At 39.9% G+C, this 71,839-nt stretch overlaps 4 protein-coding genes across 4 annotated transcripts; 1 reads left to right on the top strand and 3 right to left on the bottom strand.

The window, feature by feature from the left end:
- Window positions 1-4,422: 4,422 nt before the first annotated feature.
- On the top strand, window positions 4,423-8,609 carry LOC149375344 (IQ motif and ubiquitin-like domain-containing protein). Its single transcript, XM_089588874.1, has 4 exons — window positions 4,423-4,490; window positions 7,251-7,656; window positions 8,000-8,193; window positions 8,267-8,609. The coding sequence occupies exons 1-4, from the start codon at window positions 4,423-4,425 to the stop codon at window positions 8,607-8,609; spliced, it is 1,011 nt and encodes a 336-aa protein (XP_089445000.1).
- Window positions 8,610-17,849: 9,240 nt separating this feature from the next.
- On the bottom strand, window positions 17,850-24,497 carry LOC149375343 (uncharacterized). Its single transcript, XM_089588873.1, has 3 exons — window positions 24,256-24,497; window positions 24,038-24,180; window positions 17,850-18,094 (listed from the first exon to the last, which is right to left on the bottom strand). The coding sequence occupies exons 1-3, from the start codon at window positions 24,495-24,497 to the stop codon at window positions 17,850-17,852; spliced, it is 630 nt and encodes a 209-aa protein (XP_089444999.1).
- LOC106642828 (sodium channel protein Nach) lies at window positions 19,607-23,871 on the bottom strand. Its single transcript, XM_089588813.1, has 7 exons — window positions 23,844-23,871; window positions 23,504-23,567; window positions 21,298-21,475; window positions 20,941-21,086; window positions 20,739-20,871; window positions 20,389-20,671; window positions 19,607-19,668 (listed from the first exon to the last, which is right to left on the bottom strand). The coding sequence occupies exons 1-7, from the start codon at window positions 23,869-23,871 to the stop codon at window positions 19,607-19,609; spliced, it is 894 nt and encodes a 297-aa protein (XP_089444939.1).
- A 9,816-nt stretch (window positions 24,498-34,313) lies between the features above and the next one.
- Window positions 34,314-61,919, bottom strand: LOC106642842 (uncharacterized). The gene is made up of 10 exons (XM_014357735.2): window positions 61,804-61,919; window positions 59,034-59,282; window positions 57,870-58,333; window positions 57,532-57,696; window positions 54,943-55,037; window positions 54,656-54,774; window positions 48,376-48,544; window positions 47,896-48,050; window positions 42,265-42,375; window positions 34,314-34,551 (listed from the first exon to the last, which is right to left on the bottom strand). Exons 1-9 carry the CDS (start codon window positions 61,877-61,879, stop codon window positions 42,275-42,277), a joined length of 1,593 nt encoding a protein of 530 aa, XP_014213221.2. The 5' UTR covers window positions 61,880-61,919; the 3' UTR covers window positions 34,314-34,551; window positions 42,265-42,274.
- Window positions 61,920-71,839: the final 9,920 nt, after the last annotated feature.

Genomic DNA, 71,839 nt, shown 5'->3' with positions numbered 1-71,839 from the left:
TTACATACTCATCTCTTTAATTAACACTTAACTTTTGCTCACCTTCGTTGCTTCGATACACGATGCCTATGCTAGTCGTTTTATAAAAATTTTGTACCCCCAAAATTAATGGGATGTCACCTTCCATGTTATCGCTTGCATGACATGGCACCAATGGCATAGTGGTTAACATAATAATAATACCCGTAAGCATCATCATTTTTATCTAAAAATAGATTAAGAAAATATAAACGTTAATTCAGAGGACTAGATAAATTATTAGAACAACGTACTCTATACGACTTAGATGAAGCGATACTATTTACCGAGAGCGTAACTTCTAATGCATAGTAAAGCAAATATTGAATTGAATGAAAATATAAAATTTGTACTACTATACTATTTTCATTACATGGTCCAAAATTAATTAGGCATGAAAATTGTAAAATACGTATTTCTATATTCTTGCTTTAAATGTATGTTAGGCTAGTAACTATTTATTTCAGACAAACTTTTTTTATTTAATCGTAGATAAACTATAAAATTTACTCAACACTTTTTAAAATAGTGGCTCATGTGGTTGAAATTTTGTAGAATCTTTTGATTAAACAAAAGTTTGGTAATGCGTATAAAGTTACGTTAAAAACGTTTTTACAAAAATTAAGTACTACTGTTATTGATAGGAAAAAAATTGCTATTTAACCATTTACTTCTTTATATAACTTTAAAGATAGCTTTAAGATATAAATTGTGCAGTATTATACTTCTTTTGAAATTTATTTATAATAAAATTTATTTATACTAAATAAAAAACAACATGATTTCGCTAATGACGAGATCAATATATTTCTGCAACAGAGAGAACTTGAGCATGTACTTACGTTACAATTTAACTTTAGTAATGCTAAAAATGACTTTCAAGAATTCTTTAGATTAAGCTAGGCACGGTTGAAACGGACTCTCTTGATGCTGGGAGTTTTGGTGTCTCGAGCTTCACAGGACACTTCTTGCCAGTGACTACGGAGTTAAAAGTTAGGCTCCTCCGTCAAACTGAAATGGAAATGTCGTACAAGGTGATGTACACACATACGTACACACACACACGACAATATAATTTTACACTTAATTTAAAATTAAATTTAAAAACTTTTTTTAGCCTTTTTACTATATTTTTGCCTTAGTAAAATGTAAGAGTTATTTACAGAGACTATGAAATTTTTTTAAATGCTTAACTTATTTTATTTAGAATATCATAAAGTGCCGTGTATTGACAGTAACATGCATCTAAAATTAGAGCAAAGCAAAATTATTACGTATATCATTAAAATTTTAATCTGATACAGGCATTTAGAGATAAACAATTTACAATATACTAGAAAAGATGGATTTTGCATTTTTTTCAAAAGTCAATTTTCGTAAGTTTGATTAATCACTTTCAATGTAAGTTGTATCATCCTTTACATTTTTATTTTATCGTAAATCTATGATGAAAAATTAAAGAAACAAAAATCTGGATTGAAATTAAATTCTGAGGATGCAAAAAATAAGATAACGGGTTCACCGGAATCTGCTTAGCTTTTGGTAACATTTTTTGATCGAATGTAATCTCTTGCTGAAGAAAAGCTTGATTAAGTGTGTAAACTTACGTCAAGAAAAATTTAGCAAAGTTAGCGCCGATTTGCAAATATTAAGCACCAGTGTGATTAAAAGAAAAAATTTTTTTTAAGGATTACTTAATATGCATTAAGTACTTCAATGTGTAAAAAACTGCATTCATCGTATATAACAAAATTCAAGCTATTCTATGCTAATACTGCATTTTGATAGTTGGAATTGGCGCCAAATAAGCTTTTTTTGACATATGCTTATGGTGAAGAGAGAGAAAATTTTTTTATGTTTCCGCTAAGGCACACTTCAAATTATAATAAAAGTAATAATAATAATAATAATAATAACAATAATAATAATAATAATCATTATAATAATAACATTAATTATAATAATAATATCAATTATAATAATAATATTAATTATGATAATAATATCTATTATAATAATAATAATAATATTAATTTTAGTATTAATAAAGAATCGTAATAGAAATAATGTGAGTAGTGATTATAATGGTATTACAAATAATGGAAATAATAAGCAAAGAAACAAAAACATAAAAATTAAACATTTACTCTTTTATATAAATTTAAAGATATGATAGCTTTTAATGAATTGAGAAGTATTTTGCTGGTTTTGTTTTAAAACGGTATATCACTCAAAAAGAAACAACAAAATAGTTTGATGTTGCTAATTTATAAAAACTTTAATTGGTTTTAAGCGTGTCAAATTTATTGAATGATCAAAATTTCTACTACCAATTTTCGTACGAATCTTGATTTCTCCATTGTTTATGGGTTTTAGAAATTTTTTTTTCAATTAATCCTGCAGGTGCGAATATGCTTTTTAGTTTTCTTTTATGAAATATGAATTATTGGGTAGTTGAGAGAATAAGCGTATTTTACTTGGTTTCCGGTAAAAATTGCAAAAAGTGAGAGATACTTTTCTGCGGATTGTGAGGAAGCAGTTCGGTGCACAGTCGCTAATCTTCATATGGCAAGGAGAAAATGGAGCAGTACAATAAAACCAGAAAATAAGAATTTATACTAAATATATTTTAAGCAATAATCACTTTGTATTTTTATTTTTATGAATTAATTTTATAAATTAATAATTTAAAAGACTAAACTACCTCTGAGTTTCATTTAAAGTCGAAAATTGTAATATGGTTAGTTTGTATGGTTGTAATCGTAAGAAATTTAGTATTATGTACTTATGAAACCCAATGAATGAAAAAAACTAACGATGAAAACATTAATACCAATTGTTATTGAATGAAGATTAAAAATAATAACTTGGTCTTCAGTGGATTGCTTTAAGTGAGACATATTTTTTTTCTTTTTAATGTTTATTTTCTAGAGTTAAATCATTGAAGAATCGTATTATTTGTGTTAGTGTTCATCTGCGTACTGTAAATGTATATGTTGCTACTATATACAAGCAAGATTATTTGAAGTCAGGGATTAATTCAAATGTTGCATTAAGATTTGAGGCATCATTTTCTATTTCAGCTGTTACTCCATGATACGCTATACTGATCTACACTGCATACGACTTTGCGTGTCTTTTAACTAAAGATTTCAATTGGTTCTAAAGTCTTATACATCGGTCATTTCGAATATGTATATACTCGTCTGCTTTGATTTAAAATATTGCAAAATTTTTTGAAGCTCCAACTTATAAAATTAACAAAAAGTACTAACATCCACTCATTCGTAGATATAGTAAAAAAAGTGAAAATAAGGCTTTATTCCGAACACATACGTATACAAATCTCCCTCAACGCTCCACATACTCCAGCGGTTAAGGACATATAATTATAGGCTTTTATAAAAGTTTTTCCTAACTATTCCTTGCCAAGGCCAAAATCTCCGATGGCTCATCTTTACTTTCTGGCATAAAATGAACTAGTGACTGTGTAGAATTGAGCCGAGGAAGAATATTTAATTCCCTAGTATAGCGCGTGTCCGTACTGATGCGTTCAATGTGCATGACAATAGAATTTTACCACCTTCTACGACGCAGCTATGCTTATAATATATTTATAATTATTCGTATATGTCCTGCGCGTGTTTTTTCTTCTGGTTTATCTTTCCTCTAATCTGTTTCTCTTCCAGCACTGACCCACTGGTAAATACTTCATGTCATTGATCCAGTGCCCGTTTTTGGATGTTGGTAGAAAAAAACAAGCTAGTTGTTGGTGCGTGTATTTATATTTAACGTCAATGCGGTGACGTTTCGATGAGCACGTTGCTGTTTTTTTGGAGAGGAACAAGTATCAACAATCAAAAATTTATTTTAACCGGAAAATAAAAAAATAAAAAAATAAGCAATAAAACACACCTAATTATTTTGTTCAGCATATATTGAATAAAGTTGAAAGAAATATTTCCTTTCTAGGTCGACGCTTAAAAAATATTTATGCATTTATCTCTATCGTAGTTTTGTTTTTAAGTAAACTACATCTCAAAAAATGAGTAACAATTTTCGTTAATGAGTGTTACTTTTTTGGATGGTACCAGATTTTTTATTTTCTTCTGAAATATGAAAAAAATAATGTGATCCAGATGTGAATTTTTCGGGATCAATTTAGGAATTTTTACCACAGCATCCTATTAATTTTAGAGTACACAAATTTTTGACTTTCTACATATTGTTGAAATAGAAACAAAGAAAATCGTATTTTCTTTATTTTTTATACCTTTACCCCTTTCTTTGGTCTCTGCTTACAACGGGAAATATTCCATGGAGTGAACCGACGTGTGCGTCAGTGGTTTTCAATATCAATGCCATAGTTTTTAGTAAATAATATATTGAGCTACCCCTAACATCATGACTACCACCGCCAAACTAGGCCGACGGAACATGAAGTCCATTGCTCCAACCAATTACAATCCAAAGTAACGCCACGTACCTACTCGCAGCAAATAAGAGCTACTGTTGCTCCTACCTTTTATGTACGACAGCCAATCTACTCAAACTCGATAGCTTTTTCTCCTACACTACCTGCACCAACAAAGGTAGGGTTGACCAAGCGCCTCTTTTCCCCTGCCACCACAAGATTTGGTTATTTTTGGCCTCTTCTGCTACTTATTCATGAGTGTACAAACATTGTATTGATCTTTGGCGTATAGTACGTAAAATAGTTTATACTAAAGAGATTTTGTTGCAGTTGGTTGATGGAAACGAAAATTTAGTTGATGTGCAGACATTTCTACCTGTAATGGAATCCCCTATCTTGTGTGCAGTATTAGGTATGACTTTAAATAGGAAAGGGAAATTCTTATTTGAGATGATTAATAATTTTATTCTGTAAACTTTTACAAACCTTAACCTCTCGATGATACGAATACTTTTTCGTTAGTCAGAAGTTCCAAATTTTTATTAAAACTGAAGTCGTTAGGGATTTTAAGATGTCACGACCAGATTCGAGCTACCAAATAAGAAATACTACTAAATACTGGTATAACTAAGTAATTTATTATCTTTTTAAGGGAACCCATCTGTGCAATGCATTTTATGCATCATTGAAAGTTTTTCCCAAAAAAAAAAGAAACGAAGGACAAAAGTATTATAATTTTGGACTTAATGTTAAGTTAATTTTAAATAATCAATATCGAGTTGGGTGAAGTGAGTTTATATTACAAAATAATCGCATCGACAGTATATTACTTTCGCTTAAATTTCCAGACCTTCATTTCTTCGACGCTGGACATGTGCCCGATATCTGTGAAATGTAATATAGTGTATATTCTATTTTTGCTTTTTTGAAAATAGGAATGCCCTTCAAAAGTTTTGAATATCATACGATTTTATGTACCATTAGAATCTTTAATTTTAAGATTTTATTTTATTTTATCATTTTTTAAGGGGTGAGAGATACACAAATTGTTTTTGTTAACGACTTCAATATAATACTTTTTTTTTTTATTCAATCTCTTTTATACTGATATGAAAACATTTTAGTGAACCAAATCAAATTTCCACTATGTCGAGTTCTCGGTTGAATTTAAAAACAGACGTGATGATTGAAAAAAAAAAAAAAAAATTGACCGACCGTTATGGCTGAAAGAATAAGTTTCTCAATGGACATCGAAATTATCCAAACTATGGCAGCGAGAATTTATTTGTGAAAGGTCATCTAGCAAACTAACTCTTTCTTTACAAAAATGGTTAAATTATTTTGGTTAAAGTAACAAATGAGCCCCTTTTCATTCGATCGATATTACACCAGTATGTAGGTACTAAGACATCGAATCTCCCGTTGTAGTCTATAATGGATTCTATTTGGTTCGTTTTGTCGATATCGAAATTAAAGGGAGATGCGCTACTATTTCATTGCTCCATAAACGTAAGCGTTTAATCCAACTTTTCTCGTGATACACCTATCCATTGATGGATGTCTGCATCCTCACGACTCGTTGCACAGCATCCATCTGTTTCCTGCCCTGCAGAAATCACTTACACGATGGGTCCCTAGACATAGAATAAGTGCACTCGTGGAAGAGAGAAGAAGTAGAAAAAAAGGGATAAACAATAATAATAAAAATATTTATTGAGTTTATCGTGGTCGTCGGCAGCGTATCGAGGACAAGGATGACGACAGCTCGAATTGTTTACCTGGAAAACTCGACGCAGATGATGGGAACGGGGATCTTACGGCCAACGATCGATCGTCCCTTTCTACCCTCGAGTCGCTGGAGGATTATTATCGGTGGTCTCGATATTTTTTTAATGCGTACCTCTCAAGGATGCATTTCGATTTTTGTTGTCTCAGACGAGTCTTTCACGATGAGTTTTTCAATTTTTAAAGAATATATTACGTATTTTTACGGTAGCTTTTAAAGAATTTTAAGATTTTTTTGTCTTTTAAAATAAATTTAAAGTGTTGATTGTAAATATTTTTTAATCGTAAAACTAATAATTTCAAGATTGCTCAGTTATGATTTTGATATCTTTAATTTTTTTTCCAATGATTATTTTTTATTGCGATGTATTTTTCATTTTGTCAAAACAATGAGCACATATTATTTAAACATCTTACGACAACATACATGTCTTATTTTAAAAATATTTTTAAGGTTACTTGGTTTATGCTTGCTTGCATTGGACCTTAGACAACAAAGTATAGTACACCTCTTATCATGTTTGGAATTGATTTGCTCCGTGAACTGACAGGATAGAGTCTCTTTAAACACAGGTAACAGTGGAAAAAGAGTACTACTTCTGAGACAATAGAATCAAAATCGAGATACAATCTTTTGATGAATAAATGAGATATCAAACCAAATTCTCACCCAACTTTGACATTTACAAACATGTATTTTCATATTACGTATTTACGTGGGATATCTCTAGACGAAATATTTTCCCACCATATCTTTTATTCCCCTCCTTTTTTCATCCTGGCTGTGAACTCTTGCACGGTAGCCCTGAAGTGTGAAATTGAATAACTTCTACGTTGGACGCATACAATACACACATACGCTGACGCACGTTCACAAAGAAAAAAAAAAATGTACAAATGCAACATTATAGGTGTTGATCTGCTCTCAACTCAATATTTATCAACACTATTGAGTTTCAATAAATGAAGTTTGTTAATTCTCAGAATGACTTTTGCATTTATTTATAGCATAGCGACCAATTTAACAAAAAAGTTCCTTCTTGCGAGCACTAAAGTACAATCCCGTAGGTTACAACGCAGGAAAGCAGCCAGTAAGCATCGACACATTGAGCGTCCAGCGAGCCCGCGAATTCAAGGACGTGTACGATGCCCTGCGGACTCTGGACGACTACGACAACAACAACGAGCAACAGTGCGACCCGAGCAACCGCGTTGAGCTCCTGTACTTGGTCAAAAGAATCGCGTCCCAGCATACATGTGCAGCATCGACGAGCCTCGAGAACTTGATAGACCAGGAACTGTATCTGCTGGAGCAGGCTGCCTCGCCGTCCTCGAGACTCGAGCCGCGGCGTCTATTGAGACACCTGAGGAGCCGCGTGAGGCTCGCCTTTCTCAACCTAGTTAGAAACGCTTTAGCTCACTACGACAATCAAGCCAAGGTAAGGAAACTCCCGAAAATTTACCTAGTGTGCAGTAAACACGGTAATTTGTCTGAAATCAGAAAACCGTGAGCAATCCGATTTTTAGTAGTATGAGTCCAAGTTTGGTCAGACAGGAAAATATTTTTAAATCAGTTGTCCTGTTTATCCGATTTTAAGTAGTGCGAGTCTAAGTAAGATCAGAGAGGTGAATATTTTCAAATGAGTTTTCACATCGAACCGATTTTAAGTAGTGCGAGTCCAAGTTTTGCCAGACATGGACAGATTTAAAAAAAATATAGATACGCGTTTCTTAGAAATGTATCAATAATACAGGGGAAAAAAAATTTTAATGGATTCGCAGGAATCAACGCGGACGCGACTGTGCCCGTCATGCGGGCGTCTCAGGGGATTCGAGGCTTTTGAGACCGATCACCGCGAGCGGGTCTCGAGAACGTGTGTCGACTGCAGGGCTCTCAGGCCAGGGCGCCGACCTGGCTACTACCCAGAAATCTACGAGAGGATGCTCAGGGAGCTGCGAAGGCACGAAGCTGTTAGGTAGCCCCACCCTTTAGATCATCCCAAATTATTTCTTTTTTCCCCACTTCAATTCCCTTTTTGTTTACCGCAGACGAGACGGTGCCAGCAGCCTTGCGTTTGTCGTGGGTCCAAAGGCAGTTGGTTACCTGGTGAATGACATATGGCACGGGCGCTCGGTCTTTTCAGGGTGCGACGAGCTCGAGCGACTGCGGCTCGCGAGGCTTGACCCTCGCAAGCCCTCGACACCCTGGAATAATCTGTTGGCGACGAGACGCGAGACTCGGATGCACGAGGTGCTCGCGAGCGATTCCTCGGGCCCACCGGATGCCTACGACGGGGAGCTGGTTCGCAAACTCAGGAGGATGAATTCACTGGCGAGACTTTACTTCGAGTCAATGGTCAGGTACCACTCGGACCCGGGGATGTCTCTGTGAGGTGGGATTTTTGTACATAAGTGTTACGACCGTAACTGCTATTTTTTCGATAATGCAAATGAAGCATTGTTTCTTTGTTACGACATATTTTCGTATGATCACGCATTTGATGCTGAACCATGATGATACATTAAAAAAATAAACAGTCAAGACCGTGATTATGTAGTCAGGTAAATAAAAAATATAAATATCAAAATGAAAAATTCAAGACTATTAAACTTAATTTGATTATTAGTCGACGTATGGTATGCAATGTTTCACTAAATTAGTTTTACTTTAGCAGAGCAGTTGCATCGCGGATAATGAGATCACAGTTGGTATTTATTCTAAATCCAACTCTGTTATAATTAGAAAAAAATTTTTTTAAACGGAATAAAACATAATGCATTTTGGCTCATGTTTTTCCTTGAATTTGCTCGTGTCAACAGAAGAAAAATAAAAACATTTAAATTCTCGCACACAAAAAATCATACTGTCAAACGCTTTGTCCGATTTTTCTTCTTGTTTAAAATTTTTTGTTGTCCAGCTTTTTTTCTGCAACTAGTCAAATTTTTGATGCCCTGTTTTTTTACAGATTTGCACGTGCGCGTACTCGTAACTTTTACAGTTCGACTACTCGTTGGCGCTGCTAAATGCAGAAAAAAAACCTTTGGTGCGCGCACGTGACGATGAAATAAATGCTAATGACCACGAAAATAGATAGAAATAATTTTACAGTTCTCCCTTTTCTGTGGTTAATTTAATAAAATTCTTGTCGCTATAATAATTTTCGTAGTCATTTTTACGAATAGCAATACAACTCAGCTTTTCCATTTTCACCTTCTCCGTATCCCTCAACAGGACACAATTTTTTGCTATCGTCGTAGCACTCCTTTCTGCTGCTCGCGGAAAAAAAAGCCACGAGCCAACCGCATTCCCGCTAAAAATCCAATTAGACCATAATTCTCTTCGGTAAAATAAGAGGAAGCGCAGCTCTGACGCGTTTCTTTTCACTTCCCGCTTTGCCCGACACTCGACGACTCTCGTCTAATTGCATTTTCCATGTTCCCCCGACCTGTTCTTTGGGCAGCCAAAAACTCGGCGGACGAGCAAACGCACGAGAAACACTCACACATCCAATACACGCTCCAGCGCGAAAACTCTATAATTAAAAGTGAAAAAAAGGAGGAGGGGGTGTGTTACCGTGGCCGAGCTAAGCTCTCGTTTATGCACGCGAGGATGAAAAAAAGGGCCGAAGTAGCGGAAGAAAAGGGAAGGAAAAAAAAAAAAAATAGTAAAGGGGATACGGAAATTCCCTCGGTCCTGCACTGCTCGTAAAGGCGTATAATTGTCCCCGGTGCTCCTGCATGCATGCCCGCGCGTTCACCGATACTTTTTCCCTCTTCCTTTTTCCACTTCCTCTCTCCACCCCTACTCACTGCGCCAATTCTCGCCCTGATTGGGCTTCTAGTTACCTCTCCTTTCTCTTTTGTTCGAGCGCGGTACGTACTATACATACGAATGGGGCGAATAAAAAATCTCACTACCCCCTGCCCCCGACACCTTATTACTTACGGGTTCTTGTTAATTATGGGCCCCTTCGATAAATAAACGGTTCGATTAGTTTTTAAAAAAAGCATGAATTTAATGTCTATATTGTTGAGCTGACCAAACAGCAAAATAGCTAAGAATGAAAATTCCGCTCTTCCTTCCTTTTTCGCACCCAACAATCGCGTTCGCATAAAAAATACTTTATCCTCTGCGAATCATCCAGACGACGATCGGAATTCCCAATCAGCGGCAGCTTCGCCGATCAAAGTCCGTAAAGGGGTCCCCCGATCCTGCATACTTTCGCTCGCGCGGGTCCGGCGTTGCATCGGAAGTTTCGATTAGAGCGCTTCTTCTCCCCGTCGGACGCAAAGCCATTCCAAAGAGCCATAAATAAGTCCGATTCCCCGGACCGATATAGACAGGAATATATCAATGTCGTCTCGGGAGACAACTGCGTGGCTTCCGCTTTAAATGCAAATGCCCGAGGTTTCACCTGCGCCCGCGCGCGTGTCTCTCTTTTATATTACCCGGCTCTCGAAGAAGATTTTTTTTTTTCGATTAACCCAGCGCCCGATAAACCAACGAACTTTCCCATTTGAATATTATCTTCCCTCCTTTATCCTCCCCTCACTGTATTGTCAGACTCGACACTTATCCCCCACTGCCGCGGTGCAATTGTTCGTTCCAAAGTACGTCGGTGCTTTTTGCCCCTTTCCGGTGCTGCTGTTGCTGGCTGCGATGTATATACGAGTGTATAAAGACACGTAAGGCTTTTCTTCCCCAGCGAGGAGTCTGTTTTCCACTCGCACGTATAAATTCTGGAGTTGGGCGGACGTTTCGGGGGATGAAAGGAAGAAAAAAAAATCCAGCATAAATTTATATCATCGGAGCAGTTGGCCGTCGTTTATTTCTTCTATTGCTCTTTCCTAATTAGGTGGGGCGCCTTTTTTCCGGCTGCTCGTGAAATTCATTTGTTCTCGAGAGATTTTTTTAACTGTTCAATGTCAAGAAATGTTTTTTTTTTTTTTTTTTTTTCAATGGGGTACGAAGGAGCGTTAAATTGTACCTGTTGACAAATCAAACGTCCAACTTCCTTTCCTTTCGTCACCCCACATAAATTCACAATCGTTTTCTCCCGTCGCGGTTTTCTTGAGAATTAATTTAAAAATAGAGCAGACGTAGGAGGGGGGGAGGGGCAAAGTTAATTAAAAAAAACTCGGCCGTAACGAGTTCATCCGCAGCTGACGAAACTTTCCGGGGATCGAGAGGGACCGAAGTAGAGCCGAGCAAGTCGAAGGGGTAGGGGGTGAAAACAGAGGTCGTGAAAAGTCGCATTGCCCTGTGTACGTATAGCCCGTCGGGTCGGTGCGCCCGGTGCTCTGTGATTGCTACCCTCCGTGTGCCAGGAGCTATGGCTAGTTTACCTGACTTTCGAAAATTACGTCTATGAATCAAGGGCCACCCTCGACACCAAGAGCCTCTCACCCTCCCCACCCTTAGCTTCTTCTTTTTGCTGAGACTTTGAAGGATTTTTTTTTTCTCACAGGCTTTGGGGCTTTTTTTTTCTCGGATGATTTTGTTCTTCGAAAATTCGTTTGATGATCCATCGGGAATGTTCGTCGGTCTTGTTAGCCGAGTGCTCTAACAAGATTTTTAATTAAAGTGAACGATTTCAATTTAATCGGCATTTTTAAATGAAATATTTTCGGTTTACTCGGGGGGAAAAAAAACACTTAAATCTATCTTTTGCGATTACATACCACACGCGTTTGTCTGCGCAGTGATTGATGGGCGAAAGATTTATTTGAGGAGTTTTCATTAATTGAAAAAATACTCAGTCAAAGAATCACAATTATTAACTGAAAATCTTTTTATCCATCGCGTGCGTGGTACCCCGAATTGCCCAAACTTTGATTTACCGAAAAGAAAAATTCATAGAATCAAGTTCTAGGTAAATAATGTTTTGAAATACCATGGTGTATAATCCTGACTTATAAACAAGAAAACATTGCCGATGTGATAAAATATTTTATCTTGTTGCGAGAAACCTATCATCTCAGTTCTAAGAAAATGTTTTTTTTTTTTTTTCGGGGCAGACCAACCCTGCCACACAGTCGAATGAAACAAACCAAAAGGTACCTCGAGTCAACCGCACCCCATGCACTTTTGTCATCCTCTCCCTCGTCTTGTATCCCCCTGCCGCGCATTACACTTTACCAGTTTGCAGCTTCCGGCAGTTCATCCCTTTCGCTCGCTCGTCTCCCCCAGCAACGAGGAGCGGCGAAACAAGCGAGAGAGAGAAACGCAGCACAACCGGCAAAGGGAACGAAGCAAAGATTGATGCGCGGCGTCTCTTTAACTTCAGATTATGCCCTGCTCGCGCGCGCGCGCGACTCACATAGCCCAGAGCGAGAGATTGCAGCGCATAACAGGACGGCGAGTAAGTTTCTGAGAGAGAGAGAGAGAGATGGTCGGACCGCGAAACTTTCCATCGTCGAACTTTCGAATTATCTGAATTCGGAGTGCGCCCCTCCGAGGAGACCCACCCCCCTAACCGGTCGAGGTACGGAAGGGTGGCGCAGGAAACATTTCCGCGGAGAGGGAACGGCTGGTATTACTTTTCCCGGTAATCCCCGCGCGGGAGAGGTACTTGTATGTATATATATATGTATAGCTCGAGTCGCGCTTGTCGTCGGCTCTCGCTTCCTCTGGCCGAGTGGAAATATCGCAAGGTAGCCCCGAGGCGTGGTTCCCATGACTTTCCCTCGTGATGAATTCCGCTCGAGCGCTACGGAGAGAAGTACTTGATTTCGGCTGGTCACTTTTGCCGATAAGCTGTCGGATTTTTCTCGCCCCTCGATGTTTGTCGAATATTCCGGACCAACCTTGCCCCGATCATCGGCAAAGTCAAGGAAAAAAAGTTTCTTTGCGAATTTTCTTCCATCGCCAGGGTTGGCCTCGCAAAACTTAAAATGCAAATTCCGTTTCATTAGTTGTTGACATTGGCTCGTGGGGATGAGATGGACGAGTAAAACACCGCTAGGCCTTGTTGTATTCTTCTTCCACTCCACAGAGCGCTATTATTGCGTTTTAATAGAGTCACCCGAGAGAACAGCGGTGCAGGCATGCGGTCGCGTGTGTGCCGTTGGCAGCAATAATTATTCCGTCGCTGTGCATTGCCATCAGTGCCGCCGCGGCATCTGTCTCGCTGTTGTTGGATGGTGACGTGGTGTAAGCACACACGCTGGACTTTTTAATTGAAAAAGATGTGCTTTGGCTCTTTTACACAATGCACGCTCGATGGTGCGGACAACGTGAAAAAAAAAAAAAGAAAAAGAAAATAAATTATTGCCGAGCGAAGCAATAAAGAGTGCGTTTGGGGTCGAATGATCAATATGATTGTCAGAAAGAACACGCGTGTGTGTACTAAGGGCGTTTGGAAAAGTAGGGTGAATTAAGTAAAAATAGTACGCGAAGGGGCTGTCGCAGGTGCTTGATCGTTTGGTTTATTTCCGTCGTCTATTGATTTTTTTTATTTATATGAACGAGAACTGGACGGCTTGCAAGGGGTGGGTGGTGTGTTTTGGACGTGACAAAAGAAAGACGCTCCCTTTGGACGAATTTTATTTTACTACCATATCACGTGCTATAATAATCTACCGATGCATGGAGTTGGAATAGAAGATTTGTCTTCTCAGTCACTTTGAAACTTTGCTGTTGGAAAAAAAAAAAAAAAAAAAAATAACACCCGCTCATCATTGCACGTATAGACTTGACGCGGCATTTATAGACTGTAAGCATACACTTGTACATCCGCACCCCTGCCTCCAATCTATTCATCGTCGAAAAGTGTTTCGCCCCTCGTATGAACGTAACGCGTACTGGAGCCCAAAAGAGAAATTATAGAGGAGCTCCCTCACCCCCATAAAATTTGTGTGCGCGTTGGGACGTGTTAAAATGTAAGAGTGAATATAACCACCTCCAGTCAATTAGGACGCAAAGGGTCGGCCGCACCGCTCAAGAGAAAGGGAGGGAGCGTGCGAGGCGTCACGAGCCACCACCAAAAGGGGCTGAGGGTTGTAAGTAATTATTTCGGCAAACGCGCCGCGAGGGAGGGAACGAAACCCCATCGGGTTAATTTGAATTTCGACGCGAATCCTCGTTTCGGGATATTACACCGCCTATGTGTGTTTCAAGTATAAGTACTCAAGGAAATTAACAGTGCCGGGAGTAAACCTCATGATGAATAGACTATTGGGGGAAAAAAAATAAAATGAAAAATATTTTTGGGCTTCACCGTTGAGGGTAGGTCAAAAAGCAAATTCAGCACACAAAGCGAGTGATCGAGCAACAATAATCCACACGTCGTTCGGAGTCGCGAGGATCGACCGAGGAAATACGGCAGAGTCAGCCAAACGTCACGGAACAAAATACCACGTGTATACGATCGTATTACACGCGCAGAATCGCAACGCTCGCATAAATTTCCTAATCCTATATACCCCATTCCTCTCGTGCGCGTCCAGCAGATCCCTGCACCCCATACGCCCGTCATGTTGCGGAGCTCGAGGTTTGAGCTGCTTCGAGGCCAGTGGAACGCACCGGGCCAATTACAAATCGCTGCCTCCACCCCCTATCTACCCCTTTCCCGCTACCGCATCGCTAATTACACCGGCCGAGCCGCGCTCTGTAATTGATTCCGGGGCCCATCTAATCTGACGTAGCGCGCGCGTGTCACCAGCTGCTGTTATCGGTACTCCTCCGCCCGATACTTTTACCATTGCCGGCGAGTACATGTGTACGTATACGTGTTTCCAAACGCGGGCGCGGACGAGTGTAATGGTCAGTCGATAAGCGTATATACGGCGCGTGTTTCGCATTATGAGGAACATGGATGATACGTATAGGTACATGTGCGCACTGGTAGCTTGTAAGCTCGTTTTTTTTTTTTTCTTTTTTTTTTCTTGTCGATGGAGCGGTTACAAGTTTACGCTGTAGGTGCTGTTTTGGGGCTTTTCGGGTTCTATGTTTCGACCAAGGAATGGGTATCGATGGAAAATCGGAAATAATCATTTAAAATTATCGCTTGTTTCGCGCGATATTTTCATTAAATTTAAAATTGGAGCTCTTTGCACTAGCAAAAATTTCAAATTTAAAGTAGTGCCATGGCTTTGTAGTAGATTGTAGTAGTGTAGCAAACTGTTTGGAAGATTATTTTAGTTAATGGAATTATTTTTAAAATAATAGCCAGGGCCTAATATATTTTTATGATTCTTAATAATTTGAAATCATTGCCTATTTTGCAATATTTCTTACTTACGGAGATACGAGCGTTTGATGTTTGGGCTGTTTGTTTAGAGGAAAAATTTTGAATTTCAAAGTAGGGTCATGGTAGTCATTTGTAGTGATATAGTGGATTGTCATGCTCAGAGTCCTTTGGTCTTTTATTTCCGTAGAAACTAAGAGAAATCAAATAAAAACTCACTTCCCCCCGTATGTTGCATGGACAGCTTATTTGGCCACATCTGACATGACTCGAGATTTTTGCAACCCCTAGCTTTACTCGTAATCAAAAACATTCACTCATCAGGGAGCAACGATCCAGCGTAGAGTTTCACACGTTATTGTTGTCTAGAGTATAGCCAGTTGCAATAATAAACTTCTCCCTACGCCCAAACATCCGCGAAAGCAATTAGTGCGAAAACAGCCGTATATGTATACTTTGACGCGTATATTATATACACCATACGGTCCATGCATAAAGGCGCGATATTACGGCGAAAGTCTCGAGGGTCCTCTCTGCTGCTTGTACACCCACAGGGGGTGGGGGATGAAGTTACCCCCCACTTTGGTGGATACTCTAGAGATGAATGGCCGACTCGGCGCGCGTCCAAGGGACGTGGCTACTGCCCACTGGGTTATGAGAACTTTGGCTGGGACCATCACCGATGACCACACCATCGTGATATATGCGGAACGGAAAGTTACTTCATCCTTATGGAGTGCATATAATTGTCGTCCCTTTGGTGAATGTGGGAAATTCTTCCGGTTGAAAGAAGGCGCAGTCACGAAGGAGAAGAAAGAGATAGAGATTCGTTAAAAACCCGGAACGTCCACAGGAGCACTTTGGGGGAAGGGCAATTAGCCGCGGGGGGAGGAAGGGAAGGACCGACGTGACCTTCACTTTCAGAACTTTGATTCTCCTTCTTCGGCAGTTCGGGTTACAAATGGCTCGGCCATGGCTGAAGAAAACTCCCGAGCGAGGAGAGAAGCAAAGCGAGTCTTTCCGGTCTCTTGGTGGTGCGCACGGAGCTATGTAGTGCTAATACGCGAGAGAGCCGGTGATTTATCGGCACCGTCCACACATACACAGGGCCAACCGAGTGCTGCCCCTTTCGAGTAGCCCGATAATGGCGAAAAATCCATTGAGTTAATGCAACGGATGGTTTTTGCAGCCCAAGCACGCGCTGCTCTTCAATTTCGTTTGTCGATTGCTCCCTAGAAATGTCGCGCGGGGACGGCCACTCCGTTTTTTAAATCAACCCCCACTACGTAACTATACGTCCACCAGGTTCATGTACGGTGCTACGTATATACGTGTATATAATATAATATGTGATGAACGAAAGCCGAGCTTTCGACTGCACTGTAAACAGGTTGTAAGTACTTCCGGAGTTGTATGTACCGAATAATAAGCTGTGCAGTTGTTTGTGTACCCACCGGCTCTCGTAGCGAGGAGAGATTGCTACTTTTGTTTCTAGGCTACATAATGCAATGCACCGTCAAAGAGAGCAAAGGTCAGATTGCGGGTGGGCGAGAAAATTCGTGACGAGAGAGCAGTTTGCCAGCGGAAAATTAGAGGGCTCGTGTACTTGCCTCGGCGTTGGGGCCTGTAAACTAAATTAACGCAATATTGCCAGCTGAGACGTGGAAGTAAAGCTGTAGAGGTATCTCACGCAGTCATTTATTGTAAATAATTTATTTTATTATGTGCAGCACTGTACGGTATTTCACAGTATAAGTACATTCCGTCCAAAGGGGCTCTTCAGTAAATTTGTAAGAATTAACGAGGTAGATTGTTAACATTTCATGTAATAAAAAAAAGTTCCTTCGATACGTACAAAGTGTTTTTCTAAGGTGGTGACAATTTTTTTTTTTTTTTTTTTTTTTTTTTTTTACACTATATGTTAAAATATTAATTTTTCATTTGAATTTCTTGTAATGAAAGTCGGAGTCTTCATTAAAAGATTACACATAGGTTGATAAATAAATCTCTGCGATAAAACTAAAAGACCCCTTTGTTGCCGAAATAAGTTTTTTGTTATTCAAAAGTCAAAAGTTTACTTTATCAATTAATGTTAATTTACTGCTAAAATATTTTCAAAATAACAAGGTGTGGAATTTTCAAAAATTTCCATGCACAGCTATAGTTTCAAAAATAGTCAAATCGATGATTTTTTTTTCTCTGTGAACTGATTCTACTATAAAATTTTAAAAAAAAGCTAATCAAACAGTCGATAGTGTAATCAATTTTAGTGTTTCTCAAGCACCTATATTAGTCGGCACAGCTGTGATATTGTAAAACTTTGTTTGACACATTTGCACTTACAGTATGGTAATGTTAGCTCGTACAAGTTTTCAAACCCAGTGAATCGCACATTGAAAGTCAAAACGAATAAATCTATTTCTCTACAATACTCCGCAGTGGGCTCATCGCAAAACATTGCGTCTCCTCGAGCTCTTGTCCAGGTTGACTTTACTGCGGGGCGCCAGCTCGGCCCAATAGAGAGTACGCACTGGCTTGACTGGCACACTTTCCCCGGCAAAAGATGCCGGCTTGTTATTGCTACCACGCCTCCACAGCGTCGATACGGTCAGAAGGGCAAAGTAAAGAATTTCCACTGCGCTAATGAGGCTGAAGCCAATGAAGACGCCGCAAATTCCCCCGATGTTGCCTGTAAATAAATTAACCGCCAATCAGTGGGGGAAAAAGCAAATTGTGGTATCGTGGGGAAAGAAAACGCGAAATTGCAATTACAGAGCAGATGCGAAAATTTTTTTTTGCAACCAGCACAGTCCAACAGACCTCGTGCGATTTCTTTTTTTATTCAGCTTTAGTATTGAAACGTCGAAAAACACCAGTGTGGTTTTCGTACATTGTGCAAATGACGCGCGAAAACTCGACTCGTCCCGATCTAAGTACCCGCCATTGTTTCCATATCAGTTCTCGCGTATTCTCTTATTTGCCACTTTAGAATTCAGTTGCAAGGGAAGAATACGAGAAAAAGCCATTATATTATTACTGATCCTCGAATCGATTAAAATCGTGAAAACCTCTCTTTGGAAACGAAAACGATAAAGGTATGATGGAGATGGTAGAAAAGACGGAGCTTTCGAGGAAAAAAAAAAAAAAACAAAAAAAATTTCCCCGTGAAACGGATTACTTTTATTACTCGAGAGAATAAAGGGCTCTACCCCTCCCCCTTCAACCCTTTTCTTATTATTTTACTTCCACGGACTTATCCCGTAGCAAGTATCTTAAGCCCTAAGCTTTTTCCCGAGTCCCCTTCCACTACCCTTTTCATTAATTACTCCGGACCTTTTTCTTCTCCGCTTCTTTTCTTTCATCCTCGCTTATATTGCCTATATGCTGAAATGCCAAAAGTGATCATCTCGATGGTGAAGAAGAAAAAAAAAAAAAAAAACGCCAGGCAGCCCTTATGGATTACCCCCGAGCAACTTGCGTGATACGGCGCACACAATCGATCACCGCGTCCTGTAGCGTCCCGTTTGTTGTTGGGTGCTTTTATCATTTTTTTTTTTTTTTTTAATTTTTGTTTCGTTCTTATCGTTCATCACTCTATTTCAGATAAGTGTCAACTTATGCGGCATAATTACACGGTCGCTCGATCATTCGCAAGTTACATTCAGTGCGAGCGAATGAACTTGGCCCTTTTTTCGTAATTACCTTCATTTCAATTGATTTTTTTTAATTGTCAAGAAAAATGATGAATCCATGCAAACTTACTCAACAGCTCGTACCAGTAGTAGGCGACGTCCTGCTTGAGCCGTACAGTCCCGTACTTTGCGAAGTAAATGTGCACCAGGCTCTGATCGACAATCTGAATGTCCTTTCTGTTTGCCGTAAAAATAATGCATGAAAATCGTGATTTATGCGCTGAGGAAAATACAAGTATATGTACCCACAAAAATGAGATCTGCTCGTCCTTTTGTAGATTAACACTCGACGTCTGCAGATAGTAGTGGACGTCGTCGCAGGACGGGTAACAGCTTTTGCAACGAAGGGACCAAGATTCGTTGCTTATGTAGTTGAATATTTTCGACTCTTCGCCGTCTTGTTTGATATCGTGGGGCAGGACCGACCACCACTTGGCTGAAACGTTTTTCAAACTCATGTACACACATGCAACGACTGTAGGTGGAAAATTTTTATTACAAAAAGAAAATTAATTACTTTTGAATTTATTCAAGCAACCGATGTCCGAAGTATTGCAAACACGATGCTGGACTGAAATCAATATAAATTTGTTTACTACAAACGTATCATCACTACTGATACCAATGTTTATTATACGAATAAATCGAGCGAGTAGTCTCTCCTGCTCATTACAGCTGCTATATGCAATAAGCTTATTTAACATCATGAAAAGCAGAGTCAAATTTGTTACATTAAATTTGGCTGCCTATAAGCATTCCACAATAAATTAAGTTTCATGAAATTCCAAAATATCATGAGTGAAGTTCAATAGCTATGAGAGGTGCAGTTGATGCGTTAAAAACTAAAATATATGATAAATTTCTGCGCCCGACGCAGGTGTCCGAAAGATTGACACATATTACCATCACTTGCATTGATAATTCCAAAGCCATGTATGTATAAATTAGAAAATTATCCAGCAAAGTTTTAAAAACTCGTAGGCAACCACGTTCACCCATTGTGAAACCGAGCATTGGTTTGCAAAACCGATAAATTAAGCATATCGAGCAATTTTGAGTGGAAATTCGATTTTCATCTGCAGGAAATCCATTAACGCGCGCGCCTGCACCCACGAGTTGTAATTTATCGCCACCAACAAAGGACACCGTAGCTGCGAATAAATTAATAATCAACAATGACCCGATTGGGAGCCGTCCCGTGATTATATTCATAACTCGATGGAAGAAAAAAAATTAAACAAAAAAATCCGAGTTAAAAAAAAAAAAAAAAAAAAAAAAAAAAAAGACGCACATCTCTCGGGAAAGTAGAAGGGCCGGCATCCACAGGTCGTCCAGATGTCGTTGACCTTGCAATCGACTATGCAATCGCTGTAGGTGTACCCATCGTACAGGGCGGGTATCTCGTCGTTGAATATGCACTTGCGCTCGTTCACCTCGAAACTACGCACCGATTTCTCACTGTAGAACGACACCGCGTTCAATTCGAGGAAATTCTCCGTCCCCGGCGATATAAGGGCGTCCGACACCCCTCCGGAGGTATTGTCCGGATAGTCCCCGGAATTGAAGATGGTTATCTGCCAACGGGACGCAAAGTCATGAGCAACACCCGTATCGCACCCACGGGCTCCCCCCCTCCCTCACCTTCCAGCCGCTGATCGGCAAGATCGAGAAGAAGTAGTCGTCCAGGAAGGGATCCAGCAAAAAGGTCAGGCCGTTCATCTGGCCCAGCCGCTTGATCTTGTACGTCCCGTTCACGTGGTTCTCGATCACCGGCCTGTAAAGTACAACTTACATCGGTATACGTCACTCGGGGTGGAAGTTAAGTTAGTAGGGGTAATCTCACCCGTGAACGTCGTCGATCGGCCGGGCATAGTTGAAGGTACAGCAGAAGCCGTCCTGGGTCTTGCGAAAGGTGAACAGCTCGGAGCACCTCCTCGCCTCGGACCGGAACCGGCACTTGATCAGTATGTCGTTGCACTGTGGCGTCAGCTGCAACGTTTGTTCCGAAATTGGTATGTGTTATATGTATATGTATACACCACGACTATATAACTTGGCTATGTCCTCCCCCTCCGTCTTTCTCTCGGAGTTTTAATAAGTGGTGTGGGGAAGAAAGCAAGTTTTCGCGAAAAGTTGCAAAGTTGGGGGGTGGAAAAGTTTCGAGTCTAAGCCCAGAGGTATTGTAGAGGAGCGAACAAACCTCTTTCATTAATTGAGTGAGGTCGTAGTCGTCGTTCAGGTATTTCTTCAGCAGAGCGTCGAGCTCCTCGTCTTGGCTTTTATTGTACTCCCCGAAGGACGTCTCGTAGAGATAGCCGAGGTTGTACAAGAGACTCACTATCCTGTCGAGCGGCAGGTCCGTCGCGTTTGACGATTTTCTTTGGAAAACGCGTAAACATTAAAAATGCTGTCGTACTCATACATATAACTAATAATTTGTGTGTACGTTTTTTTGTGGAATTAAATGCATTTAGGTACGTTGTACGTGGCAATTAAAAGTTTATCATCGAATTGAAAGTTCTCCCGCCAAAGTGGCTTGTTTAAATTGGCGCCAATGCTGTAGGGTATTCGATGTATTTCGCCAACAAACGTAATTTGCAAAGTTTTCTCAGTGATGGACAGGTAATGACAGTTCTGATCGATAAAGTGTATTACGGGTGCCCATTAAATCGATGACGTTGATTTTTTTTCATCCCCTGAAAAATTTATTTGCTGCTCTTTGGTCGTGGATAGGTATACTTGGGAAAGTTATCCGAACTTTGTACATATTTGCAATTTTCCAACAGACAGCTTTCCCGAAACTACCTTAGGATATGTACATACTTTTTAATTAACTTATACAATTTTTGTACTTCATAACTTTGTGCATCCATGCGTGAAATAAAATGTATAATAACTACACAGCACAGGGTATACGATACACTGACATAATTAACGGCATAGAAAAATTCAATTACTTATTCAATTTTAGTAGCAAAGTAATTAAAAAGATTTTTTCAATTGAAATTTCTTTCATCGCTTGTAGTGCAAAGTGCTCGCTCGAACAATATTCAAAGTTCGCGCTTTAGTGAAATTCATATAAAAAACAAAATGCAAGTAAAAGACCACTTTCCTGAAGCAAAGGAAAAAAAGAAAAATCAATCAAACATTGCAAACACAGGGTCAAATTAAACCACGCAATATTCTGCCAAAAAAGCTGATCAATCGCTAATACTTGCAAACAGTCGACTTTTTTTTATCCCTCCCAAAAAAGGAGAGGAAAAACCTTAAAAAAAACAAAAAAAAAAACCAAAACAACCCTTTTCTCTGTCCCCCTAATGTTTTCCAATGAATTCTTCCCTGCCAGGCAGATAAAAACACAGAGAGGAAGGGAGGGTGCAGGCTAATAACGCAGCATAACAAAACAATGGGCAGAAGCGGAGCCGGGTAGAGGCGCCACGGGAGCAGAACTGGAACACCTGCCGGGTTCATTGTTGCCTCCGTGATTTACTTTGCTTTTCTGCGGGTGCACCCTCTCCCTCCTCCTCCCTTTGGTCTTCTGCACTGCTACCTACACGTATATACACCGCTGACGACGACGTCGGATTACAGCAGCAGCGGTGGTGGTGGCGGCAGAGCGATATACAATGCTACCCCACGGATGTCTGTGTGTACGTATACACGTAAAATATATACGTGTGTAGTATGGCCTACATGCACGCAGGAAGGCAGGCACGCGGGTGTTCATGATTATGCGGTCGTCGAATCGCATTTCCAAATATTTATCACACGCGAGCCAACCCCAGCTCTATGGGGCTATACGAGGGGGTGCGTGTAGGTATACATGTATACGACGCCCCGTGCCAATTGAAATTTTCCATTTCCGAGCTATCTCGGCTACCCCGTTCTCATTCGCGCGCATGTGAATGATGGTTTTTGTTGTTTCCTTTTTTTTTTTTTTCCCTCCCACTCCCGGCTTTCTCTTTCACGTGCGATTGCGTTTTTGCTTTTTGGTCCTGGTTGTGTGTTTGCGCAAAAATTTGTCACCACTTGGCTTTTTTCCCCCCAATCAAATCACTTTTTTTTCCTCAATTAATATTCGCTCGTGTACAAATAAAGAAAAAAAAACATCTCACTCGTATCTTTTTTTTCACTATTGTTGCAGTACCATCGATTGATACCCAAAAAGCGTAAATCCAGCGAGCGAGTGAAATTTCAATCGGAACAATTTACGCCAAAACAAATGAACTGATAAACGGGAACGCGTATAGGCTCGTAAAGTGCGAGAAAAATAGGAGCAAAGCGTACATTGGCCGTAATGGGACACCTCCTCGAATTTAATCGACCAACCCCCCTCTCCCGGAATTCAATTAGCTCCTCCAACTGCAACCACCTCGTATCGTGTTGTATAACTCAATTTCGCTTACATTCGTTCGGCGAGTCTCTCCATGGCCTTCTTGCTGATTCGGTTGATGCTGCACAGAGATACCGCTGCGAAACAGAGACAAACGTCGGTTAGTTGATTAATATTATTATTATTATTATTAAGCAACAAACAAATCGAAGTAAAACGACGTACGGATACGAGCAGTGCAGGCGCGTACAAACGTGTTTTTTTTTTTTACTCCCTCCCTACCTTCTTTTCTCCATCAAACGCGAGCGTTTCTCAAACACGGTCCATAAATCGGTTTTTCCGGATCACCGGCTCGTGAGGCGCGAAGATTCACGATAGCTCGGATTTCAATTTTTTGTCACCCCCTCACTCACCCCCCTCACAAAAAAAAGGCTCGCCCATTCATCTGAAATTCGCGCGCCCCAGATTGATATCCGGCTGCAATAGTTTTCTTTTTTTTGTTTTTGTTTTTCGTCCAGCCAACCAATCGAATCACGCAGGAAATTATTTTTGTCGTCTCCCCTTCCGCGGCGACGTATATCGTAAATTATACGTTTTGCATATTCACCGGGCAAGTCCAGGAAGCTGGAGGGATAGTGGTAAGAGTCGACTATGGTTACCACCGGCGTGTGCCTGTAATCTTGCAAAACGTCCCACACGATGAGGCACAAAGTAATCATCATCACCACGTGCAGGACGACCCACATTATCCTTAGGAAAAAACAATCATTACATAGAATTAGATTTTTTCATTACCAAGCAAACACAGGTGGTAATGCAGTGTACCTTTCGTAAGGCGTCCTTCGAGCCTCGACCATGTACTTGTACCCTGCGAGGCTCGAGTTGTTCAGGTAGTCCTTGAGTTGTTCCCAGAGCAACTGAGCGAGCGTCCGCCGAGTCCTTGGCTCACCCGGGGCTGCGAGCCAAGCGAGCCTCGCTCTGTTCTGGCCAACACTTTTGTTACTCTGCCATTTGGCCGTCTCGTGCTTCGCGACCCTTCCACTCACGCTCGGAATTTCACCCCACATTTTCGACCCCCCCCCCCTCGTCCAACTCTAAATTTCAATCACAATGGCGAATCAATCAGCCAAACATATATTATGTAGGGAGAGGGTATATTACTAAAACATTGCTATTTATTACGATACAAACAATAGCCAATTGCGTATACTATATATGAATAACCGAGTGGGCAATTAAGTACAGATTCACCCGGCAAACATTGACTGGGCGATTTGACAAGCAAAAGTGCTCTACGCGAGCTCGGCAAATTGCGCCATGAAATCACGATCAAATACCACTACTATGTGATCCTGCGATCTGCATAATACAAGGCAGCTCCGTGACGCAGGTGATCAATATTAATCGATTTAATTGTCCCCGTCGTAGAGACCAGCCAGCGGTGTTGTCCGACGACAAAAGCCACGGATCCCGTTATCGAAATTCCCGACGTTGTTGGTAACTGCACTGCTTCCCTATACTTTGAGATTGAGCAGCAGCTGCACCGGAGTGTGATTATTCGAGAGGGACTCGCGCGCCGAGTTGTCGAGGAATTTCCATCCGTTTCTCGACGAAAAGTCACTCGAGGATAACTTATTCGCAGTCAGTCGCTCCACTGTTTTCAAAACACCGTACCTATATATACACACGCGAGCCAAAGAGCACTTGCAATTCGAACGAAATGGTTTTCTCGCGGCACTTTCCGAGCACCAAATCGCATCATCGGCCCAAAAGAGGCCAATCCTCGATCGCTACGGGAGAGCGTAAATTTCATCACCCGCGCTTTTACAGCCCTCCTGCACTTTTTCCCTCGAGCAACATGCGACACCTTCGGCTTTTCCACCCTTTCACCGCGCACGCTCGCCCGCGAATCGATCCCTCAAAGTCATGCCCGCCGACCTTACCAACAGAGAAAGGGGGGGGGGGGGGCTAATAATTTGTTTGGTCGTGCTTTTTTCGCGCCTAGTGGACACTTATGGGATTGAGCTTATCGGGCACGCGGCATCGCGACCCTCCGACAAATGTTTTATTCACGCTCCTTCGGTGATGGCCGGATTATTTATTGACGCCCGACGTGACACTCATTAGCTCGTACTGCTCGCTCGAAATTATTTATAGGGTACAGCATGGGCGCGAAGAATCGAGGCACTCGTTGCTTTGGTTTTCAACGTGTGTGTGCGTATATAGGCCAGTACCGCGATCAATCAAAGTGGATGAAAGGGTGCTTTTTTTTTTCTCCCTTCCCCGCTTGCCCTGTACTAATGTAAAAATCAAGGGTACCGGGGGCTGATTATTTCATTAAAAATAGAGTTGTTTTTTTTCTGCCACTCGTTAACTCCAACGGTGTAAAGTGGTTTTTTCAAACTGTCGACAATTTTTACCCAAGGCGTTTCAAAATCGATGAAATAATCCTCAGAGGTATTTTAATATCACGAGTAGCTTCGCGACTGATGTTAAATATGCAGATGAGCTTGCACAACGATGTTGAACAGTTATTGTAATTAAACAGGTACAAAGGTAATTACAATAATGTACGCACATTAGCATTAATGTATGGACGTGTCTGTTTGACGTTTAAAGTCAATTTATTAATTGCACTTGCTTTTGATCATTTTTTTTTCCATCTAGATAATTTGCAATCAGCTGCGTCGTATCGTTTGCATCGAAGCGCCGCTCTTTTTTCCTCGTTAGTCGCTCGCTTTGTGTTACCAAATTACCATGCTCGTTTTTAATCTTTATTTTTTCGGAAAATACTTCGATTAATGGCATCAAAAGGGCTACCCTTTGATGTAATCTTCATTAGAGCTTTGCAGAGACGCATCATCCCCAAAGCTTTTCGATCGGCCGATAATGGCACAGTAGTGATCACAAGTATAGACACTCGAAATCAGCTAATTTACCTGTCCATGAATAAAGAAAAGAAAAATCATGTAGAACCCGCACGTATATCGTCCACCCCACAAAGTTTATGCCCGACGACCTTTTTCACGGAGTATAAAAAATTTGACCTCCCCTTCCACGGAAGACGGACCGTCCGCGGGTACAAATATAATACCCATACCGCGGTACAGCGGCATGTTCGAAGGAAAAGAGAGACATCGTTCGGCGCGATCGTAAAATTCGTCATCCATTCCGCAACACGGCGCGCCTGTATATACACTCCAGTACACGTGTGGAGGCGAAACGAGAAAAAGATGTTACACGCGCGCGCGAGGGAAGAGAAAAAATAAAAAAATAGAATTCGTTCTTTCCCCGGGATGCACATTTTGCTCGTAAGACGTCGAGCTTGTGCACGGATGAATAAAAAAAGCCGTCATCTGAATTTCAAACGTAAAATCGTGCCGAGGATTCTTTTCTTTTTTCCCCCCCTCTCCTTCGTATACACACGCGTTTGGCGAACCGACGCAGATGTACTGTTTCCCGTCCAACCCCCCAGGGACGGATGTATATTGGAGAAAAAGGGAGCAATCGATGGGTATATGTACTCCACATGCGTGTCCGTATCGGCGATACAAAGAAACACCCACCCACGGTTCGGCTAACGAGGCGACACGGAGATTTTCCAACATTCGGTCGGAGCTTCGCACACGATCGTGCGTGCGCGGCACGTTTCATCGGGAGCTTATTTGCGCCGAGGTGCATCGCAGGTAATAAGCTTCACCTCCGCGAATCGCGCATTAGAAGCACAAGCGAGAGGTAGATTACGGTGAGGCTCGTGTATTACAAAGCGATCTTGGCCCTATACGTGTTCCTCCTTTGCTGCGGATACATGTCTATTGAACGGCTTGAGAAATTAGCGGGTGCCGAGGAGGATTCTCGGGAACAAACAGCTTAACCCTTTTGATTAAAACTTGGCCTTTATCTCGCACGAGTCGGAGATATCCTCCGCTGAGCTGGCCGGGGGAGGAACTCGTAGGGGATGAGTTATACCTCGGTCTGACGCGCCGCATTATTTTGGTGAAAAAATAGTATACGTGTCGGGACTGTGCGATGGAGTATATGCTTTTTTTTTTTTTTTTTTGATGGTGTGAATTTGACGTGTACACTACGCCCTCGTTTAACTCTGGTGCTTTTGACGTTCGGTCGTTTGGGGGATTAAATTGGAAATTTCGCGCGTTTCGACGAAACGTCGAGTGTGTTAGGATTTACGTGGGAGAAGGTATAGGCGGGGTCGTGGATTTTACCAAGTAATTTGCGATCCCGGGTGTTTTTGTCCTTTCGCAGACACGTGCGTGCATTAATTTGCGGAAAGTTGTCAAGGAGCCGTTTCCCGGGGCAACTCGGCGGAAACTCGAACGTTTCTCTCGACTTCGATTCTTGTTTCGCGTGAATGCAGAGTTGGCGGAGGAGCCGGCGTTGATGCGTCGGAGATGCATATTTTGGCGTGGAAATTTGTCGCGCAACTCGAGCTTTTCGGGATAAAAATTTTGAAGAGCCTTTATAACTTTAGTAGAATTTCGCTACGGAGGTGTACGAAAGTGAAGAGAAACATGAAAATCTAAAAGAGGCTGATAAAGACGTGCTCGTTCCGGCGATGAGTGACGCGAAAAAATCAACTGAAAAATACGGGTAGCGAGAAGGAGCGTGTATGGTAAATAGAATATGCTGTCGGTTGAAGAAGACTTGGCATGCGTTGGTGAATTGGTTTTACTCATTTTTGCAGAAAATTTTACCGAGCGCTCGTTGCGAAAGAAAAAAAAAAAACCATGAGTTTACATGTGGAATAATCAGGCATGTAGTACGAACCTCTCGGTGATGAGACGTTGTATTTTTGATGGCATTCGGTTTTCACGGCAGCTTATCGCCTTTCAAAAATTCATACCCGGTAAAATTGAACCTTGAAATTTTAATCACTACACATACGGTTCGTCCAAATGCAATACAGATCGAAAAAATATACCAAAGAGCCGAGAAACAATAGGTAGCATCGGGGCGTGAAAGGGCACGCTCTTATAAATGTATACGTACAAAAGAAAATCGCTCGGCAAAGCCCGGCGATGATTTAATAACGTCCATAAATCGATTTGGCCTTAACGAGTAAGAGGGCTCCCTTCATAAATTCCCGCGACACTTAAAGCCCATCTGCTCCCGTTTTTTCCCCCCCACCCCTATCGCACCCTCTCGGGCGAGCTTTGAGATTCGCGGTATGCAATTTTGATGAAGCAGTCGGTGTGTGCGAGTCTTCTTTTTTCTTCCCTCATCTATACGTCCACGCGCCTCTTTTTCATCTTTTTCTCTCTCATAAATTTCTTGAGGCGTCGCTTTTAGGATGCAGAGCCAAGTTCGCGTGGCGAATAATACCCGGCAGAGTATCGAGCGCCGCGCCACTGTTGGGGGATTAAATTTTCGTTCTTGGAAGCTGCCGTAAGCCCCAAACGCCAACCGAAGAATCGGATATGCGCATCGCTTCGCGCAACGTGAAATTCAAACGTTGCTGGTACAAAAGCGACTCTGAATCCCTTCGGAGGATCGTTACTCGTGTAATGATGCTACCGTACATGCACTTGAATGAAATTAGTGCTGGATAACACCCCCCTGGATTTTTGTTGGTAAATTTTCAAATTCTGTTCGAGAAATTTTTTTTTTTTTTTTTTTTTTTTTGCTGTTTTAAAAGGAATACAATTTGTAAACTGGAAAATCACCTCAAAGCCCAATCTTACCAGGGGCAAACGCAAGATTTACAAAGAGCCAGGGAGATTACGACAGCCAATTTGCCCCAAAGAAAAGAGCGTCAATTTCGTAATACCGAGTCGGATGTTTTCTTGACTTTCTGATCTCGTCGCTGCTCTCTTTGCGCCTTTGTCAAAGAAAACAGGATTGAAAAACAGAGAGAGACGGATGGATCTACTAAAATATTCCATTGTCATCGCGTGGAACTGCAGGAGCGTATTGTGTTTGTGTTGTTGCCTCCCCTGCCCCCCTGACGGAAGTTAATCCGATACCTTTTGCGCTTTTCTTCTCGGCTCGTGAGCGCGTAGTCTTGTTTTCTCGTCGACTGTCGCTCGGTTTTGAGACGATGCTCGACTTTTCAATTACTTTGGGGATGATAAACTTGATTCCGCGTTGCTTAATTTTAAAGTAAAAAGTTTTATATATAATACATAGAAATTAAGTGAGAGATGAAATGAGCCATTTGTCAATAAAATGTATTCGGTGTTGACTGAAATTGTACAGGTGGTAGAAATTGGGTCACGTAATGATGAAACTAAATAACAAAGTGACTTTTCTATTAGATAATTTTTTTTTTTTTTTTTTTTTTTTTCATGGATGAAAAAACAAGAAACTCACATTTTGTCAACGCGTACAGTGGCACGGTCACCAGTACATTTTCATCTGGCAGTGAAGCCGTCGAGGTGAGTTCTCTTGCCCCAAAGTCTCTTTGCGAAGTAATTATACGAAAACCGACCATTTTTCTCGAGTTTTAACCGCCAAGTGCACATTTCGCATCGCTTTATGTATATTAAAGCAGAACTACCGGTCTCTCGCTGTGTCTGACCAAATGTAGGCCAATACTACTGCGCCGCATTATTTTCGCGATGAAAAGTTATTTAATTACAGTTGCAGGCAAACGTGCAAAATTTGTCTGCGAATTAAACTGACTTTTAATTAAAAATATCATGAAACATGTTTGTTTAATTGTGTCGATAGACATTGTTGAATGAATGGAGAGTATCTTGAAATCAAAGCAAACCGTGTATGGTTAAATATCAGCACGAAAGTGATTTCTGAAATTATAGTTTTTTCGCCGATTTAAGTTTTATGAAAAGAAAAAATCTCAACCAACTTATCAAGAAACTTGTGATGCTAAGGTTGTTTATAATGAATTTTAAAAGATGGTGTTTTCGTGTGCGAGTTTTAATTGATATTTTTCAAAAATACACAAACTTTTTCAATTGTTAAAGCCACCTTGCTCGGCTTTTTTCCCAAACTTTTTTAAGAATTTCCGTAGAAATAGTGAAAATACCTTTAAAATATAAAACGTAAAGAAATTCACGACATAGCAAACGACAACGCCAAAGTTTCTAGCTCACTTAATTTTTTTTTTTTTTTTGCTTCTTACTCTATTCTTTCACTTCATCTGGTATTCCGTCCATTCTTTCATTTCAAAGTTTCCCTTTGCAAGTAGAAAATAAAAGAGTGGCCCGATGCAAGGGGACACTTAAAGAGCTCGTTCTTTAATATCGTTGCAGCTAATAGTGTCTGGCCATTCATGGGAATCCTTTGAGAACCGGATTTTACAACTTTTTTTTTTTTATGCAATCCGATCCAGCAGTTCATAAAAGTATTCAATAATTGGTAAATCATCTTCTTTATTCAATTAAAAAGACTGTGTCAAGTCAAAAAGAGTTTGTGAGTGTTTAACAAATAAAAAAGTGTGTTTTGTCAATTACGAAGTAGTTAAGGGCCTTCATAATAAACTCACCTTATACCAAGTAATTATTTGCATTTCCCCTTTAGATTTGTTGATTTTTCAAAGTGTAACTACGAGGGAAATTTGATGCTTCGCACATGAAAAACTTTGTGACCAATTAAGTAAATAAAGGTAAAATAACGACAGCAAAAACTTTTTAAACATTTATACAACTGTTTATTATACTTTTTTATAAATCATTAATAATGTGTAATGAATGCGTATTTCTTTTTCTTATATTGTTGTTGGCTTACAGACAACTTAGTTAATAATTTTTTTCGCGTACATGTTTTTTTTTTTTAAATATTATAATGAGATAACAAGAAGGAACGTTACATATTTACATATAAAAATATATCTTACAAACTATTACGAATGATCTCAAGTTGTGTAAGTGCGTTGTTTTGACTTTGCTGATGGTAATATAGTTTTATTTTTTTACTCTGTCGTATCGTTCAAGTATTATAATAATATTTTAATTTTAATTTTTTTTTTTTTTTTTTTGATACGTTTTCGTACATCACTAGGGTAGATGGTGAATATAATATATACTTAATCTTTTATGAGTGAAAAAATGACTGTGCCAAATTTTTCGTATATTTGACCATTTTTAGTGCAATTTCGTTAAAATGACGTTTTCAAGACCATGTTTATTTATAAAAATTTGTAAGAGGTAAACTACACGTTGGATGGTAAAATAATAATGTGGCGATGATTATAATTTACACAGAGTAACGTTGGATAAAATTTCAACATGCTCCAAACGAAATTATTTTAAGTTATTCAGCGTCAGTAGCGCAAATAACATTATTTATATATTATTATTCTTAGATTAAAAAAAAAAGTTTTAAAATGCAATGGTATTCCTAGAGATACTCTGTTTGTGTCTAATTTTTAAAAAGTCAGATAATTTGTCTGCCTTTTTAACTGCACCTTACGTGCTAAGCAACTTTTTCCTCAATACCACAAACGACAAAATCACCCATTTACAGATAGGAAAATAAAAACCCAGTAATTCGTACGACGACGGAACACGAAATTCTTTAGGTAAAAAGTTTGAAGTCCCGAGTAGTTTTTTTTTTTTTTTTTTTTTTTTACCGCGTGAAAAGTGCAAAACGTAACAAGTTCGTGTTCGTTAATTAACGGAGCCTAAGGAGAGAAAAACTGGGGGATAACTCGTTAAGTCCCCCTTCGCGCTCGGAGCCTTGGACTACTTTTTCCTCGATTCCGTAGCTTTTCTTACCTTGCTTTTTGGCGTGCAGTTACTGGTTGCGGACTTTTCGAGGTTCTAAACGAAAATAAATATTTGATAAATAAATAACTCGCTGATTGATGCATTTTTTTACGAAATCGTGGTAAAAACTAGTTTGAATTTCCAAATTTTCGCGAGTATCCAATTGTGCTAAAAAAGCGATAGTTTGCAGCTGGAAATATGCATTTTTTTTTATCATACTTGGTCTAGTTTTTGTTTTGTCGTTCGTGTCACCATTTTATTTCAATAAAAAGCAAATTTAAATTTGGAAAAAAATTGCAGTAACGAGGGATGCAAAAAAAGTTCATTTCAATAGTACTTTAACGGTGAAAAATGATTCGGCAATTCTCATCGCGTTGCGTCCGGAGAAATATTGTTCAAGAGCCATAATTCAGCCCTTAATGGATACGCTTAACATCGAGTGGAATATTAATCAGGAATAAAGAGCACTGCGAGAGGGCCACGGTAATAGAAAATCCAAAGCGCTTCGTTGTGTGCATTTTTTCCTTTTTATTCTTTTTTTTTTTCGACGAGTGCGTGGGCGAGGCATTTTGTACCGAAATAATAAATGGTCCATTTGGAGGATTCTGGAGCACACGTGTGTGTGGATGCGTACATATCGTACACTACATACACAAATGCACCAGTTGCGTAAACGTTCTAGTGCTCGAACAAAAGGTAGAAATAATGGAGTTGTGTTTTATGCAATTCGTATGAGCTGCGAAAAAAATGACCCTTCGTGCACATACCCCACCCCCCGCTCCGTGATAGAAATATGTTGTCACCTCGCCGAAGTTGAAGGGATTATTCAGCTCTTTCCGTTGTTGCTCCTGCTGTGAAAGATTTGTTTTCGGCAACGAAAAAATGAAAAAAATAAAAAAATTCACCGAATTAACACGTCCTGCAGCGGACAATTTTAGCGCGCTCCATATCTCGTCGTCGGGTGGCCACACATTTTCGTCCAGGGCAAACGAAAATTTACGTTTTTCGCCGATCAAATATTCATGAACGGGAAAATAATAAAAAAAAATCCGTCTCCATGTGTCCGCCACAGAGTCCTTTTTTTTCGGTGCCCCGGCAAACATAGCCCTCGTACCTACTTTCCGAAATGACGACAGAAGCCCCACTTTCTTTGTACACGGCTGGAATTAATTATTCTTCCGGAGCCGAGAAGAAAAAAAAAAAAAAACGTCCCCGCACGCGAATTATTTTTAAATTCCTTTCCCGCACGCGCGCATAAATGCAAGTCAGCCTCGCCTTTGTCCTCCCTTCTCCTCTAATGAGTTTCGTAATTAGAGTCCAACACGTACCCAGAGCACCACGGAATTTCGAAAAAGCACTTCCAGCCTCGTGAGTTTTCCCATCCTCCGAAGTGACAGCCGAAATTCAAGCGTCTCCGGTTCAATAAAGCGCCACCCCTCCCCCCAGCAATCCTCCCAACAATGGCCCTCCCTCGCACGGTTATTCTTCTTCTTCCTCCCCCGGTCCCCTTTTTCTCCCCGAGAGCGCAGTAGACTCCACTTCCATTACGATTTCCTCCGGCTCTACCGGCGCTCCAGACTCGAAAAATCGATCACGCCGAGCTCAAACTGTCCGCAGTTTTTCTCACCACCGCGATAAAAACACAAGACGCCGAGGAGGGGCAAAAAGCGAACGAGCGTCGTAAAACAGCGGCCTCCCCCCGGTCCGACCGGGTTTAATTTGCCGGGAGAGCTGCAGCATTAGTGCCCGATACACGCTGGCTTCAGCCTTAGGGGGGGTCGTGCGAGCTTGATTAATTGGATGAGCCTAATCGACGCTCGGCCGGGCTACACTTGGGGTAATCTCGAATGGCGCGCTACAACCGAGAGTGGCCCATTAACCTGCAGCGGTATTGTACCGTTTCTTGGACTTTACTCGCGAGGACCGAATGAACACAACAGCCCTAATGGGATATACTCTTGCAAGTGCCCTCTCCAGTGTAGGTGTGATAGGGTCGGGGGCAAATGATTTTGGGCTTGGGCGCGTTTTGTGGTAAGTTGTTGTGCTTTACAATTACGGTGAATGACACAAACAAAGTATCGGGTGATTCGCTCTTCTTGTCAATTTAACGTATATACTACATTTTCGTGGATTTTATCGCTAATTCGTGAATAAAATGTTATTTACAAAATACGTTTATCGCCAAATTGGGTCGCCGTGTGCTCTCTTTTTTTTCTCTCTCTATGCTATTTTACATCGTCGGCAATTGCTTTTCATTTTTCGTACAACCTTGTTTTTTGTCCTCTCCTCGCTCGGGCCCGTATAAATATGCACTACCTTATTTTTACACAATTTTTCGCGAAAACTCCAACTGACGCGGGCTGCAGCTGACGGTCTGGCGCGAATCAACGTCCAGCCGGCAGTTCCTTCCAATATGTGTACGTCGACGTGATTGGCTCTGAAAAAAAAAAAAAAAAAGGAAACAAATATAACTCTTACGATCAAAGGTATATCGTGTATTGCGTAAAAAATTTTTTTTTTCGTGATAAAATAACGGGGCAAAATTTCTCAAAGCAAACTGCGTTAGCCGTTAAAATTGAAGGTAGCCGTAATTGTAATCGAGTTTTCCCCCATTGCGACGGAAAGGAGCTTGTTATCGCGTTTAACAGCAACTGTCCTTGCGAGCGTTTCCGCTATCAGGTAACGAAATTAATTTGAGCTCCGAGCGGTGAAACAGTGACCTCCTTGGCCACTCGAGTCTGAAAAGGAGGGACGGAAAATTTAAACGGAACGAAATACACCAGCAGCAAAAAGAACCTATTCGTTTGTCTCTCGTGTCAAACACAAGATCGCGCTCGCTGCGTTTCTTTCTTTTTTTTTTTTTTTTCATCGAACCTGATAACCTTCTTGCGCTTCGGTTCCCGCCAATCGCAGCTCCCCCGTACATGCATTTCCGAAAAAAAATATGTCAGATGCACGATAAACGATTTCGGCGAAAATCGCGCACCGAAGCGGGAATATATTTCAATCAAGTCCGAAAAAACAGAAGAAAAAGCGCGAGAGTCACGGGACGAATGGAACGAGGGGAGGGAGGGGCAAAGTTGCGCCGGAGACGCGATCTCGATGGATATTTAAATTCCGCGACTCGTGAAATTCGAGAGGAGGGAGAAAAGCTCGCACGCGCCGGCGAGAGGGAGTTTGTTGGATATTGATACTGTTTTATCAATTGCGCGTCGGGAGGATATCTCTCTTTCGCTCGAGCATTCTCGGATTTTTTTCCCTTTCTATCCCTCCCTACCCCCTCCCCGTCCACCCTCGCTCTACAGTCGAAAAATTTCGCGCATGGAGAGCCAGTCGACGTTTCATGCATAAAGATTCAGGGGCTGCCTCCCATGCGTGGGTATACGTACGTGTATCCACTCGCTGTGGAAATGGATTCCTGTTCGCGCACAACTCGATTACGTGTTTGTTAGGGGGTGAAAAGTTTCCGGGAAATCCAAAGTTTTCAAAGTATCGGAAAAAGCTAGTGGGGCTTCCGTGAATTTTCAAATATGAACAGCTTGAATTGATCCTCCCACACTTTCGATTTTGATATCACATTTCTCGTGATGATGCTTTCCAACGGATGCCTTACAACCAAGTTTTTTCCTTTTTTTTCCCCGTACACAACGAGTTTTTCCAAACGCGATATCAGAGGGTGATCAACGCGACCCATTGATTTTCACAATACGGTGTCTCACATCTCATTTCTTAGTAAAGAGAGGAAGAATATTTGTTTTTTTTTGCCTTTACAAACTCAGGATAATTTAGTGAGCCGGTGCCATGAGTACGGCAACGATGGGCTCTCTCTTTCCCCCCCGGTAAAATTCCAGGCATTTGGTCCAGCGCCGTCGATCACCCCGTAATCGGCTCTGTTCCTTCATCGCCCCTCCGTGCCAATTTCCCCGCCCATATAATACACTCCGAGCTCTACAACAAGCCGCGATTTCATGATGCTCGACTGCAATCCGCTTCCCACTGTGAGTTATTATTTCACCCCACTCTTAATACAGCCGGAGGGAAAATTTATATTTCACCCCAACCCCTCTTTGCCTTGTTAATCTTGGCCCGGGTAGTTTGTTATTTGTTCAAACACTTATTACGGGGATTCGTGCATCGGTTACCTCGTCCCTGCTTGTTTTCGTTGGGCGCGTTCGAGCGCTTGGCGTTTCGGGTGATTGCAAAACTGTTGTTTGCCCAAGCTTTGTACGGTTCGGAGCTCTCGCGATTGGCTCTTTATTAAAAACTTAATAACTACCGGATAACCATCTCTTTGTCCGCGCCGCTGTTTTAAAAGTCGAACGAAACTCGCTTGCGTTAGCGGACGGCCTCGATTGTAAAGGATTTTTACGCAACCAAATATTATACTTTGCCTCTTGATTTTACGAAATGGCTCGGACGTCGAGATATAACCAGCTCCATTTGCAAGTATCAAAATGTACGCGAGCCAGCGCAGTATTCGTACTTTTAGTATCATGTAACGGACATGTTTCACTTTTATTTTCATCGTCAGAATACCCATTGGCGGAAGTGGAGGAAGAGCCGTTTAACTTTTCCGCTCAACTCACCTAGGGATTAAAACTAAAGGTTTTACTTTTTCATGCATTACCATAAAGTAAAATTTAATTTTATGATAAAAAGGTCGAAAATAATCGAGTTTCGCGCGTAACGATCGTAAAGACCGCCAAAACCGACCAGCGCGCATTCGAGTCGAGCCGAGAGAGAGGAAGCAATAACGCATCGAGAGTCAGCCACAGCAGCCACGTGTCGCTCCCAAACTCCCCTCCTCTGGGTACCCACGAATGCGACCAACGTAATCACAAATCGATAATTCAATCCACGACGCGCGAAACGATCTATCAGCGTGAAATATCAAATTTCCCTTATCGCCCTCGCACGCTCGTACTCGTACTAGCGCCGTTGTAGAGGAGGGGGGGGGGGCACTTAGTCCTCCCCCACTTATTTGTGTGCGTGGGCCTGCTGCTGTTGGTGCGGCAATCGCATCGGTTACGATAACACAGCTGCGATTATCCGTCATACCGAGGAAGCCCGGCCAAAAGCACGCGATAAGTGATAATATTTGGGAACACGCGCGCTGTAGATTTTTCATCGACAATCTTGACCCGTTGATATGGCCAACTCGCGTAAACCATAGTTTGATGGTGTAGGAAATGGAACTGGTGATACTTGAAAAATCAAAGGGGTGGAAAGGGGTGGCTGAAAAATTTTCGCGTCAAGAAAGGAGAGAAACGAAAAAAGGGCAACGCCGAGTCGGTAGCCACAGAGTGGGACGGACGCCGGTGTCGAAGGTACGAGCGTGTACAGTCGGACGTGCGTGATGATGCATGGCGAGGAGATAATGAAAGCGCGCGGGCTGAGATTACAGAGGAAACGCGTCGTCCGGCCGCACATTCGAGTACCCATACCACTGATGTGGCCGGGGATACAGGATACGCGCGCCAAAAGACGCGACCGAGAGCAGGACGAGCGTGTTAAATCAGCCCCGCGATATCTCTCCCGCTCTCTCTTGTAGTCACGGTCGTGGTAGTGCACTGGTGAATTATACGCTCGATTTTTCGACCTACTGCACGACGCTCTGTGCACCGGGAGAAAGAGAACACTGACTACTCCTATGACTTGTGGCTGCCGTGTACACGGTATGCGTTGTTAAATCAAAGGCCAGTGGATGCACTGCATTGGCTGGGACTGGTTTCATTATTTTCTAGCGGGAAAGTGTATTTTATTGGTCGTGGAAAATTTTATTTTTCGAAGCTTGTTTGTGAATTTGCCACTATACAGTTGATTAAAGTATTTTTTTTTTTTTTTTTTTCCTTTAAATCTTAGTAGTAAGAATTTTGGATGTTTTTTCGCTTTGATGAAACTTTCTTGATTAAAAACCATACCGTTCTCGCACAAAGATTTACTAGTCTACAAAATTCAAGTTTAATGAGGTGGTAAGTTACTTGAGTAAGACTCGAAACTTGATTATGTATACGCGTTATGGATTTGATTACAAAAATAATGTAAAACTACTTGGATTACACTCTCAAGATTTAATGATGAAAAATTATTTTTCGGACTAAGTAATCATACTGTGAGTGGTCGCACTTTTTGTTCCAAAGAAATAAATGTACATAAGGTACATTCTTGTCCTACCATGAAATCCAGTAACAATAAAAAAAATCATAGTATTGCGAACAAGTAATGTGATTGAATCAAGACATATTTCTCTCACTTTGTGCAGGCATGGCAGTACAGTGTGTATAAATACATGCAATCGATTTCCGATAATTCTAACGTGCCCGTTAAAATAACCATTTTCGTCGCTTAATATTGATAACGCGGATTATGCATGTTATTTCGGTACGCCGCTTCCCCCGCCCTTTCTCCCATACCTCCTTCTCGTACTAAACTTGAGCTCTTCCCCAAATTGCTGCTTGCCTGTACGTCGCTTTAGCGCTCGCCTGGAATGTTTTGCTGCACATTTTCGCGTGGGAAATTGCTGGCGGCAGCCACTTTAGTGTTTACTTTGCCCAACAAATATTAATATTAGCTAACCTCACGCTTTCTCTCCTATTTAATATTCGTACTTTACAAAAACACAGCTCGTCTATTACACTTCAATAGTATAATCATACGTTTTTGGCATGTAGATGTGTCCACACAATGAGTACATAAGTATAGTGTTTAATTTTGGTAGTGTTAAATTTGCTTAGCATTAAATAAATTTCGCATTTTACTGAGACGCTAGTAAGCAGCTTCATTTATTAGAGGTTCAATGGTCGGACTTCCGCTTCAAAAAATAAAATGAGATGCCTATTTTCACACCTTATTTTATATGAACATCAAAAATATCACGTAGGCTGCCCATAAAAATGCATCTTAACACTTGTACTACGCAAAATTATGGTGTTATAATCAAACAGTAAAAAATCGTGGCCTGGCCAAACGTGACTTACAGTACGTATTATAGTACTGCACAGATAGAGCGGCTTCATTGTTCGGGATTCCAATACTTACATCAAGTGAAACTTTAATTGTAATAAAAAAAATTATTGAGACCGAATGTTTTACCATTCGTGGTTAAAGCAACTATTTTGTGATGTACAAGTATTGAATATCGATGGATGACCATATTTGATCTATACTACTGGTTTTCACGATACACGATAGGATAAGATTCTTTTCAAAGGAAGTAGCCAAAAAAATCAGTGCCTGACTCAATCAGACTTGCAATACATATTCTTGCAATGCACAGATAGATTGTTTTATCATTATTCAAGATTCTATGACTTTCAGAAGTAAGAATATGACCGTAACAAACAAACGTAATAGAAATCGCCGTCAGACCATATTTGGCCTAAGCTACTAATTTTTTCAAATACCAACAAGTATCGATTCTTGATTGTACTCGACTTATACTACTTATTCTTGTGATACTCTGTAGCTGACTTCATTTTTGTTTATGATTCTGAGAGTTTCAACAAGTGAAAGTGTGGCCGTAACATAGCGAAGTAATAGAAATAAAAGACTGGTTATATACTTGATTAAAACTGCTTACTTTGATGAAATGCAAGTAGGTTATATTTTATTAATATTTAAATTTCTAAGGCGTGTAACACAAGATCCATACCTTTAACTATGGGATAGCAAAAAATGAATGCCTGACCAAACTCAACCTATACTACTTATTCTAGTCATGCAACAGTGATCACACTTTATCGTTTTTCGAGATTCTGATACACACATCAGGTAAGACCGAAATGGTAACAAATAGATGTAATTAAAATACATATCTGACCATACTTGGGTCAAGCTACTGATCTTGTAACTAACAAGTAATAAGTATCCATGTCTAACCATACTCGACTTGTACTGTTATTAGTTTTCATATATAATACACAATCGAATTATCAGTATTTGAAATTTTAAAACTAGTTAAAAGAAATACCATGGTTTTGAAGAGAAGCAGCTACAAAATAGCCTGATCCAACCTGGCTCGTACTACTTATTCTTATAATGTATAGGTATATTGTACTTTATTATTATTTGGGATTATAAGACTCGTTAACTCATTATAACTGAGATTGTGGCCGAAACAAGTAGAATAGAAATCGTTGTCTGACCACATTTGGCCTAAACTACTAACTTTTTGAAATTCAAGTAGTGTAGATGTCTGGTCGTATTCAATTTATACTACTTATTCTTGTGATGCACAATAGCTGGCATAATTTTTATTTGGAATTCTAAGATTTACAACAGGTGAGACTGTGGCCGTAACAAAGAAGTAATAGAAATGGAAGTCTGACCATATTTGACTTGAACTACTAATTTTGACGAAACACATTTTATTAATACACAAAATTTAGACGTTTGTAACACGAATACTATAGCTTCAAAAATCAAACAGTAAAAAGTGTGTCTGACCATATTTATCTTACACTACTTTTTATTCTAATGAAACCGTACAAGTTAAAAAAGTTATAGGTAAATTGAATCTTTTTCACGAGATAGGTAATCGTGAGCACCAAACATGACATTATACACGTCAACTTAAACAAAAAAAGTTGCTCCTTTTTCTTTTAGGAAGAAGAAAAATTAAACAGGCCATTTTTTCTCGTTTACATCGTCGAAGTTTGGTACAGAAGCAACATTTTCAGTCCTGTTTATTTTATGGACACTGCTTTGGACGAGGGTTCATTCTACGAGTTGAGCCCGTAATTCTTAGCACAATGCTAATTATTGTTTAAAGCCAGAGTTCACAGCTTCCCTGGCCATTGCTGATCCTTAACAAAGATGCATTCCCGCGAGCAAGCCTTTAAAATTACGTATTTTTGATAACTCCGGCTCGCAGAGTAGAGCTAAAAGCTACAGCGAGCCATCTTTTACTTGGTTCACCCGGCTTTTCGGTGCTTTAACAGCGTTTCGGTGTAAAACATCATCAGGCGGAAGAATAATAAGTACGTTGAAGCGAGAACATTTATAAACGAGTAATTTTTGAGAGCTCATTAAATTCTTCTCGAAAACTCCTGGCAAAATCATTATTTTAGATTAAAATTCGCTGTGCGCTATATGTAATTTTAAGCTCGAATATTAAATTTAATCAGCAACTACGTAATACGGAGGTCCTATGAACAGATTGACATTGAAGTTTAATTAACTCCAGTGATTAAAAGAACGTCAAAATAATGCGATCTCTCATCAAGCGATTATTTTTTAACGATTTAATCGTAATACGCGACATTCATAGCCCGCAAGCACGAGGTGTTTTTTTTCCTCTGTCTGCCAGCTCTAGTGAAAAATTTGAGCAATTGCCCTAATCATTTTCAACTTTCTTTTGTTCCGGTGTCTTTCTTTTTCGCGCTTTTTTTCAGCTTTATCACGTCGCGTGGATTTCACGCAAACTTGGAAACTTTTCACAAGCTTCTTATATAACTCGTTGAGTTCTCGAGTGCTCCTCCGAAAACTCATCTGAAACTCCAACGAAGAGAAAAAAAGGAAAAAAAATATCACCGGGTAAAAATAAAATAAAAGAAGATTTAAGCGGACTTGGTATCATTTGCAATTATTCTTGGCTTTAATTGGCAGAGTTAAGCGATTCTGTAATACATCGAGTAATCGTAAATTTTATACAGTATTTTTATCTTGCAGTGGAAAATTTAACGAGCACACCTATTCATCAATTTATTATTGACGTTTGTAAAACTGTTTGTCAATTTGCTTCTTCAGCCCTATTAGCATTACGAATTCGCACATACTTCCGTTCACATAATTACGTTTAATTATTTTATCAAAAATCATCGATATCAATATTAATAATTTTTTATTTAAAATACCAAGTATTCTTTAAACCATAAAAAAATTACTTTAAAATTCCAGGTTCGTAATAAGTAAGATGTAAAATTGTTTTATGTACTTTGCGTAAGTAATAGTGTATTCTTCCTACACATTATTCATGTACATTGAATAAATTAATTTATCACGGTGTAAATAACAATATTTTCACGACAAAATTTACGACTTATGATGCCCGTCAATTAACGCAAATTATCTTGTTAATCACGTTAAATATTGCGTCGAGCATAAATTTAATCACAGCATGGATCTGAAACTAAAAATTATCGATCCTTACCTTAGAACTGTCATCTGGAAAAGACGTAGCTAACAGTCAAATGGATAAGCCAGAGATTAAAGACCGATCGGGAAACCCCGTTCCCGTCGTGCACTGCAGCTGGCAGCTCTCCTGCAATACACAATGATAAATGGGATTTTAAAGCCGTGCTCTCTCTTGCGTGTACTTATTCGTTATCTAATTAGGAGAGGAAAACAAGTGAAACGTATGTCTACGTCAACGAGATCGATGCGTGTAAATTTGTAATGAAATTTCATCAGTATTGACAGTCGTCCAAGTATTTTTGGTCCAATTGTAATTAGTGTGATACGTCAATTTCATAACCATCAAATCGATGGAAGGTATTATGGAACAGATGGTGGAAAAATCTAGGTTATTGGGTTCTTTATCAAAACCACGTTGCAGTGGTCTCTACGAGGAGGTCAGCGGGGCGCAAAACAAAATTTTCTTCTACCTCTGCTTGTATTTCTCCGTTTTATCATGGCGGAGCAAAAAATACGGGTGTGTAAAAATGCAGGGAGAAAAAGGAGGAAGAGCAAAGACTCTTCGGGTGAGTGATGGATCGAATGCGCTTGCGGAGAGGAGAAAATGGAAGAATGGGGATGACGCCGAAAATAAAAGCATCGGTGTACTACCGACGCGCTGAGCCATCGGTGCCCGTATGCCCCTTCCAGAGACCACTGGGCTATTTGAGTACTCCTTTTTTTGGATTGCTACATCGAAAAATGCTCGAAGGATCATTCGAGCGTGAATCAAAGTTGGTTTTACATTTTTTATGATGTACAAGTCGATCAAAACTTCACGGATAAGGAAATCAATGATGGAAGTCATTATCATTTATTTTCGAAATCCAGCAGCAGTATACCGCGAAACTCTGAATTAGAGATGGAGATGTCGAGCTGGAAACCATTACTATTCATTCAAACTTAATCCGTGACTGCCACGAGGTATAGGTGCTCGTTTTGTTCAAATCTCGCGCTACCACCACCAAAAAAAGATCACCTGATTTCGTTGAATGGAACAGTTGGATCGAAATACGAGAAGCAGCAGCAGAGGATCGTAGATCCCCCTCCCCACCAAACAACCACTACCCCCAAAAGCGTGTTTCCAGGGTGCTCTGCTTCATGAAACCAGATAACTCAAATTGACCGAGATATCTCTCGAGCTACTGCTCTATTTCTGGTAGTTGTTGAGGAAAGGGCAGGGGGGGGGGTCGAAACGATCGTCACAGCAAGCCACCCCTCCTTTTTCATGAACGGATTCTGGTTCCTTTTGTCAGATTGCCCCGTTTGCTCGTCCACTTTCCCCGCAGACATCGCCACCAATGGTCTGGCTAAGATCCAAAATCGATTTGGAATTTGTCAAATCTCTTTTTTCCTCGTGTGTCTTCTTCTCCTTCCTTCCCTTATCCCAACCTCCCCCTCTAGATTATCCTTCCTTCGCCTCGCTCTTTGACTCCTTCTGCCCCAAATGCCTCCCCTTGCTCTTTTTTCTTCTTTTTTCATTCCGGAAATTTCCGCTAGCGGACGTATGTATTTCACCGCTTTCTCACCTCTATCTTCCTGAAATCCGCCTCTTCTCGCAATTTTTTTTTTTTACTTTTGATCCACACTTTGCCGAGGTTTAGTCGGAAGTCAGTTTCCACCCCAAACTTCTGTCCGCAGATTTATACTTGGCTCGGTTTAACTTTCGGTGTATCCACGATTTTTTACATTCATACCACTGATGCATTTGTCACTGTTGTTTCCTTTCCTCTCGTAACCAATCACAGATATGAATTTATTCTAGTTCAGAATACGGTAATGACATATTGTAAAGTGACGAACGTGAAGGGTACAATAATGCTAGTGATTAGAATGACTCGGATAAGTATAACAACAGGTAGAATTGGAAAATGTCTAAAATCAACAATGCACTTTTAAAAGAAAATTAATTTTCTTACAATCTTGAACCTTACAAAGCTTGAGCTTATTGTCTCTCTTGTTAGATAATTGTTTTCGAGCAAGGGTACGGTATAATAATTATGATTTTTGATTATTTCAAAGCTGCAGTTCATAATTTAATTGAGAAAATTAATAATAATAATCATCATGATAATAATAAATTATACTAAAGCTTTAATAAAAAACAATTGCAGGTATCATATTCAAGTCACTCCGTCAACACGTTATCGTACATCTACGTGCGCATTGGACGGGCACATTCAGTTTATATACCTTTTTTACACGCGTTGCGCTTCAAAACGTGATAGCAATGAATAAAAAGTAGTGCCTATGCATGCATATGCTCGTCGTTCAGGAGAGAAGAGCCAGAGATGAATGTAGAGGAGAAAAAGATCAAAAAAGGGGGTTGAAAGGGAAAAGAGAGAGAGATCGAGTGGATGCTCGTGACTGGCCGCAAAACTCCTCTTTGGGGACAGAAAAATCTCGGAAGCAGCCAAGTACAGATGAAAAAAAAAAAAAAAAAAAAAAAAAAAAAAAAAAAAAAAGCGAGAGAAAGAGATCTCTTGCAGAGGCACTCGTCTTAATCCAGTGAGTATTCTCCTTTCGGCCCACTCGCTACTCCTTTCTTTGCGATCCATCCACCCCCTCGCCTTTTTTACACGCTCTCACCTACTCCCCTTCCTTCCCCAACCCCCATTTCACTGCGCACTTTTTCACGTTTAAAAAAAAAAGTAAATTTTCTCCCTCTGTGCAGTGCGATTCTCGGTCAGTCCCAAAGGACCCTCCCTCTTCTCTTCTTTGTTCAAGAGAAGCCGTCAAATGATTTTTCATTTATTGCATGAGCTTCTCTCCTCTCCTTCCTCCACTTCTACATACTTTACTTCTGGCTTCTCTTTTCACTTCCCACGTATGCCAGTTCTCCTTTACCTCCAGCAAATATCTCGACTGACGGCACTCGACCATTAAACATACTGTCGTTTACGGAGTAACCCTTTTCAACTCAAACTGTTGAGGAGATGCGTAAAAGAAAGTATGGCTTTTTAAACTTGACCGAGTAGGTAGTCATAGTAGCACACCTGTATCAACTGCAAGGGTAAACATGTGCACCTAACAGAGACCCTGCGTTGCCCTAAAAGGAAAGTTGAGGGTAATTGGCCGAAGAATTGATGGGCTCTCCAAGTAAAGTTACACAGGTTCCATCGCTACTCTCCTTCTCCCGTTGACTCTCGTGTTTGTAGATTACACGTACGTACGAGTGATGCGAGCTTGCAGTGATTGCGGGCTTGGTTAGTGCTTCCTCTCGCCCTTGATTTTCGAAGACGCTCCCTCTGGTAATTAAATTGCCAACGCGGCCCGAGTTGCCGAGCAGTATGTCCTTCTTGCACCGAAATCCGCGAAACCACCTATTTTCGGGTCTCCCCATGTTTACCCGTATACGTTGCATATAATTGGATGTTGCTGCTGCTGTTACTCCAGTGGTATAATTACATGAACTCGTTTATACTAACTTCTTAATGGATTAAATGGAATTATTTTTACTGATCTCAGTCTCAATGGAGTTTCCTGTTTTAACTGCGTACGTTGCCAATAGGGATTGTGCTAGCTGTACTTATCTGAGTGTCATCTAGATAGTAGTGATTTATCATACGTTCGAAATCATGGGGAGCAGCGATGAATAAGATATTATCTATACAAAAAAGGTCCTGCTGGTATTGCAAAGCCTCGTATCAGTTCTCTGGTGCTCTTTTTGAGGGCAGCAGAAACTTCCCTGCTTCACGAATATGTCATGTTTTATTGAGCACTGCGTCGTCCTCTTTCACAATAAAAGCACTGCCGAGACTTGTCGTGATCCTATTACAAAACAGATCTCGCATCCCTGCCTCACGTTAGTATACTTTAGTTTCCACGTTAAATAACTATACATCACAGAAAATTTCAACCGATTAATTTTTGAAAATTTCTTAAAAGACGTTAAAAATGTTCTAGTTAAAATGACCAAAAAAGAGTGTAGTGAACTGGTTTGTAAGTGTCACAAATAGCAAGAATTTGTCCACCTTCTTATAGTAAGGAAAAATACTTCTATACTGACATAGTAGAGCTGTTTCTCCTTGGCTGTAGTTAATAGTAAGGATATTTTTACATATACTGCAAGTTGTCATTACTACTGACAACATCATAGATTACGATATCGTTTATCGAACACATTATACGAGGAATGAAACTCATTAAGGGCATGCCATATTCAAATCTGAAAATCTAGTTTTTGGACGGCATTAGCATATCTAATATTTCGCGATGGGAGCATAAATGAAAGTAGGGCACGAGGGAGCGTTGGCAAACGAGTTTGGAAAAAGTTAGTTCCAGTACAACTCCAGGGGCACGACGGATTTGCATCTTATTTGTTTCCAATTTGCGAAATCAATCATCCCCTCCTTGAAGTATTGTCATCCCTAAACTTTCGATTAAGAATCCAGGATTTATGTCCAAAGGCAATGATCGTTTACCCTAAAAGGCTGCACAACACATGAATGGATGGTCATTGCTATCACGGGATGACAAAATGTAAGCGACTCGAGGGCCCTAAGTGCACACGCTCAGAAGGTCCACTTAGCTCCTTGAGCTCGAGAACATTAAAAAATCCCTATCGTGAAGCCCAAGGGGTGAGTGGGAGGGGAAGAAGAGATAATTCAAGGCACGATAATCTTGATGCACACAAGAACACACCTACCGGATGAACAAATGCGTCACGGACCATTAAAAAATTTAAGGTCCGCATCCCACAGCTGCTGCTGCTGCTTCTGTTCCTCCTAAGTTTTTTCTTGGCGTCCGCACAACATTGCAGCTGCGCATTATCATTATTATTATTTTTTTTCTTTTTTTCTTTTTTTACTCTCGCAGCTCGTTTCTCCTACGCAGGACAGGACGCAGTGCAGTTTTTTGTCCATGCACGTGCACGTGAACCAAAAGAAAGAGGGAGAAGGAAAAAAGGGGCTTGAGGCATATACATAGATGGTGTCTAGGTGTCTAGGACTTAAATTCACATTTGAAGACTTTTGTCCCACATCCCTCCGTACAAATGAGAGAGTAAGATATATTTGAATTTCATGGATCACACGAAAACACACACGCGAACAATTACATCGACTGAAGAAAGAATAATGAAAGCTTCTGCCAAATGATCAAAAAAACTGGTGCTGTAACGGAGGGCGATAACGTTTTTGTCGGCACTTTTCGTAGTATAGCTCACTTTTATCCAGAAAGAGAGAGAGAGAGAAGGAATTGTAACGAGTATCCTTTTTCGTTCTCATTTTTATGCCATCGTAGTCGCAACAACGATTTTTTCCTTTTTCTTTACTCTCCCACTGTGAGTCCAATTTTTTTTTTTTTTTTTTTTTTTTTTTTACGTAGCGGTGCGTGTAAGCAGTCTGCTCGCGGAGGATCATATTATGTCGCTTTGATACGTCCGTCTGTAAGTCTCTTTATACCATGTGTATTGTAAACATAAACAAGTTTTTTCTACGAAAAATTTCGCAGCGATAAGCAGGTAATTTTTTTTTTTTTTTCAGCATAAACTAAACATACACTAATGGTAATAAACCTACTTACATTTTTTTTCAAATAATAAAAATAAGTCATAAAATTCAACCAAACCTTTTTATGATTTATGAGAAGAAAAAAAGACACTCACCGTTCAGCACGTGAACTGCCACCGTGGCTCTAGCCTTTTCAGGTACGACGCAGCTGTAGTTTCCAGCGTGGCGTGGCGTTGCCCTCTCTATCACGAGCGTAATGACGATAACTTGCACCTCCCGACCGTCCAGAGTGTCGACGGTTCGGTTTTCGCTGGAATTAAAATACGGCTTTTATTTTCAATGCTTACCCGTGATTGGAATTCTGTTTTTTTAATGGGAGGAAAGTTCATGGTCCATCTCGTAGATGGGAATAACAAAAAGGGGGAAAAAGAGGGAAAAAAAGCAAGAGAGTATACGTATGAAAATTCAATTAAATCTTCAAGAGTCGCAAGATTATATGGCTATACGGTATGATTTATTTCTGTCTTCGAGAAGAGTGTATTGAAGATATAGTCATATTTAATATACCACGACTTGTAGTGAAACCCATCGAAGGCATAATAATATTAATACGCCAATGACGCTTTGATACTAACTTAACGTCTTCGCTGAGGATTTCTTCTCCTCTGGTCCAAATGACTGTCTCATTGTATTGCTCCGGAATGTCCCGAGCTTCGCACCGCAGGCGCAAAGCACTGCCGGCTTTCAAGTGCCGCTCGCCGGACTTTATTCTACCAGAGTCATCCATTATTACGAGTATTGGAGCTGAAAGATGAAAAACAATTGAATAAAGGCGTATAATCGGATTAAGCTCGATTGATTTTTTTTTTTTTTTTTTTTTTTTTTTTTTTACATAAGAATGTACGATTTTTATCGTGAGAATGCAAATAATTATTGATGGTGACAAGATTTTCTCAGCTGTTTTTGTGTATTGGATTAAGTTTAATGAATAACGGAGGTAATTTTGTTTAAAAGTTTTGTAACTATGCTGACTTGATTATTTCGATCAGAGGAGACAGTAAGTTTATAACTTTGTTGATAAAACTTCACTAATGTACTTGAGACATTAATCTTACGATAACAAATGTAGGGAAGTACTAATTTTGAAAGACTAAATTTGCTTAATAAAAGTATAAATGAATTAATATCGAAATTTTATTTGAATGAAATGTTTGTTTGCATAAAAACTCGAGTAAAAAAAGTTAATTTGTTATTTATGGAGAGAGGAAACTGACACTGTCCTGTGCTGTAATAAATTAAGCACTACGAATTTGCTTGGAAAAAGAAAACGAAGCGTCATTATTAATGCCAAATTAATTACTTCAAACCGTCACGAACAAAGGCACTTCTTACGCTTTCTCTTTCTCGCGAGTATCACTGAAAACAGACACTCTCCTCTGATCTATTGTTTGTCGCTTCCCGCCTTTTAAAATTTTTTTTTCCTCTTCACTTGAAAGGGAATTGTTTTGCTCAAGCTCTATTAGTTAGACACTTATTTGCATCCTCTTTTTTTTGTAATTAAATAAAGATAACGGGGGAAGACTAAAATACAAAAAAAAAGCAAGTGCCTGAAAAAAGGCAGCGTACAAAAGATCACGGCTGTGCTGCGGATAAGAGTTTTTCAGAGGAGTAAGAGGATAAGAAACAAAAACACACACGTTATCTCTTTTAGCTGGATTTTTACCACAAAGTCGGGAAAATTTTCTTTTAAGCGATTTGTCGTGAACTAAAATATGCTTCTAGTTATATATTGCGGTAGGCATTACTGCTCTTTGTGGATACATAAATATGCATTATAACGTAATAAGAAAAGATGTTTGTCCGTATGATTAAATAAATAATTATCTTTCATTCATAGTAAATTACTTGTAAATTCTTTGAAGATACCATTCAATTTTTAATACTACAATTTTGTTTGAATTCAGAAAAACGAGAAAGTATTATTTATTCATGTATTATAATTAATTCATCATATTCAAAATAAAACATTGCCAGATCTCTCGAATGCTTGAATCAACAAAAGTAAACCTATGATTCTTACAATCAGTACGTTCCAATGTGGATTTTATGTATGTGTTGAGCCAAAGTAAATCGAATAAAACGTATTTTTCCAGGCGTCTGACCAAACTCGGACTGTTTCTACTTATCATGGGCACGTAGCTCCAGCGCGTTATTGAAACCTCAGATAAACATGGCCTTTTTTTTAATGCAATATCTACCTGGAGGTAAATACTTTTTTTAGAAACAACAATTCGTTCATTTTCATCATTGTTTTTTATTGGCCACAGTAACATTTTCTTCCAAGCCACATTAAGCTGGTAGAGGACCTATTCACCTTTACCAGGTAAACGTGAAAAACAAATTTTTCATACGCAATCAACGGCAGATATGCGCTTCAATAAATGGTTGTTAATTAAAGTCCAGCCGTGTGATGGTGGAAAAGATCATAAGATTCTTCACAAATAGAGTTTGTTGGGAGAGACGAGAAAAGACACATCTACATTCGACCCGGTAACCGGAAGCGGAATCCTTTGTCAGCGGGTTAATGGCAGTATTTAGCATTACCTCATTTCATCCCGTGTTCGTAGGTATAGTATATCTCTTGCTTGTTGTTTTTAATTAAAACGTTGAATATTCCACGGGAGTCTCCGCGCTAAAAGAATTGCCGAGGTAAATAAAGAGAGAAAAGCGGGTGGAAGTGTACACCTAAAGAGCGCAAATGCAGAAGGAGTGGAGAAGCAGCAAGTCGAGCCAGTCACGAGTGAAGTACATACATTTTTAAATGCGACTCCATTTGAGGCGGCTGCAGGAAGGGAAAACCGGAGGACAAGTACTACGAGAGATGTGTATATACACCTTTTTTGCTCCTGTTTACTCGAATGGTAATGAACGCACTGTCTCCCTTTTCAGCGCTGCGATGCAAATAAAGTCAAGACGAGGATCGCGCCGTCAATTAAAAATCAACCGGCTCCATTTCCCTGCTATTTTTCTTTCCTGATTCGGATTGAGCAAGCTTTCCCCTCCCCATCTGTTTAAAAAGCGACGAACAAATATGACGTGCACGAGGGTAATGGTAAAAAACGGGGCGCGAGTGTCCGTCGAAAAAACAAAGACGCGTCGCTTCGAGCTGGATATTCCGTTCCGCTTGGAGGAAACACTGTAATTTGAGCATCAGAATAAATTCAATTAATAACACACGGCCACGTTCTCTCTTTTTCCGACTTTCTCTTTTTTCCCTGGCTTTTGTGTTTAATGCACGAGGCAACAGCCGCTATTTTTTTTTGGGATCTCCCTCCCTCTTTCTCTCTTTGCGAGTCGGAAGAGTTTTATTTGAGGATTGCTGAACGTATAATTGCATTAATTACAGTGGCGGACATCAGTTGCTTCACCAACTGCTTTCAATTTTGTCGGATTCCCTCTGGTTTCGATTGAAACATCGATATTGGATCCCCAATTCGTTTGATTTAACTGCAGAGAAAAATCTCTCGTTTCGTGGCGATTCTCTGGCAATAAAAGTTAAAAAATTCTCATCATTTTTTTTCAAGCCCCATGTAAGTATAAGAAAAATTATAAAATCCTTGGTTACCCAATTCACGATAAGCTTATACCAGAGAAGCTCGTAATTTTTTTTGTCAAGGTACATAAAAATAATTAAAAAAAAAAAAAAAAAAATAAATAAAAATAATAATAATAAAAATACAAAAAAAAGTAGAAAAAACCCACGCTCGCACACCCAACGATATAGATATACACACAGGGCACATAACTACGACGACAGCGATGGAGAGAACCTCGAGTGGGATATCGGTCCTTGACTACGTGAGTGGAAGCACAATGTGGTGATTGTCACTGTGCAACAGCAGCCAGTGGAGAGGACGTGTGCATCTCTACACAGTCCCACCAACACTCGTCCTCGCAGTGTACGAGGGGCGAGGGAAAAGCGGAAGCTCGCGTTACAAACGATCCGTCGTTCTGGGTGGCCAGTCCGTGACCAGCGGCCGGGGATCACGTAGTGCTGCGGTTATTTTGAAGATAACGCACAAGCGCTTCACTTATATGCTCCACGAGCTTATACACATATGTATAGAGTTATACTGTTGTGGCGCATCTGCACGTGGAACTCATGAGGGCAACGTATTGGTTGCCATGTGGTGTTACGTATACGTGTACATAATATGTGCACACCTAAAGGAGTACTGGTTGACCCACTTTTGCGAATTACCCACGGCTCGCATTGTTATTTTCAGCTTCAAAAATTTTACGTTTTTATGCTTACTCGAGCTATTTTTTTGGCGGTCATTTGTATCAAAGTGAACGTTTCATGGGTTCACCTATCACATTTGCATCTTACAAATCCCTTCTATCTACGAACACCTTAGCTTCTACAAACACTCTGTACGTACTAGCCTTGTTTAGAGGCTGGGGGTGTTTGATTCGAGTCCTTCTTACATTTTTACCCACTCGAGGTTAATGACGCCATTGGAGAATATTATCGAATAATATCATGACTCAGCTATCACGAAATTAAATAAACGTTGGACTATATTGCGTATCTTTTTAATTTACTTTGTGCGAGGCTATATTTCAAAATATCTTGTACCTCAAAGCCACCCTATTTCCGACTCCTTATTTTCCTTTTTTCCTCCCTTTTTTTTCTTTCTTTCTCCGTCTTTTTAATATCTAAAAGGTCGTGCTACAGCTGAAAGAAAATGCAAATATGACCAGAGCCCCCAGGTAAGTATATTAAGCTCCTATTTTTCTCTCAAAGCTTCTTTCTGGCAGAATTACGATTTAGTATGCTAAGTCAAGCGATATTTGCATCTACGGTGTGTTCTCAACACATCAAAGGTCGAGAGTTGGGTCGTTTTATTATTTCAGCTGCTGGCAATAAATTAAACATCGGACATGGTCCGACTGGTTTATTGAAATTCCTACCTCTCTGTTTGCCCGTGTATTTCTAGCTTTCTTTTATCATCGTAAAATCATGAAAGAAGAGAAGGTCGCATAAAATTTTCAATACAAACGAAAAATGTTTAAGCGGCCAATTTGCATGGATAACCATTGCGAATAGTTTTTCAAGGTAAATTATGCCAAGTACACACGAGTGTAGTTCAACCAAAAAATTTTGGTACGGGTGTAAATAATTCCCAAACAGGCTTACTCTTTATTTTCTTCTATTTTATTACCTTTCAAGAAAATACGAGCGTAAATATCAAACGATTTTTTTTTTCTTAACCACTTGTTTCTTTCAAAAGAAACTTTAAACCCAACGCAGGCAGAGCTCGAGCTGAATCTGTGTATTTAATTTTGTCCCCCTATAACGGAACAAAGGAAGTGTAATTGGTCGAGCTTAGAAATTAATTTCGTAGTCATTTAACGCGAGATCCGTAATTTGGGGATGAAAATGGGAAAGCGACGAGAGACAAGGAACAAAGCCCAGTGCCGGAAATCAAAGGGGCACGTCAGAATTTGTTCCGATTCACTATCGGATTTCAAGCTCGAGAGAAGAATTGCGGTCGCGCTTTACAATGTCTGCCTATGGGCTTTGGAGGGCAGAGAGAGAGAGAGAGAGAGAGAGAGCCTTGCCCCGGAGAGGAGAAAAGTGGGGTGTCGCAGGAGAAGTTTCACAGGCACGCGAGTCGGAGCAACGCAGTGGGCCTTGGTATGGGACTGATTGTACCGAAAGAGGAAGAATGAGGATGAAAAGGGGGAGGCGATGGTGCAAGCTGCTCGAGAAGCTGCTCACCCTTTGTTCCCCTGCACTGAAAGAGAGAGACAGAGAGATTCCACTACGTCTCGTAGTTCGTCGTATATGTGTGGTGTGCGGGATCGGATCAGATTGCCGCACGTCGTGGTCTTGGCTATGTACGTATGATCGCTTTTGTGCCTGTGTGTGCATGTGTGAGTGAAGGCGGCGACAATGTGACTGAGGGAGTTTGATAAAAGTTGGGTGTGGCGCTCAAGTGAGAATCTACCCACATCAGGTGTATTTGTAGAGAAGTAAAGGACTTTTGCCTCGATTCGGAGAAATTTTCCACCAAGTGCTTTTTATGGTGAATTTTGTAACAATCATTGATTATTAAATATTCTAATTTTATTTAAATAACTGCATAACGTATGGATTTTAAGTTTAGTAAACACCAATTTTACGATGATAGTTGTTTTTTAGTCAGTTTTCCAGTTGCATGTATTTGATGTATGCAGTTGACGGGATTCGATATTTACATTCAAGTTATTATATACATCAGTGAAATATTGTAAATGATTTTGCTTTCTTTTGTAATGTAAAATATATTGTGAATAAAATAGTAAAAACTCAAACAAGTCCAACAAAAGTGATTGTTTAGTAAACTTACTTTATTGACTTGTGTACATCAAAACTTCGATTATGTGTAAGTCAAGAAAAGACAAAACTTTTTTGTGTATCACATAATTTATGGCTCTCACGTGTTCCTTTTCATCATACAGATTTATAAAAGCAATAAAAGTCCGCGTGACAGATTATAACTTTTCGTATTTGTTTTAAAAGCTGCCCGTAGTATTTTACTTTTATCGGATCAAAACTTTTTCGCATCTCTCTTTCTATATTTATTGCAAAGACAAGAATAATAATTGTAGCAAAAGAAAGGTAAAAGGAAAAAAAAACTAATTCGTTGTGATTTTAATAAAAATACTCTTATCTAATATGCAAATGTTGAACTTGAGAATTCAAAAACTAAGACCCCGGGATTAAAACACGTAGAATCTACTTGGCAGATTTTTTTTCCCCTCATTTTATTGCTCAGGCTCGGGGTGGTATAACAGTCGCTCGTCGACCCCGTAATCTTGCATCCTCACGTTTTACGATGTAATAAGAAAAAGCGTTTATCAACGTACCCGTTACGAGGAGGTGAATTTTCTTCACCAAGGGAGGATAAGTCGCGACTTGGCACTCGTACAATCCAGAATCACGTGGAGTCGCATACTGGATTTTCAGTCTCCAATTCGTTGGATACCTTTGAAAAAAGAAAAAGAAAAAAGCTTACATATACGTGCGAGCTCGACTATCTACAGTTTCCATAGATATTTTCACTTCTATTCCACACGTACACATTTTGCAGCGAAATAATCATCGCGTGGCACTGTAACAAAAAAAAAGGAACGTGCTAAATCAATTTACTCACTTGAAGGATAAACTTATTCTCTGATCGACGCTGTATGCGTTGCGGCCGAACGTGAGTAGACGAATAACATCGACGGTGTGGTGTGACCACGTCACCTGCGGACAGAAAAGAGGAAATCGAGTTTTAGATAACCCCGACATCCCAGGGCGAATAGGATAATACAGCGTAAGGGGACTTTCGTTTTGGTATCTCATGAATAAATTTTAAAAAATTGTCTTGTCGACGCGACATGCTGCCGATTTTGAAATATACGGGCGCTACGTTTCCACAAATCTGGTTAAATTATGAAGCATCGGGAATATTTAAAGCGAAATGAATTTTACACTTTCTGGCGCTTTTCGTATTTTACGGTCAAACTAGTGAGGACGATGAGCTCGACATGTAATGGTGGTATAAAAATTCTAGAAGCGCTCGGATGTAAATTTTAGTGATTTACGCAAAGTTAAATGCGATATTTTGCTTGTAATGTATGTACATTGAAGATGTAAGGGTCTATTTTTTTATTTATTTATTTTTTTTCATTTTATAATATAATGAACCAAGAAATTTTTTAGTCTAGCAAAAATTAATGATGTTTTTTTACTTTTACTATAAAAAAATGATTCAATAGCATTACTTACACCTAAAGCGTTTTAAATATCCATATTTTTTGCATCTTGACAGTGCAACTTTGTAACTTTATTTCCATAAAGGTATAGGGTATATCTTACTAAGACCTTAACAACTAATGTATGATAATATTGCAATCAGTTAATAATACACAATATTTTAAATATTTTTTGCTATGGTAAGAGTTTTGAAATTTAAATACTATTATTAAAAAAAACGTTTTAAAAGGATTTTTGTAGGAAAGTGTAAAGAGAACGAAGATTAAAGCAAACAGAAAAAGTATTTTTCATTTACTTCTTTCATTCTGGTAACTCTTTACAAATATGTACTGTTTAAACAATAGCTTGATATTAACTGAGTTGTGAACTTTAGACAAGATCTAAAAAGAGAGAGAAATATTTAAGAATTTGTATAAACATATTGTTTCATTATTGTTTTATTCATACGATACCTTCAAAAGTAAATTCAATGGTATACAATAGAAATAAGTATTACTTAAAAATAAATCTAACTACAAATATTGCGATAAGTTTAATATTTTAAAAATCAGAAGGAAAATATAAACATATTAATTTTGTAAAAAAATCATAGAACTCTAATCTCATTTCACAATGCAAATAGTTATGACTTGTGTCAAAGGAACATTTTATCGGAAAATCATCGAGCAATCTAACAATCCTCTACTTAACGATAAACATACATCTACGACTAACAAGTGATAAATTTTGATTAAGTTAAGCCGTAGTAGTTTCGGTGCGTGCCCTTTTTATGTCCAAAGCCACGTCCCCTTTTCCTGCCAAGCTAATATTGAAAGCCGATAATTCACAATCGACGCCCGGCATTTGCCGCATCATTATGTCCCATAAATTCCAATGTAAGCCGGATCGCCATCTATTAGCCGATAAAATCGCTGGAATCCCGGAAAGTATTCGCCAATGACTCGTCCTTTCGAAAAACAGCTGCCAGCATCGCTTATTGCGTTTCCCCGGTAGGAGGACAAAGTCGCAAAACTTGGCTCGACGGCCATCGGAATTCCTCCTCATATATACCTTCCTCCGGAGCAGAGCGAGGCTCAAAAGAAATTATTTCAGTTTACGTTTGTTTTCCGTCCCTGAGGTGCAGGAAGCCGGCACGTACCGAGACGGTACTGATGAAACGCGAGAGGAGGACACAGCACCAGCCACGACTCTCCGAGGAATTTACGAAGAAAATCGAGTCGGCTTGTATCGATTTGCGGTCCCGCTTTGGGAATTTCCTCATGAAGCTGGCAAAGCTTTTGCTGGAGTGTAGGATTATATACATGTTGGGGTGCAGTACCAACTATATCATTGATACAGGTAACAGTGGGTGGTGGTGTCGGTGCACTCATCAACTGCAGCAGCTATGAAGATTCTGGATGAGAAATAGGTACATGCGGATTATCTGATACATGAATCACGTCTCGTGATCATCGTTTTCATTGAAGGTGCTTTAACTGTAAGTACTTGTGCGATAAAGTATAGCGACGCCAATGCTGCTAACTAGCTACCACAGCTTTTAACGAGTTGAGCGTGGCATCGTTAACAAACCAATAATATATATCGACAGAAATGGCTGTCAGTTGCCATGTACAAAAAAAAGTTTGAAAGTGTGTGAGGCCTCTAAACTTAGGAATGATGACTTACAATTAAAATTTGAAGAGCAGTACTACAAAAACTAACTTAAAAAATATGTTAGGATACTCATTCAGAGCGCGTGTAGCTGAAACAAATGAGGTAACCATTAATAACCGTTTAAAAAATGACGAATTAAATTTAAGTCAATTAATCAGCTGTAAAACCTATGACTGGATGTTTCAAGTTTTAAAAATTATTCATCACTAAGTCTCAACTTGTAGAACGTAGTGTATTTTAAAATACAATCAAAGAAAATTCGAGTTTATTTTTGAAGATCATCTTTCAATGATCAAGCCATGTAGATAATAATGATGACAGGACTCACCGTTTTGTTGCCAAGCATGCCGATTTCGCAGTCCAAAACGACGGTGTTGCCGATCCGGGCCGTCACATTCAGCTCCTCCTGGCCGTCCTCGAAGTACGGCGTATATTTTCCCAGCGCCGAGGGAACATTCGGCTTGACGATTTTACCCCCAAAATAACCTGCCATCTGCGGAGACATCATGATGTATACAATGAATAAAATAAACCTCCACTACATGAAATCAAATCGAAAAGTTAAATGTTACAAAAAAATAAAATTTATTGTACTTTACGTTTTCTTTACAATTACAGACAGATCTCAGAAAATTGAAAAAAAAAAAAAAAAAGAGTTAATCTCACCTTCGTAATGACCTTTTGGGCGGGCTTGATTTCATGAAAATTTCCACTAAGAAGTTCATTCCTCGTCCTCGAGCTCTTCCCTCCTGGCTCCGAATTCATCGGCGCTATGCTAGCTGGCTTAGCCGTTGCCAACCTCGTGGTTGCTACCGACGTCGTCCTGAGCATCGGCTTTGAAAATTCAATGGGCTTCGTCGTAGTCGTGTCAATAGCCTTGACTGTCGTCGACGCTGCCTCTTCAAAAATACTGTTTCGCTTATTAGTCGTCGTCGTCATTGCTGTCGGCGACAGCGTAGTCGTCGTTGTCGTTGGTGTTTCCGATGTGTAATGATCCGTAACGTTGTCGACGAGGCCTATTAGCTGCTCCTGATGCGGTTGGTTCTGGAGACCGATATTCTCCTGGATAATATTATCGGATCGAGAGGCCGCGGCGGGCTTATCGGTGCTGGCTGTGACAGTCTCTCTATCTGTAAGGTTTACCAACAAAGTCATGAGTAGACAAATAATAAAATTAACAAATATTAACAAAAGTATGATACATTCTTGTGTAAGTGGAGTAAGAAAAAGGATGAACTTTACAAGAATTGCAGGGCTAATATAACTGATGTTGGTAAAAGTAATAACAAGTACGATGAATCATTGTTGAAATTTTAAAAATTTCAATAGTTGAAAGAAACACTTTTCTACAAGTGATATGGTATCAGCTAAATGTTATTTTCAACAATTGGTTGCCAATAATTCCTTTGCAAGTGATTTATCGTCAAAAAATCATTTTTTTGGTTTTTCAGGATAAAAAAAGGATAATTTATAAAATAATTTGAAATCATAATAAAATAGACAGGAAGTATAAGTTTTGTTACTTTAACAACATACAAGGCTGGTTGTAATGAATTCTATTTTCATATTTTTCAGGGTGCACTTTTTACAAAATTAAAATAGTAGTTCTACTGAACCATCCAAAAATGCAAAAAATTAAATTTTGCAAACAAAAACTTCTCTCGAACACTCGAAGCACCTTTTAATCAATTTTTTTTATTTAAAAAGTCTGATTACGTCTGATGCCACAAATTAATAAACAAAGAAATTTAATACATAAATAAATATTAAATATAAAATTTCGTATCACATTTTACAACAATAAAAAATACCGAAACTAACAAAACTAACCAACGACATAATGGCTGTTAATTCCAGCAGTAGGCAAGCCTTCGATACTACTACTTGTCGTTGTAGATACGTCGATGGTTTTAGGCGTTTCATCGGTTCCGTTTCGCCAACTCATCCTCTGATCGGCAACCACTTCGACAGAGCTCGATATCGCCATCCAGCTACTGCTGCTCCTTGCTGTTGTAGTGGTAACAATTGTGCTGCCACTGTTAATCGAAGTGACAGTCTCGGTTACGTTACCTCTCGTACCTTCAAAGAAACAAGAGACAAAGATTTGGGCAGTCGTACCAATGTGAAATAGGACGAGAATGTAAAGATGCGGTGCATAAATTTATTTGAGTAAGTGGTTAGGATTATTGTGGTATTGTCATGAGAGGCGGATGGAGTTGAGAATTTGGTAATGAATTGGTGAAAACTTTGAAATATTACGGTTAAATAGACGACAGATTGCGGTAAGTATCGCCGACGGGAGTTCATAAAGCAGTGGGATGAAGATAAATGAGAAAACAGACATAAAAAAAAAGAAGAGGGGAAATAAATGGAAAGATAAAATATATAATTTATCATGGAACTGGGGTTCGCTGAAAATTTCCAATAGGAACGTGTGAAAAGTGGTGAAGCGATGAAGTAAAAAGAAAGTAAACAGGTACGGTTTGAGTTGAAAATATTTTTTAAATTTGTTTTTTCACGTATGATTGAATGCATGTCTGCTTATTCAGTTTTAAATTCAATCTTTTCCAAGTGTATAGAAGATGGAATATGTTTCCAGGAAAAAACCACAATATTTCCTTTAAAATTTTTCCGATTGAATCGACTCCTGTAACGTTTGGTTATGAAATACATCGAAATGAAAAGACATTAAAAAAATGTAACTTGCTCTTCCAGAGGAAGTTAAAAACACGTTCAAAATTGAGTAAGCAAACATACCTATAAGCAATTTACAATTTCGTTAAAATGAGCCAACAGAGCTATTTATTTATTGTATAAGTGATTCCTAAACACGAAAAATGCTCTTTCCAACTTCTTTCATCTTATCCTGTTCTCAGCCCCTTACTCCTATTATTTTAGTGTCGCTTCCCTCCTTCACAGCAGGTCAAGCATTTAAGCGTCTTAAGGTAGCCCTCGGCGTGCAGCCCCTCCCTCCGCCAAATGTGCTCCTACAAATCTTGGAGTAAAGGAGAAACCCTTTCGCGCTTAAATGGCCGTGGAGTTTTTACTTCTTTTCGCAGGAGCTGCACGACTCTCTGCTGCTGTTACATTTGGTGCACCATAGCGTACGTGTATACAGTGCAGTGGTAGAAGATCTTGCTCGATCGGGTACAGGAGATTAAGGCACGCGAATGACCTGCCGGCTATCAAAGGCTTTGGCGAAAGCTCCGGGCACCACCACCGCCGCTTCGATTTTTTTCGTCCTTCCGCCTGTACGTGGACATATTTTACGGCCATCGCTCCCACTATTTCTCTCGCGCCCCGTTCCATCTGCATTAAAAGTCAAACGTTAAGAAGATCAATTTTTATCGACGACGGTTTTTTTGCTCGCCTTTTATTGCGGAAAAGGACATAATCCGATTGTGAGTCACGAGGATTGCTTTCCGTGATACGATATCATGCGATCCCTTTCTCTCATTCTCCGGAAAGGTCTAAAAACTTTGCTTATACAACTCAATGATTTTCACATTATATTATTTTTACATGCTTTTCAAAGGCTCTTTGCAAATTTTGAATCACCTAAAAATTGTTCCACGATAGGGTAAATGTATTTTTTACTCAAAATGAAGTTCTCACCGAAATAAGGTCAACCATTGTATTATCAGATCGATTACACCAGTTTAAGTATACAATTTTTGAGTTTATTACCATATGATTGACAAAGCTTCATTTTTTTCTCAGCTCCTTCTCACGATCTACTTCACAGTGATCTCACGTGTATATATTTACGTACAATGTAATATTGCTGCGCACACACAAGTGCAGTGTACATTCCACAGCTAGTGCAGCTTCTCTCCATCGCTACACTGTGAAAGTAATTTTGCTGGAGAAAAGTGTCACTCTTTACGACGGTAACTTTAGCGTCTTCTTATCGATCTGACACTTCCTTTTATTGTCCTACCCTCTTTTTCCTCTTTTATCTCAGTGCGCACCCTCTACGTCGATCAGATACGTTATACACATGCGAAGATCACCACGTTAAGGGAAAAATGTACTTGTTGACTCTATACATAGACGAGCGTATCTGTGAAATTCCCCTTTTTCCATTTTCGAGGAAAAACAATCATTTTTACTTTAGTCTAGAAAACATCTGTACGATGGAAAAACTTTGTTAGTTGACCGCACACTGTGGTATCGTTTCTGTTGATGTTGTTTCAAGTCCAAACAAGCCCCATCTGTAGGTATAGTATACCATGAATACGTATATGCATGAATTTCAAACAAGTTGTTCTTGTTATGCAAACTATGAAATTTTTCGTTAAGCTTGAGAACGCTTAACCACCAATCACCCCAAAAATTCTTAAAAAAAAAAAAAAAGTTTATTACTATTTAAAAACAAAATTTCTTTTTTTTCACACGTGTACTTAATAAATTTTGTCCAAGTTTGGTACTTGGAGTAAGTATGCCAAGTTTCGAATTTCACTTATATATAAAGGCATCCACAGTAATTCTATAAGCAGGTCTCGGATAACCCTGTCTTAGGTAACTTTTGGTGAACTCCGTGGTCCGCCACATGCATACGTGTGTGTGTATCACGCGATCGGGTATTACGTCCACGTACCTGCCATCGTCGTCGATAATATCAACGCGGCCAGCAGCAGTGCAGCTGGGCTCGGACTCGCCGAACTCATTGCCATGTGCGTTATGGGCACTCGACTTTGGTCCCACACTCCTTCACCTTCTCTTTCAATCCTCGTCCTGGACAATATGTATTCGTATCCCTTTACCGGTACTGTTTCGTCCTACTCAGCCTTTCGACGTTGATCCCATTTTCTCCTGGCAACTTTTTTTCCTGGAACAGAAGAAAAGAGAAACTCATGTCATTGAATTTTCTTGAATACTATTTTTATTAAGAGTTGAATTTTTTAAATTGTACTAAACAATTGTAATTATGAAATAATTTTTCTTTATTTTTATGTGGTGATAGCAATTTGAAAATGGATTAAAGTTGCAATAGTTTAAAAATAGTAATTACTGAAACGTTTTGTAGTTGAAAGTATTTCATGTCCTAATCAATTAAAAAATAATCTCAGCTTTTTCAAGAAATAACCGTAACCAAAGATAATTTAATTCAATTTATTTTGGTCGAATGTACAATTATTTTAGAAATAAATATTTCAATTTTTTTCAATTACTGTACTTCAAATCCTGTCGTACTTATACATCTGAAACTCACGTGTAGTGCTAGTCCTTCAGTGTATCGTATACACTAGCTTAATATTAGCTTCACTCGTTTGTGTGTACTTTTGGCTGCTCGTGTACGTCACCATTCACATACACGATTTAAAGGACCCTACCTTCTGCCCGTGCCTCTGTGTGAGTCTACCGTGAGGTATCTAACAGCATCAGTGTTCTCCCACTAGCTACATTTTTGTTTGTAAACCTCTTTGCATCGCATCAAGACTTTCAACTACGAGGATGTTCAGAATTCATGTTTGTGCATGCACCTATTACGTCCTACATACCTAACCCGAATCGAATTTATCCGTCTCAGGATAAAAAAAGGGATTTAGGACGTTAAAGCCAAGAAAAATTTCATGACTTGGCAGAATTTTCAGACGCAACTGACTGAGATGTGAATGTTTTTAAAATCATCCGACAAAAATTCCTCAAGTTGCAGCACATGTTGCTTTTAAATTAAAAACTTTGATTGAAATACTAAGCTCTGATTGGCATCAGTTAATATTCCTCTAACTTCTAATGAGGCGTGTGTACATATTTATTGAGGGATATGACAATTTCGGTACATCGGATTTATAATTTTCGATATCTGATTTGGGAAGGATATAATCCCATCACATGTAATTCCAATCAACTGAATGTTAACTGAAGTATTTATATTGCAACAGGAACATCCCTTTGACAATGATGAATTTTTTTTTTTATAAATCAATTTATCATCCAATAAGTTCAGTACTTTGCACAAAGTAATGTCCGTTCTATCACTAACTCCCTTTTAAATCTTCATTTGACATGAAAGTTTTTTTCTTCAAAAGATTCATGTTTGTCAACTCGCACCATGCAGGACATAAACAAGAATTCGGATGCAGAGATTGGACGAAAAATTCTTCCGGATAAATAAGAACAGATGGGAAAAAAGCATTAAGCGTATTGGACACTCCAATCAACAGATTTCCGAAAGAGGTTGGGGCCGAGGTGGAGGGGGTTGGATGTCGAAAGCAACTTTAAAAAGCTTTTGCGCCCGAAACTTGGAAAATATTTTGACGCCTGATGAAAACACACAACCGATGCTTGAAGAGAGAGTTTCGTGCAACAACTTTTGCAGTTTTCCATCCCGTGCGCCGGTATTACGTAAATAAACACGTGCGACGTCGATGGGGTGGATGGAAAATAAAGGGGCTGCCGAACGAAGGGTACACGTGAAAAACAAAACGTGGAGCAAACAACGCGCGCTGACGCGCTAAGTGACAAAACAAAAGACGAGAGAAAAAAAAAAAATGGAACTCATTCGGCAAATGGTTCATCAAACGTGTGCGCAGCTTGCCTCATCGTTCCTCCATTTACTAATCACCCCTGGCTCTCTTCACGGTACCTCGACGAGCTTTCAACTTTTGTAGCTCTTGTTCTCTTTCTCCCTCTACCATCTACGGTCTTTAGATGATTCTAAACATTATTGTATACCGTACGTTGCTTTTTTTTAATCACGGAAAGAGCAAGTTGTTAACGAGACTAAACTTTACCACTCAGTAGAAAAAAAAAAATTTTGCCAGCAGCTATAATAGACATAAGCGAATAAATTATCAATCTAAAGTGCCGGAAAATTCAAAAGCTCGTGTATACATAAACTTTAAATATAAAGCTTGCACTTCATTTTAATCACGTTCTTGTGTCCGTCCCTTGCGTGCACGGTGCACAAAGCTCGTGTGACTTTCCATCGGCACTAAGTGTATAGACTTCCGCGTGGAATTTTACGGCTAATATTACCTTCTACTGACTTTTTAACTCCAGTAATTGTATTTTGGAACTTTTAATGCGTGCAAGAACCACTGCCCGGCGACGAGATTGAATCATGTGTATCAATGGTGGTTGTGTAACATTATGCTATGCATCGTTTATGCAGTTGTTAGCCGACCAAATTGTACTCGAGTGCTCGAATTGCATTGTCATTTTTCCAAATTATCATGATAATAATTTTTTGAAACAAAGTGTAACGAGTGGCTCAAATCAACGTGCAAAATAATTAAATTTTGCACTCCAATCAGAGGGTGAATGTGTACGAGTAATAAAATCAATCAGAGAACTTTTCCATGCAAATAAATTTAAAAATCAACGAAAACAAGCTGGGTTGTCAGGGTATGGATTTAATTACCAGTAAATATGATTGGTGGCTTATTTACCTACCATACAGTCAAAATGGTCATTGTTGCAGCTCTGAATATGCACTTGTTTGGATTGAGGTGGAAAAAAAAAAAAAAATTAACTGCAACTCGTGCACGAGTTTAATAAAAAAAAAAAAAAAAAAATAAAAAAAACTGGCCATCACCAACATAATTGCATTGTAAAATAATACGAGGAAAATCGTGTACATGCTCTGATGTATGTAACCAGAGTTACCCCGATGGTCAGCGAGGAGAGCAGCACTCAATTGATTCGCGAGCCAACAACAGACAACCTCTACAACAAATACGTGCCATTAGTGCGGAGTGACACTCGTAAACTTGAGAAAAGAATCTGCGGAGAGGGAGTGTACGGGTGTGTGTTTTCCCGACAAGTTGTTTCGCCCAAAAGCTTAAGCCACGAGCACTGGCCCGCTTCGTCACCAGCTTTCCGTATAAGCGGACTAAAGTTTCGCGCGCCAGTGTTCCCTTAGCCCTGCACTCCGGGCTTCGGTGTAAAAGTTACGCGCTTTTCTATTCATAGGCTACTTTGCGAGAGCCGCGACCGCGTAAACTTTCAGGATTAATTTAAATTACATAAATCACGGGTGAATTGTCGGCGTTGCCGTTGCGGGGTGTTTGTAAGTTTTCTTGATCCCTTAACGAGCACAATGTGTATTTACGGCCACACAAAAGCTGGAAAATTAAAAGGTTTTGGAATTTTGTCGACGCCGTTGTATCGTTACTTTATCGGAAGGTACGTTTGGTAAGACATTTCGTACAGGTATCAGCGATTAGACCCTAGAAAACATTTTCTTATCCATATGGTATTGCGATATACCTCGAATACAACCAAAAAGAAAAATGTGCTAAATTAACGCATAGCGTGGGCAAAAAAATTTTTGAAAAAAATAACGTACTCTCGAATGGATGGGGATAAAGGAGAAAGACAGGGGGAGTATTATCGAGCCACGTGTCAATTACACGCGTTCGTACGCATCACGATTACTCAGCAGCGCGATCCAAAGTGTACCATCGCAATCGCGTCATGAACATAGATACCCCCACGGAGGAAGAGATAGAGGTGTACGTATGACAAATCAATAATGGTGCGAGTCACAGTGTAGATTTCCACGTGTCTATGGCTATGCCGCTTATTCTCGATGTCGATAGAAGTGGCAGTAACAGCAGCAGAGAAGCGAAATTGAGCGCGACGGTTCGCAGTTGCAATAATATCAGCAAAGGTATACGGGATTGGTGTAGTATATGCAAATGCATCGGCACGACCCTCGTTCTCATCTGTACTTGTGTATACACGCATGCCTTATCCATGTGTATACAATATATTTTGGATTGAACGAGGCTCCGAACACACGATGTTTTGCGAGTGCATCAGTTTGCTCGTACCCTCGGTATGCACACGTACGTCCCAAAAGCTCGGAGATTTAATCCACTGCTTAATTTGAGACTTATCGCGAGTATAACGTTACAGATCTCGCTTCCCGCATTTGGTAATTGGCTTTGTTTTATAAAAAACTGGAAAGTTACGTGTGACAGGAAATTAACAATTTATTCTTGGAACAAAAGCCAATAAATATTACTTCCTCGTTAACGTTTCTTGCAATTACAAGTACTGAAACAAATATCGTGCCATCAGACATTCTGTCACACTCCTATGAATAAGTGAGTACATCGCATGTACTCTTTACTTATCGTAATCTGCTATTTCATTATACTTTCAAAGCAGATGGGAGGCGGGATAGTACAGGGATTAAAACGTTACTTCCCCTCTTCCCCAGAAGGTATTAATATTAAATACGATATGTGTGAGTATAACTGCAGCTGCGAGTTTCGAGGGATTATGAGCATGTACTTTTTTGAGGATGGAGATGATAAAAAACGGGGCAAAAAGTGAGCTATTTGCACCTAAGGCTTAATAATTATCTTTCCACGTGCTCCTTTATATTATGAACGTGACTGTGCGGATGAGCTCAGCTGCAATTCAATTACAAAAGCAACTGTTAGCCCAACTTTTTAATTTAATCAGGATTTAAAGTACCCCAATCGTGCAAATTCAATTCAACAAATGGAGTATCACGGGGAGACGGATAAAACACGGCAACTAATCGTTACGGAATTGTCCTCGATTCAACGGGATTCCGCGGTCCGTGTCGCAAGAGGGAAAAAGGGGGGAGGGTCGGGGGTGCGAGGCTTGGGAGCCAGTGAGAGCGCAGAGGCGCCCCAATTACCCAGCGAGTGACTCCACCGGCAATTAATGATTAGCATTATCTTAAATTAATCGGCCAAGCTGTCCGGGGATTGTCCCCCTCCTCGTCTATTCATAGCTGGTGCGATTCGGGGAGGACGGCCAAGTAGTCTTGGTGCTATACTCTAATGTATTGTTATCGAGAGTACATGGCAGGTTGTACAGGAAAACACCAGCTCGTGGACACAGTACATCTACTCGTATTAATTTGGTTTGGTTTCGGAAGTTTCAAGTTTCGGAAGAACTGGAGGGAAGGAGAGGACGTGCAGACACAGTCCCTGTGAGAGATGCATTTTGATTAGGAGCCACATCAGTTAACGGTACAAGGATTTTGCATTTGTGCATCAACTACGGTAGAACCGAGTGGCTCGATTGTTCAACTTGTCCTCACCCAATTAGCACTATATACGCCAGGGCCGAATTCGACCAAAGTTTGGATCTTTCCCGAATGATGAACGAAACGTGGATACTGTTTACTGATAAGAAACAACAAAAATGTCTTGAAACCCTAAACGAGCGATCCATGCTTTGTATGGTTAACAATGCTGCATAAACAATGTATTGAGTAGTCAGGCTCACTGCTTCCGTGCACTGCGTAAGACATTCGGGAAATCAATATTGATGCAATAAAACAAAATTAATTCGTCATCGTATACACAGTCCAGCCCAAATCGTGGTAGTCGACTCGACTAGTTCTAGGTACTCGAGCGTAGCTTGCTATGATTGTGGGGGAGCATCAACGTAGACCGTATTAATCGGAAGCCATGAATAATTACAATAATCCTCGAGTCCGAGGCAGGAAGGGTTAACCGCGTGGTGACGATTACATTGTCGTTCGTGTCGTTCGATATCCAGCGAGGAAGAGAGGGATAAACCGGAGGAAGGGAGAAGGAGGTGACGTCGAGCCAACGTATAATAATGAAACCCCCCCCCCCCACCCTCGGGTATATATTTCCTCGGGGACGTGCACCCGCCCTTGCGTTGGCTGCAGGCGGGACTTCATTGTTCGTAATGAAATGTCAAGACGAGCGCGAAAAGTTACACTTTGCTCCCCGCAGTGGTAAATATTTCTCTCTCTCTCTTTTTCTTCTTCCCTGTCCGCGCGACGCGCCCGCCTCCCTTATATACCTGTACGAGGGAAAAACTTTGCACCTTGGATTTTCTGTTTCCGCGCGATGCTACCACCCATACTCTGTGGAACTAAAATATTCAGGACGCAAAAGTAGTAGCTGTCGGCTCGTTATACCGGCTCGCTGTCTCGCGTCACCCTCTGCTAGGCTTTTATCAATTATTTCGCGCTCCGGCGCGCCCACCTGTCCGGTAAACAGCTTTAGTGCGCAGTTAAGCTCCGTCGTGTTGTCCGTTCTTTGTTTTCTTGATCCCACTGTGAGCTTTTTCGGTTTAATTAACCGACGAGATTTGGGACGTTTTACCCGGCGAGAGCTCGGACTATCTGCCGTCGGAAAGTTTACTTTTAGGTGCAACTGCGAAATATTAACCTGATTTTACGTTGATTTTAGATTTTATTGCATTATAAATTTAAATGAGTGGTTGAAGCCCTTGCAGTATCATTCGTGAAATACGTGGATTAACCGAGCCAAAAGAAGTTTTGGTCCCCATTTCCTAGTGGTGTTTCGGCGAGCCCGTGTGACGAACGGCGACTGTCCTCCAATCGCCAAATGGAAGGCCGTGGCTGGAATTGGTACGGCTACTCCGATGGTCTTCGATCAATCCCTACAGTCCCTCGCTCACTCTCTTCTGTCTGACACGAAAGAGAAGGACTGATCGGTTACCAGCCACGGACCGAAACAGCAATCGTCTAATGTGGGCTGCATGAAACCAATGTCCGCTGGCCATCGAGCAGCTTTTCACGGTATTTTTAAAGTTTAGGCTTCAACTACGTACAACTGCATTCCGTGCTACATCAACCTAATTTTTATCCTACGATCGATTACTTGCGTTTTCGGTTAACTGATAAATGCAAGTAAAGAAGTTATTTATAATGAAGCATGAAAACTCTGTATGCAGATTTTGGGTTATTGGATTCTGGTGAGTATTGTACATTGAAATTGTTTTCATGAAAAACGAAAAGAAAGAAAATATTTCCTCGATGGTATTTGCTCCAATACGCTACCACGAAAACTCCGATACAGTTATTGCAAAATTTCTTTGCTTAATTTTTTATTTTATTATTTTATTATTTTTCTAATAACTTTTCCTGCACTGTTACTCACGTGAAGCCCAGTCGTGTAGGTATAGAGATACTGAGCAAAGGATGATCTCTCGACACACTTTGCATAGTGGTTCTCCCAAGAGCGAGAAGGAAAAAGGGTGGACGGTCATTGTCTCATATCGCTGGCAAGGGGCCAGTGGACCTTTTCATCGTTTCTGCAGCGGTGACGATATTTGGATAGCAGATATTAAAGGAAAAAGTCGGGGCCATCCTTACTCTTGCCTTATTTCGCATTTTAAAATATCTAGCCTCACCACTATCGGGGCAATAAACGTCACGCGCTACTTTCGGCAATCCGTAGTTATTTTCGAAACCGTCCACTAGCCTACATTCCTGCGTTGAGAAGAAACTTTACTGAGCAGCGTTGCTCCCACTATTTCAAACTCTGCTTCTGGAAAATTAAAAGTACAAAGAAAGTAATGCATCGCTAAAATTTTATTTTGAGTAAACTTGACGGATCCAACGCTCGAGTGAAGACCAAAGGTGTCAAAAGAGCCGTGGTAGATATAATGACAGTATTGATAATTACTTTCTCGTCAATTCTAATTGGAAAAGATAATTCATTTCCTGTTTCCTTGGGAATATCTTGGCTGATTTTTTTATGGTCTCCCATCTCTGCTCATGAATCTTCGACTCACCACATGGGTTGGGGCATGACAAGCGAAAACTAACGAAGCGTACGTTGTAGTTGAGCTGTCGAAAGCGTTGTAAGCGCGCGCCAAGTCACCCCTTCAGTTGGTCGGAAACTTTCGAGTCTCCCACCCTTGTATGCACATCATGTAAAGCCATAGTGGCAAAATACTTTTCAAACTTGTACACGCGAGACTTTTAATTGGCTTTCACGCACAAAAGCTCTTCCCGCATAATTTTTCATTCCTTAGTTGTGGGTATGAAAGTACGTATAATCCAAACCTATACAATCCATCCAAACAACTTTTGCATATCTGAGACCACGGGAAGCTTTATCTACTTTCACGGGTTTCACGCAGTTCCCCCCTTGTTCGTGCGGCTGTTGGTGAGGGAGTTTATTTTTGGCCGCTGTCAAGTGTATTACAGAGAACGCTTATGGAAGTAGTTGGGAGTGCACGAGTGCGTACAATATGTCTATAGGGTATGTGGGCTCTTGCTCGGCTATGTACACCAGTTTGTATGATAAAAGCGCCCGCAGCTGCTCGTGAGGGGCTTTCAAGCCATTAAATGCAGTTTCTAGAGCTTTTTAAAATACTTTCACGCATTTGGTTGGTGCTGCGCAGATCTTATTGGACTAGTGGTTGCAGCGGGAGCCTCGAAGTGCTCGGAGGTTAACTTTGTACGCAGGAAATGTTTAGCGATTCACGCATGGTTTCTCGCCGAGATAACACGATCCAGGGGCTGGTAATTGCACGTACCAATTCGTTCGCAAGACGGAAGTTTGTTTGCAAAATTAAATCTTTAACGTTGAAATGTGTACAACATATGTGGCTGCTTTGGTTGCACGAAAAATTTTACTTTTCTGGAATGGCGCGAGCAGTACATGGTACGAAAAAATTTTTACGACTCTACATGTGAAGCAATGACGCTTTTTACGACTGGCTGCTAATGAAAATAAGTTACATTGTGGCTTGTGTATTTTACGTGAGGCAGGCCTTTTTTTTGGTGTGCTGAATCACGCAGGAATGCATATAATATGTTAACACGCGGAGCCTTTGTTTTTATATGAATTTCACATTGTTATCATAAGTACGAAAAAAGGATATATTTAAAGGATAACATTATTAATCAACTAAAACTGATATCGATTTCAGATTGGAATCAAAGTAACAACACTGCAGTTGTGTGGCAGAGATTATACTGCCTTCAAAATTTCTGGAAGTGTAAATACGAAGTGGGGCTGACCAAACGTCGACTCGTACTACTGAAAATATTAGAAAACCATTGCACCCAGGAGAAAAAGATTTTATTTATTCGCGTGATAAAAACAGAATACAAAATAGGTATAAGTCATCTTTCAAAACCATAATCATAGAGAACAATCAATATTTCAGACTTATATGATAAAAAATAGTCGCTAACTGTCGTAACTCGTGTGTTCACTTTTGATATGAACCTATATCAATAACTCTATAAAATTATTTGTTATTCTAATAAGCTATGTGAATATCCTATGCCATGTTTCGGGAAAAAGTAAATAAATTATAGGAAATCATTAATTTAAGCTTTAGGAGGCAATTCCCTGAAACTAAAAAAATTTTTATGACGGAGTTTGGGATCCACGTGCCTTTGGACTTGATACTGAACCGTTTTGAGAGAGAAAAAGTAATAGAGAGAGGGAGAAAGAGAAAGAGTAAGAGAGGGACAAATTAAGAAGGGGTAAGGGTGACTAAAGGTTAATCTTTTTACTATCCAAATGATAAAGATTAAATAGAAAACAGCGAGGAAGACATGACTATTACTATTATTTCCTATCCGTTTTCCGTTTGCTATTATAATTACTTTACATTCAAGTGGCAGTGGATGTTATTGTAGTAAGTGTTTTCACACCGTGCATATTGTTAGAGTTTTATTACGCCCAAGTTTTGCTTAACCAGTGAAAGAAACGGAGGAGTCCTTTTTTAGCCTTGGAACCTTTTAACTTTCCGTTTGAGTAACGTTTGTTTTCGTAAAAGAGTAAAATGGTCTAAAATTTCACTGTGTTTTAGCTGTCCTTAACACACAAAGTTCAGTTACTTTGGGTTTGAAATGGTTTTATTTGCTTGATTTTGAATCAATGGATATTGGCTTA

This window comes from Copidosoma floridanum, unplaced genomic scaffold (genome assembly GCF_036245765.1).
Source record: "Copidosoma floridanum isolate Cflo_tuat_1 unplaced genomic scaffold, Cflo_Japanese_pri ptg000007l, whole genome shotgun sequence".
NCBI classification, from domain to species: domain Eukaryota; kingdom Metazoa; phylum Arthropoda; class Insecta; order Hymenoptera; family Encyrtidae; genus Copidosoma; species Copidosoma floridanum.
The sequence above is the reverse complement of the archived record's forward strand: the minus strand, read 5'-3'. Positions and strand labels throughout refer to the sequence as shown.

Excerpts from the sequence above, each read along its gene's own strand:
- LOC106642828 (XM_089588813.1), bottom strand. The coding sequence starts at position 23,871 with ATGGGCGAGCCTTTTTTTTGTGAGGGGG. Across the intron at positions 21,087-21,297 it reads TCACTCAATTAATGAAAGAG|CTGACGCCACAGTGCAACGA; the intron begins GTTTGTTCGCTC and ends CAAACGTTGCAG. Across the intron at positions 20,872-20,940 it reads CCGATCGACGACGTTCACGG|GCCGGTGATCGAGAACCACG; the intron begins GTGAGATTACCC and ends TGTACTTTACAG.
- LOC149375344 (XM_089588874.1), top strand. The coding sequence starts at position 4,423 with ATGACTACCACCGCCAAACTAGGCCGACGGAACATGAAGTCCATTGCT. Across the intron at positions 4,491-7,250 it reads CCAACCAATTACAATCCAAA|TTCCTTCTTGCGAGCACTAA; the intron begins GTAACGCCACGT and ends TTAACAAAAAAG. Across the intron at positions 7,657-7,999 it reads ACTACGACAATCAAGCCAAG|GAATCAACGCGGACGCGACT; the intron begins GTAAGGAAACTC and ends ATGGATTCGCAG.
- LOC149375343 (XM_089588873.1), bottom strand. The coding sequence starts at position 24,497 with ATGTGGGGTGAAATTCCGAGCGTGAGTGGAAGGGTCGCGAAGCACGAG. Across the intron at positions 24,181-24,255 it reads CGAAGGACGCCTTACGAAAG|GATAATGTGGGTCGTCCTGC; the intron begins GTACACTGCATT and ends TTTTTTCCTAAG. Across the intron at positions 18,095-24,037 it reads CAGCTTCCTGGACTTGCCCG|GCAACATCGGGGGAATTTGC; the intron begins GTGAATATGCAA and ends ATTTATTTACAG.
- LOC106642842 (XM_014357735.2), bottom strand. The coding sequence starts at position 61,879 with ATGGCAATGAGTTCGGCGAGTCCGAGCCCAGCTGCACTGCTGCTGGCC. Across the intron at positions 59,283-61,803 it reads ATTATCGACGACGATGGCAG|GTACGAGAGGTAACGTAACC; the intron begins GTACGTGGACGT and ends GTTTCTTTGAAG. Across the intron at positions 48,545-54,655 it reads AATTCACCTCCTCGTAACGG|CTCCAATACTCGTAATAATG; the intron begins GTACGTTGATAA and ends TTCATCTTTCAG.